The sequence below is a fragment of the Battus philenor genome, unplaced genomic scaffold (genome assembly GCF_028537555.1).
Source record: "Battus philenor isolate CCGP_79_NKW_IND1 unplaced genomic scaffold, ilBatPhil1.0.hap1 SCAF_28, whole genome shotgun sequence".
NCBI lineage: Eukaryota > Metazoa > Arthropoda > Insecta > Lepidoptera > Papilionidae > Battus > Battus philenor.
Window position 1 is genome coordinate 9,499,630 of NW_027181691.1, and position 72,089 is coordinate 9,571,718.

At 33.1% G+C, this 72,089-nt stretch overlaps 2 protein-coding genes across 2 annotated transcripts; one reads left to right on the forward strand and one right to left on the reverse strand.

The window, feature by feature from the left end:
* Positions 1 to 31,736: 31,736 nt before the first annotated feature.
* Positions 31,737 to 34,391, reverse strand: EMC6 (ER membrane protein complex subunit 6). The gene is made up of 2 exons (XM_068769548.1): positions 34,165 to 34,391; positions 31,737 to 33,079 (listed from the first exon to the last, which is right to left on the reverse strand). Exons 1-2 carry the CDS (start codon positions 34,295 to 34,297, stop codon positions 32,871 to 32,873), a joined length of 342 nt encoding a protein of 113 aa, XP_068625649.1. The 5' UTR covers positions 34,298 to 34,391; the 3' UTR covers positions 31,737 to 32,870.
* Positions 34,392 to 35,930: 1,539 nt separating this feature from the next.
* Positions 35,931 to 55,932, forward strand: LOC137925871 (histone-lysine N-methyltransferase, H3 lysine-36 specific-like). The gene is made up of 14 exons (XM_068769342.1): positions 35,931 to 36,062; positions 36,516 to 37,574; positions 40,685 to 40,827; positions 40,905 to 44,827; positions 45,414 to 45,544; positions 47,064 to 47,145; positions 48,781 to 48,929; positions 49,544 to 49,639; positions 50,479 to 50,677; positions 50,929 to 51,077; positions 51,608 to 51,764; positions 52,920 to 53,019; positions 53,695 to 53,805; positions 54,299 to 55,932. The coding sequence occupies exons 2-14, from the start codon at positions 36,704 to 36,706 to the stop codon at positions 54,659 to 54,661; spliced, it is 6,474 nt and encodes a 2,157-aa protein (XP_068625443.1). The 5' UTR covers positions 35,931 to 36,062; positions 36,516 to 36,703; the 3' UTR covers positions 54,662 to 55,932.
* The last annotated feature ends 16,157 nt before the right edge of the window (positions 55,933 to 72,089 follow it).

Genomic DNA, 72,089 nt, shown 5'->3' on the forward strand with positions numbered 1-72,089 from the left:
AGAAGATAACAAACTAACGCGACACTACGTCGACAGGCGTTCAAGTTTGAAATCTAGTAATCCACCGTACGTCGACGGGCGGTATTGTTTCCTATTATGATAGAAAGAAATCTGCCAGAACGCCCTAGGACGTGCGACGCCTGAAGACGTTCTGTCATTTGGTATGGTAGTAGGTCATATTGGTAAGCGGACCTACGCAAGTACACCTATGGACTTAGTATGGAAAAAACGTGTGTCAAAATGCCAAAATTTGTCATGCATTACAGCGCGCGAACGTGTTAATGGAATCAGGCGTTACCTTGCGGAAATCCATTCTAAGTAAGAAAAGGACTAATATTCAGCCACTTCCGCACATGCAGTGGTAGTCGTGCAACAAAGTGCACCGCCCGCCAGCCCGCTGATAAATGCGTATGCGGCAAATAATGCGAATCACACAACTGCCACCGCCAAATCACTCAACACGTGTTTCACCCCTCCACGGGGCATCCCCAGGAGTCAAGTAACACCGATTAGTGCCAAACACAGAGTCAATCAAATCAAAGTCTATATTATGCGTTTATTATTGGTCATTTATTATTTTTTAAATTAAAAAATAAATGTTAAACGAAACACAATAATTGGCGTGTACCTATCTGGCTTCACTCAGAAGTGGAGGGGAAAATGAAATGCCTAATTAAGCGACTTCACAACAACACAAAAGCACGCAATTGCTTCCAATTACGCAGCCGTTCGCTTGTGCTCTCAATTTGAATTTCGAAGTCTTTGTTTTAACGTTCAGAATATTGTCTCTGGTTTTCGATTTTGTCTTAAATAATTAATTGCTTCTTACCTTGCCAGTAGTGTGAGAATTTAAACTTCTGTATTTTCAATTATTATCAGATGCAAACTGTCTTTAAATTTGTATAACTGTAATTATTTTTATAATAAATTTTGTAATATATATGTTATATCAGTTAATAAAAATTTAAATTATACTGAAATTAAAACCGACAATAGGCCGATAATACTAAGACAGAACTAACTTTCTTCTTTAATAAATTTTAAAAAGTGTTATTTATATTTATATATATATATATATATATATATATATATAAACTTTACAGAGGGGTATATTACAATCGTCACAATAAATTTTAAAGAAAAAGATTTTACACCTATTCACAATCAACTTGTATATACACCTATATTACTCTGAAATACGTTTTATTTCCTATCGATTTTAGACGGACTAACTTCTGAAAGTAAAAAGTCTTCGGAAACAGATAGTAAACTATAATTGATTTTAATATGTACTTTTTCGAATTGAAAAATAATTTATCTTACTTTATTATCATCTTTCATTTGTTATATCTTCTTTTTTAATTGATTGTTGAATAGGGTAATGTACATTGACAGCAATTGATGTGACTTTCACCAGTTTTACCAAAATACATGTGTAACATCTCTAAAATCTTTCACATCAGAGAAAATAGACAATGTTTAGAGCTAAAAGCCATAATGAACCCTCAGCACGCCCGCGATCCAATGGAATAAAATTAACCTAAACACTATTAGCTGAGAGTAGGCAATTACGTAAAGAGAAACGTAACGTTTTTTTGTATAGTGTACAACCGACTTAAATACGAGAGAAATGTTTTTTTGTTGCTGTTGTGTTGTTACTTATTGAACTCGAATAAGGTTTTTGGCCTGTACTATAAATGGATTAAAAAAAAAACAACCTTTTTTTCTACGAACTTTATGACTTTTTAATATATGCTATGTATATCCTGCCTTAAACATAAAACAAGTCCACTTTTTTCTCTATTAGAACAGGTCTAGCCAATAACATCAGCCAGTGTGAAGTATGTTAGAAATGGTAATATTTAATAAAATTAATTAAATATGGAGATAAAAAATAAGAGCTGTTATTTTTAAATTAAAACCAAGGCAGGTCATTATGAACAGAGATTACTTTCTAAACTAAGATAAAATCATTCCAGCGCGGCGTTGGAAGTTATACGTTATCAGATAAAGAAGGTTTAATCTTCTGAATTACAGTAGACAGGACTTTAACTTTAACTTAATTTATATTTGATCACAGAATAACCTAAATCATTTTCTGCTTATTTTTTTCAGTGTAAAGACGCCAGTGCACCTATCGTAACGTAACGTAACGTATAGGCCACTCCTAAAGATCGCTTACTGAAAATATATAGGGAAGCCTCGAGCACTTAAAACGGGGGCAGTAATAAAACCTTTTTTATCGAAGTTCAAGGTCTGGAAAAATCTCAAGTCCCTACATACTACTATTTCAAATGATTGGGAGATGAACGAGCTCTTTGGTGACTTCGCAGCATCTTCGAGAGAACCACAACTTGTACTTACTTATCGATAGGATCTAACTTTAATGTGTTTTCATCTCCTAGAAATATTAGTCTGTTTATTACAATTAAAACAGTTTAATTTAGTGTACGTCCAAAAGTCACGTATTGCCGGCGATTGCAATAAAACAGTTAGATTAAGCGTCAAGTGGGACAGTCGAACAATAAATCGCGAAAGGGAATTTCGCTGCTGTGCACAGAAAACGCAATTCACCGGATATTAGACCGCGTTACGGTCGCATAATTGACTTTATTGTAATCAATAAACGTTTGGATAAACGATTTCATCATTCACATAGCCTTAAGTGATTTGTTTTAATACCTTATTTAGTATATATGAATGTTAGACTAAGAAAAAAATAATATATACTAATTTTAAATAATACACTTTGTCCCATAAATCAACGTCAAAACGATATTCATTAGTTACTACTAGTTTTTTTTCCTTTTTTTTTCTCTTCCACCCCTATTTTGTTGGGAACAGGGTTTTTTTTATTTCTTAACAATTTTTTCACATGAATTTTTTATTTTCGTTCTCGTCTTCCATAGTTCACAATAACTTTTTTTCTTCCTTCTATCATTCCTTAATTCCATCTTCCATTTTCAATCATTACATTTCTTTCATCCATCCTCAAACACTTCAGTTGTATTTTCTATTGCAGTATCACAGCTTTATTTGGTCTATTTATTTTTCTCATGTACATCAATTTTACATTTTTTGTTTTAATTTCAATAAATCTATCTTAATAAGATTAAATATATAATAACACTTACAATATTTTATGTTTAACTATGTTTTATTTCTATTAATTACATATTCTGCAACTTTCCTGAAGAATTTGAGGACGGACTCTCTTGCATCCTTTTCCATTATAATGGAGACGAGTGTGGCCTTCTCAATCTTTTTTCCTATCCAACATTCGGTCTCGTACCGGAGCCCTCCAAATGCGGGACATTCTGCTACCAGGTGGATCACGGTCTGCTTAATAGTTAAAACTTATTCATTTAATTTTGAAATTTCAACAGGATTCTTATCGTGATCTTGTTTATTTAATATATTTTATATATGATTATACTTTGCTTCGCAAGGTGTTATAGTTATGCAGAAGAAGCAAGAAGAAACTCCACAGCAGCACATCTCTTTAAAAAATCATAACTAAAGAAAATTTAAATATTCTTTATTATTATAGTATATGTATGCTTGTAGCACTTTCGAATCGTCAATTAACATAAAATAATCTTATTGTTATCCTTACAAAAGGCTATCGCCGTCTGAGAAGGCAGTTCTGCTGAGAACAGCCGGAAACTCAACAGTTGCTCTTTAAAAATATGGTTATTAATATAAAAATATAGTTATAATATAATTATTAGGTGCTTCACAATAATTAGCTTCGCGAATGACCGTCAACAACATTTAATTCAACGCAAGAATTTTAACAAAATGCTTTATGCTTTATATAATATGATTTATGGCCTTACAATTTCTGTTGGATATATCTTAAATGAAAACAAAATAGCCAGGCGACATCATTGCCAAGGATTCTTGTATATTTAAATTTTATCAGGTTGAAAGTGCAAGTAAGTGGCTGAATCATGATGTCAGCTGATATGAGCTCCCAGACGAAGTCAAGTTTACTTCTAAATGCCTTGACGGAATATATGAAGAGCTATTTTCATACCATTCTTTATCCTGTTTCGTATTGTAGAACAGGGAGTCCAGAACCAGTCGGTGTTCTTTTGCGATGTAATCAAATTTACCTAAATAATTATTGTTGTTATAAAATATAATCTTTATTATAAACAGAACAATACAAGCAAAACAACTTGACCTTTACTTATTCCTGACTTAACTATTTCAAAAATATTTAACGAAGTTTGTCCTTTACGATTCGGAATTTTCTCATTTCAACTGTAAGCGTTCGTAGCTAGAGTTTTCGTAGCGTAAAGCTACGAAAAGTTAACAATTTAACGAGGTAACTTAAACGGGGTGACTTCATCCCTTCTCCTATTACTCGAGAAAAAATACTCTTTTTTATATAAATATGTTTTATAACTTATTTTACGCTTTTGGAATTCTACTTACGTTTGCTATATATATTTCAATTTTAATATCGCTAATGGATTCAGGCGTTATTTTGCGGAAGTCCATCCTAATCGGGGCATCCTCACGAGTAATGTTACACCGATTAGTGCGATTACATTCTGTGTTTGGCACCGTGGAGGGGTGAAACACGTGTTGAGTGATTAAACGGTGGTAGTTATGTAATTCGCATTGTTTGCCGCATGCGCATTTATCAGCGGGCTGGCGGGCGGTACACTTTATTGCACGACTACTGCTGCATGGCGGAAGTAGCTATATATTGGTCCTTTCCTTACTTATTAACGTCGCTACAAAGAATATCAACTCAATACATGAAGTTCTTCTTAAGTGGTTACTTGTGAAGTTACTTAAATGGTTTAGTTGTATTATGTATTTTTATGTTTCTCGTTTTTGCTATAAATGCCTTAAGTATAAAGAACCTTTGGCGTATGAGGGGATTCTTCATAATCTCGTAAAGCGTGACAGTTACGGTTAGCAAGGGACCGATGAAATATGAAGGTTGAAATGGCAGCTTGTAGAACCAGCGCAATCTGCAAATATCACTGGAGCAACGGTGTAAGTCATGTGAAAAAACATGTTCGTCACCTTAATCGACTGTCTCTGTAAACATTACGAGGTTATTTATAAGGTCATATAAAAGAAAAATCTCTTAACCTTCATTGTTTATCATCGTCACATCAGGTCACAAGCGCTCACTGCAAGGCATAGGTTGATATACAATAATTGTCATGATTAGCAGGAGGACTGGCGATCGAAGCGTAGTATATGCTATGTATGTGTATGTTACGCGGAAAATGCTGCTGCCCAACCTCTGGAACCTTATTTGTGAACAGTGGCAATCCTTCCATCATCATCATCCATACCAGAAAAAGGCTATTTCGACTATTTCAAGAACTGTCAAAAGCTTTAGCAAAAGTTTGTTTTACCGAACAGGATTACTTTGAAGAAAATGCAATTGATTTGGAAGAATAAATAAATTATTTACATTTTATAAACAAATTCATCTTACTTTTCGATCACGGTATTATAATATGATCAATCATTACATAACACACACTTTTAATAAATCATAATAAGTATAAAACAATACAGATGTAAAAGGAACTAACCCGTAATAGAATGAACTTTATAACTTTACATTGTTAGGCAATATATTCTTACAAACCCTTGTCAATGGGATACGATCTTAAAAAGATTGGTCGCAGTTTTGGGTTCAAGTCGCTAAAGTCTATATCCCTTTAAAATATCGAACAGGTTTATCGCAAATAAACATCTAAAAAGTAGGATAGTATCCGAAACTTTATATATTATTTTATATGCGAATTTGATCTTTATTACATTCATAGAATTTTAAACTTTGTTTAGAAGTATAACTATGGTTCATTGTCATCATTGCAGCCGATAGGCGACCGCTGAAAGCAATAGCCCCCCCCCCCTTCCCTACTCTTACCCCCCTTTAATACTGCCATTATGATCAGTTATTTAGGTAGAATTTTAGTAGCGCTAATTCGGAATTTTCTAGATATTATCAAACAAAAATATAATTTATAAAGTGTCCATCCCAAGAAATAAACGCAATGAAATATTTCTACATCAACGACCCAATCCCGGATTTTATTATGACATGCTCTAACTTATGTCGTCATTTACATTTATGTATAACTTAAACTCTGTAAGTAATTACTTGGACCTAACTTCATCAATTGAACGCTATATAACCTTAATTATTGTGTACACGTGTGTGTGCGATCGATAGTAGAAGACTGAGAGTTACAATTTGATCCGAAAAGACATGAAAGAAGAAGGTTTTATTATTTCCTTAAGTAAACTTCTTAATGTTGTGAAAGCTTGTCACTATCTACAAAATTGAGGAGAACGAAGAAAGGAAAAGGTAGGTAATATAGTTTTTTTTTAAACATAAAATAAATTTCAGCCAATGTTATAAAGAAGGTGAGAGAGGAAGTGAGAAGTTTCTGTAGTAACCAGCCAGTGATTAGGACACTGATATATTATTACAAGTGGTAGGTAACTTAGCGATAGAACACTGAGACTTGCAACCATAGATCTCGGGTTTGATTCCCGGGATACAATCTTGTATAATTAACACTTTGTGCATTAATTATACAATTCAATACTATACAGGATTGGCACTGCTCGTTTATGAAGCATTCCCTGGGGGAGTTAATGGTTCGGTTTTTTTTGGTCAATACGTCCACTACTGAGTGAACATAGGTCGTGTAAGAAAAGGACCAATATTTAGCCACTTCCACACATGCAGTGGTAGTCGTGCAATAAAATGCACCGCCCGCCAGCCCGCTGATAAATGCGTATGCGGCAAACAATGCGAATCACACAACCGCCACCGTCAAATTACTCAACACATGTTTCACCCCTCCATTAGTACGTCTTACGGCAGATATAATGATGAATATGTCTGTTTTAATTTTGAACGCATCGTTTATAAATAAATTACGTAGATAAATGCGTTTAAATGTACAGTAAATGTCAATAATAGATCAACGTTCTGCAGATAACTTAGAACAAGCTTCACTAACTTATCGCTTTCAAGTTACGTGAGAACATACTAAGCAATATACACTTGATCTTTCACACTCGAACGCTATAAAATGCGATCGGTGAATTTTACTATGTATTTAACAACATAAATGTATCGGATTGAGCTGTAAAAAATCAGTCGTAAACATAAGAGAAATACATTTTACTGATCTCGATTTTTATGACGCCAGTGAATTATTTACGTTATATATAATAATCTTAAATATGTACGGTCATTGGTTATAAATGCAAAGGCTTTTTTATAATCCGGCCTCCGTTTTTGGGCATCCTTCCTTCTTTCCCCATCTTGGGTGAACTGGTACAATTTTTTTTAATAATTATCTATTGACATACTTTTATTATTTGCTCACTCTTATATCTTTCATTCTTTTTTTTTCTGTCTCATTATCATTCATTCCTGTTCATTTCTTATAACATTTCATACATCGCCTTTATTCCTTCTTCCTTCTGGAACACAACTTCAACACAATTTTTATTTAGATTTTCTATATTTATTGCACATTTTACAATTCTTTAATTACTTATTCTTCTTTTATTAATATAACTTATATCTATATCACAATTTATTTTTTCCCTTTCGTGCTACATTTAGGCAGTAATATAGGAAGGTCTAAGGTGTAAAAACCTTAAATAGGTGAATGTGTAGATCATTTACAACTTATTATACAACCTATATAAATATCCATGGCTTCAGGAATAATAAATAGTGTAAATATTACACCATATAAGCGGTGATAGCACAGTGGTAGACGAATGAAATTTTTGAAATTGCGATCGTGGATACAGGAGATACAATCTTATGTAATTCACACTTTAATTAATTATATAGGATCGCAACGAACCACTGCTCGCAAATAGAATTAATTCAGAGATTGGGCAGCAACGTCTCTTGACGTACCATAATATTAAACTGCGTTTGCCAACTCGGCTGCCGAGAGTGGCGATTATGGTATATCTCCCATAGATATCTTTAAGGGAGGCCTAGGCTTTGCAGTGGATGTCTATAGGCAGAAATGACGACTACTTATAATAATTAATAATTGTTTAATGTCTGTCCCTGCATAACTTAATTGCCTGAATTTATTGACTTGTCGCATTCCAACAGAAAAGTTTCAGTGTGATCATTTTTTTGATGCATTAGAAATACATGTTCAATTTTCAAAGCTTTTTGCTGACAAAAAAACTATACTATTACTCCTTTAAGGTTTTATATCTATAACTAATCAACCTGTATATTGTTTAGTATTTATTTAAACACTTGTCAAACAATTTATGAATAAGAACGAACTTATTGCTAAAGGCATTCTGTACCAGTTAACCGTAAAACAGTGCAGAGAGAAATTATCTATATAAAAGTAATATTTGCATATATGAAATCGTGTAACTAAAAAAAATAAATTCATATGTTTTATTTATCAGAAGAGGTTTGTTTGTCATTCCCCTTGTTGTTAAATGCCTCCTAAACTTTTAAATCCTTCAAGTTATCAAAGCTGTAAGCTGCAGTGGCTAACAGCCTTCAACATCAACAGCTTTTCATCGTGAAAATTACTTTTGTGTGTCTTCTGTTGATATTTTTACTTATATACGTAAAACTTACTTATTTACTTACTATAATAATATTTAGATACACCAGCAGTTCATATAAGTACAATAAAAATATAAATAATCGTTCTGTTATGTGTCCTTATTAGATGACACAACATTAAAAAATTTCCTATATACAACATTTTTAAAGGATAAGACCACATTGAATAAAAAAATTAATAGAAAAGTGATCGCACGTAAGAGGAAACATCTGGCTTACGACTATAGAAACCAAGAGTTCTTAATTTGAAAATATTTCTTTTGAGCGCAATCTTCTTCAAGGCTGTGTACTTAAAAATCTGTTATGAATACAGTGAATTATTAAAATGATATCTAAGCACTCTACAAGAGCTCGATAGATATCGTTGGCAGACAATTGTTCAAATATTCGTAAGAAAGGAGAGTGTAACCCAAGGTCTGTCCAATATGGGGCCCAGGCAGGGAGGCTTTCGTAGAAATCTTAAATGTACATTTGAAAATTTAATTGTGTGGAATGTAGAAAAATAAATGTAGCTTTTTATTCTATTTTTCCTATGTGCAATTAATAAATTGAATATAATTAACCATAATAGAACATAGAGCTTTTTTAAATGTATCTGTTTTATTTGCATTTTAAGTTTTCATCACTCAACTACTGTCTTAATAATAAACTCTACCAACATAATAGTTACAATAGTTCCTAAAAATTACATTAATAATATTTTAATTAATTACACTAATCGGTGTAACATAACTCCTGAAGATGCCCCGTGAAGGGGTGAAACACGTGTTGAGTGATTTAACGGTGGCGGTTGTGTAATTCGCATTGTTTGCCGCATACGCATTTATCAGCGTGCTGGCGGGCGGTGCACTTTGTTGCACGACTACCACTGCATGTGCGGAAGTGGCTAAATATTGGTCCTTTTCTTACTTAGGATGGGCTTCCACAAGATAACGCCTGAATCCATTAAATAATTACATTAATGTTAGAACAAACTCACAGAGTTATTCCGTTAATGCAATAGGTTAAGATATAGTAAATAAACTTTCTTTCGAGAGAACCGAAGATTTTTTTTTGCAGGTTTTTTTTTATAGCAAGAATACATTTATATTGGCAACACCAAGTTACGTATACGTGATTAGAGGATAGCAATACAATGTAATATTTACGACTCCGACACAAAAGTTTATTGCTTCCAAGTTATAAATATTGTACTCTGGCGCCTGGCCTACTGTCATAGGTAGATATTTTTATACAGTTTAATATTAACTAGTATTGCAAGAGAAAAAATATTTGCTCTGGTACCAAGGTGCTTATATTTTCTCAAAAATTTATTTTTCTTTTTTCAAAATTCAACATATATTTAAACGGTTTTATTTAGTTCGACCCGTACGGAATTTGTTTATTTGGGTCAAAATTGGAAATTGAAATTTAAGCACCTACCCGTTGTCAGATTGATCTGAAATTTGGTACACACATTTAATTTAGATGACAATACCATATAATAAAATCAATAACATTATAAATCTAAGATGGCCGCCGATACAAAATGGGGGATACATATTTTTCCTTAACTCCCTTAATATGGGTACCAAATGAAAGGGCTACACTAGTAAAACTCGATGATTATATCAAAATTTAAAATTCAAGATGGACGCCGTTCCAATATGGCGGACTAGGTACATATTTTTCCACAACCACCACAATATGGGTACCAAAAAACCGTTTAACTTAAAAGTTTTTTGGAATGTATTTATTTATGCGTAGAATTAAATGTTGTTGATGCTCACTCAGAAAGCTAATTACTGTTAATATTTGTAAAGAAAAACTGTTTAGTTTCTCGCTGGTTCTACTCAACAGAACTGCCTTCTGAACGGTTTGTTGCTTCTTTCAACTATACCGACATTTTATGGTGATTGAAGATTCGAAAGTGCTTTTAATAGCCTATTCGAAAGAGGAACATTTTGGTTTTCATTTTTGATAAATGGTTTTGAGATATACCTTTCCACAAGATTCTAAAACAGTGATTCCCAAAGTGGTCTATATCGACCCCTAGGGGTCTATGACTTGATGAATTTGGGGGTCCATGGAATGAAAATAGGGGTCCACGATAGTGGATCTCAACACATACACTGATAGTACCTATTTACTTATATCATACTATCTTATAATATCAAAACATTTACATTATTTATAAAAGTACCTAAGAAGTAAATTTACAAGAAATCAATATCAGGTAAGTAGGGGGTCTACCATACACGGAAAAACATGGCAAGGGGTCTACGACACAAAAAAGTTTGGGGAACTGTTCTAAAACATACAAATCTGAATGTATATATATTTATGTACATTTGTTTGTATGAATGTTTGTTTGAAGGCCATGGACCAACAAGCGCAGCGTGAGACGTCAAACCAAAGAGTGGATGGACGACCTTATTAAGATTCCAACTTCCAACGAGTTCCTATGTCCAGTAGTGGAACTCCAGCTGAAATGATATTGATGTATGTTTGTTAGGTCTTCCTTGATTCTTATTTATACATTCCTGACTTATTCTTTTTATTTATATTGCCTTATTAAAAGGTTCTCAGACTTGGTGCAAGGGCGCCCAAAAGGGGCAAGCCCCGACTTGATTGCTATTGCCTGGCTAACATTATAAACACTTCGAAAAGCCTTAGCTTTGAGAAAAGAAGTGGGAAAAGAAAATCTAGTTACGTTTACATCTGATATGACCGAGGAATGGCGTACCGTAAGGTTATCAAAGCAACCTCGCCGTCCAAAGACGCTTGTTCTCGTGTGGCTGCGAATTGTTATATATGGGCCGTTTATTTTGAAAGTGGTGTAAGTCCATTTTCTTTTATTTCGAGAAAATTAAAGGTTACTATATTTGTTGTGGGACACGTTCTTCGACACCAACGATACAATCCCCTTCAACTTATCATGATGGGAAAGGTCGCTGGTAAAAGGAAGGTTGGTAGGAGAAAGAAGTCGTGGCTTCGTAACATTAGAGAGTGGACCGGAATCGCCAGCGCTGCTGAGCTATTACGCAGAACCAAAAATAAGGAAGAGAGCAGGAAGCTGATAGCCAACCTCCACTAGTTGGAGAGGCACTTCAAGAAGAAGAAGAATATTTGTTGATTTAAAAATACAGGCAAATTATATGAGGTCTGACATTGTTTCTACTGTTTTATCAACATTTAATTTGTTTATATAGATTTGTTTTTGGCTAATCAGACTACGATAACACATATTTATGTGCTGTAAATGGACTAAAACCACTTTCAAAATTAGACAATTGTAAAAATCGTTTAATTTCAATGTTGAAAATAGAAATACCGCTTAAAATATACTTCATTTTAATATAATTTTGTTTACAAATACGCACAACACAAAATTCTATTTTAGACGCCAATTACATTGTCATAATTGAAAGAATTTACTTATTCTCTTCATGTGGTAGTGTTTCAAAATATGCATGATGCACCGGTGGTATATGGGGTAATAGCCTCATGTCTTTATATTTTCCGTACGTAATAGGTCTGGCATTTTGGTACAAAGGCTCCAGGGCGATTTTTTCAAATTTTAACGGTCTTCCAGGACGTAGAGGTAATAAATTGATAATTTTAAATTATGCGTTCGTCATCGTTGTTTTATAAAAAATGGTATTTGGTGCACTTTTGAGGAACCTCAACCAACATATTTGCAACCAATTGACCTGTTCCCTATTAGAATTTTTTATCTGTTTTTTAATTGCATTTTGGAGATTATTTTGAAATGAAATTCTCCCGTTCTTCTTTAATTTAATTTAATTCATACCTATATCTCTATCTGATATTAATATGAAGTTAGCCATTTTAACAAAAAAAATAGAATATATAACCTAAATTAGCAACTCTTGATACGTAATGTCAAACGTAATATAAAATTAATGAAAAATAACAAATCACTGATCGGCATCCATCATGCTATGCCACCTACCTCTGTCAATTGGACTTACACCACTTTCATAATCGATGATTACGCAATTTTATTTACGGACCGATTTTAACACGTTCACTGCGGGCCCAATTTTGAAGAACTTTGAGCTGGTGCGGCTGAGGTCGAATCAGCCTCAAGCTGAACTTCCTAGTAGTGCGGTTGAGGCCTTTTCTGCCTCATGTTCATCAATATTTTTTACAATATTGAGTCAATGCTTCGCAGACATAAAGAAAGCTATATTTGACTTTGTCATACCTCATACGGTTGAGTGTAAACAGCCGCCGCACTAGAGAAAAAACACGAGTTTTACGCGCCGCACCAGTGCAAAGTTTACCATGAGGCTGAATCGACCTCAAGTAGCAGTGAACGTGTTAAGTTGTACAAAACATGGATTTTTTTTGAGAAATTAAACACTGACTAGTTATATATAAAAATTTTACATTAAATTAAGCATAAATTACGTGATAGCTCATTTTTCTCAAAAATGGACTTACACCACTTTTAAAATAAACGGTCCATATATATGACCCTTATCCTGTATGTGCAATACAGTTTATTGTTTATTGAGTAACTTCTTTCTATGTAGGATTATGATCCTTTTGCACGTACTAAAAATAATGTTAAAGACGGAAACTTGCAATGACCCCTTGATCTATAAGTCGCCTGTTAAAATGTAATTAGTTTTTAAGTTTCCTGAACGAGTAATAATAAAAAATAAATAAAAGAAATGTTGTTTATTTTATTACCATCACGTCACACAAGAGAAGAAGATACTTGAGGACGTATCCCACTCTTGGGACGGCGAGTTATTCAAATAACTCACTGAAAAAATTGTTTTTTGTAGGTTCCACGTTAAATTATAAATGGATGCTTAGCAACGGTTCCTGGTGCAATTAGTTTGCAACTTTTTGCGCGACCACCGCTTATTGATACGTCAAATGTTAGCGTGAGGTAATCGACTGCCAGCGCCATCTATCGGCGTCGTCCGAAGTTCAGAGTTGCAAAACAACAATGAAAATTTAAAAGTAAGTAATAAATAACTGAAAATTGATGAACTTATCGTAACTGACTTTGTACTGACTTTGAATTTAATTCAAAACAAATATACGGTTGAGTGCGTTTTTAATTTTAAACACGAAAACTACGAAACTAACCTAATTTACGAAAAGTTAGTTTCAACGTCTGTCATAACATTCGAAACAAGAATACATCGATAATAAACTTTTCTTTATGAAATAGTTTCTGTCTAATTTTTTAGATCCGAATTGTTAAACTTTTTAAATTTACATCTACTTATTTATACAAAGAAATCGTGGACATTTTTATAGTTTTATTTCTATAGCCAATATATAGCGATCATGATATCTTAAAGGGTATTTTAAAAAGAACTTTTCTTTCCTTTAGGGCGGTGCCACGTGCACACTGAGGCTTCAATTTATTCATCATCATAGTTTCAACCGAAGATGTCCACCGCTCACATAGGCTTCCCTCATTCTTTTGCAAATGGACCCCTTGGAAACGGCCTGCAATTAATGTTTTCCGACGACCTTAACAAGATGGTGTCCACCTTCTGTGGGTTCCCACACCAGAATCTTTGCCATATACATATACATACATACATACATATATATATATATATATATAAGTAGGAATATAAAACAGATAAATAAAATAATAAAAGTTGTAAAAATGCAGTCTAGGCGAAAACGGCGAAGTAAAAGAGGTGGTATATGAACGTTAATGTTATCAAAAGTAATGAAAGATATCGTTTTTTAAGGCCGTTATTTGGGGTTTCGTTCCCCTATTATCTTTTAAGACAGGTGCTTTTATTTAATTTATGTTTTCTTTTGTTTCTTTTTTATTTCCATGCTCTTCTTCGATCCTTCATAATTTCGTTCATTCCATTCCTTCATTCACATTCTGTAGCATTTTTAAACATTCTTTCCGAGCACGCATACGATTCCTATCTTCTACATACAACACTGCATTTACTTACATTTTTATTTCCTTTTTTTTAATAATCTTTTATTTATTTTGTTCATTGTCTTGATACTTATGACACTAAAAATTTAAACTGTCTTCTATAATACTAAATCACAACATATATATATTCGGGGGGCGACATATCACTTACATTAGGGGTCGTGGGACCGAAAAGTCCAGTATCTCTTGCCTGTTCCTTTCTTGTCTGCAACATTTCATCTTAACATGTCGTAGTCTCAATTTGTTGTCAAAATGAGATAGTATTCATCGTGTGTTAAATAAATAAAATTTAAATTTAAATATATCATTAAAAATGGCTACTGTGTTGCCAATATTACATCTAACCTATATCCAGTAACGCGATGCAGTAACAAGATTGTCGATAAACTATTTACGAGTAAATATATCGATAAAATAGTTCAGCTTCGTCGACAGGCACGAGCCGCGGGTGGTAATCAATTTAAGCGGCACTATCGCGACAGATTGTTAGTGATGTGCCGTTAAACGATTTTCATCTAACGACACGATTATTTTCTAATATCGATAAATTTCTTTACACGTTACATCTCTTTACTACACGTGCCCAGTACATGACATTTATGATGTGTTATTTATTTCTTATCTTATCGACTAACTCATAACTGTTTACACTTATTACTCAGTCCATAATGTAAGTAAGCGATATAAATTTACATAAATGCGACAATCTCTTGAGCTAGTTCCCCATCGACAGAACAGAGATTAAAAGCGGTAACAGAATAAAGAAATTAATAACGTTATCAAAGTCAAAAACCTAATTATTCTTTATTTGAATAGGCTATTGCAAATACTTTCGATTCATCAATGAACATAAAATGTCGGCATTGTTGCCACAACAGGAAGCTATCACCGGTACAAAAGACAGTTCTGCTGAAAAAAGCCGGCGAGAAACTCAATAGTTGCTCTTTACAAATATAGTTTTGTTCAAAATGCTTGACATTTAATTCCACACATTAACATCAGTATAGTATTATTGGATAGAATATTATACTTTTTTAATGCTTTTTAATTTCTACATTGGCAGAACTTAAATTGGTTGTGGAATTTTATTATGTACTCGGCGATAAATATTGCACATCGAACTTTGGAAAGAGACAATCGGCTAATTTCGGCTTCGTAGAGCATTATCTCTGGCACACACTACCTACGTGACTGTTAGTCGCTGATTAGTGCCAAAGACAGAGTAATAAGTCACTCTGTGTTTGGCACTAATCGGTGTAACATAACTCCTGAAGATGCCCCGTGGAGGGGTGAAACACATGTTGAGTGATTTAACGGTGGCCGTTGTGTAATTCGTATTGTTTGCCGCATGCGCATTTATCAGCGGGCTGGGAGGCGGTGCACTTTATTGCACTACTATTGGTCCTTTTCTTGTCAATGTAGGAAACTGTGGTCTAATAATAAAAGAAAACCGTAATATATAAGATTGTGAAAGATGAAAGGTGATAGTGAAATAAATAAGTATAAAATGAAAAAAAAAATTTACCCGAGTTGTAACATCCGTTAAAATATAAAAATATTTATTATTTAAATAATCATCCTGTATTAGATTTGGCTTAGGTTTATTACAAAATATCAGATTTTAACTCATCCACTTCATAGATTAAAGTTTTAAAGTGAGTATTGTAATTTTGTGACCCAATTATGGAACACGTGAGTTCTGTTTTCAACTGCATTTGTGTGTATTAATTTTCGTGTATATATTAATTACGTGTTTCTTCACAAAATTTGTATTTTGTCGCTCTCAAATTCACGCCTTTTCTGCAGGTACTTTGAATACAGAACGAATAATTTGAGTAATGTCTGCAATAATGTCAACTGACGCTTCTCACAATCGCTTATTTCCCCAGCGAACTTGCGAATATATCATCGCGGTATGTAAATAAAACAATTTGTACTTCATGACAACTGTATCCCCATCTGTAAAGGATTTTTGCATAACAAAAAATCGTATAACTTTAAATCTATTTTATTCATCTTCTCCATGCACCATATCAATCACTACAGCGTGCTGTGATCCTTTTTGGCAAGTTTATCGAATACAAAAATATTTGTCTGTACTGGTCTTTGGCAATATATCTTGCTTCGGCTACTGTGAGTTACAGCGTTCGGATCTGACCAGACCAGACGCATGGTCTCTGGTCTCGTGGTCGTATTATTATTACCAGATAGTCTGTCCACCTTGTGAGTATACGGTACATTCTACTTATAAAGCTAAGTAAAAAAAAAAGATTAATACTTAGCCACTTCCGCACATGCAGTGGTAGTCATGCAACAAAGTGCACCGCCCGCCAGCCCGCTGATAAATGCATATGCGGCAAACAATGCGAATCACTCAACTGCCACCGTTAATTTACTCAACACGTGTTTCACGCCTCCACGGGGCATTTTCATTCATCTTTATATAGCTAGTTACGTTACAAAAAGTTTTCATAAATAGTTTGTATGTGTGTGCAATAATGTAGTATTTACAATGGATTCTGCATTATTGCAGCTTGTGTAGTACATCGATCAATCACAGCAAACATGCAATTATGATATTTTAAACTATAGATACGTAATTCACGGTCATTATAGACTTCGATAGCTTATTTCTTGCAGTGGTAGTCTATCGGGTGACATGAATAAATTTATTTATTATATCTTTTGTTATTATTAAAAAAAAGAATAATCGTATTCAATCGGAGGAAACCCAATCTACGTTACTTATTCTAATACAATAATAAAACTTAAAGATAGTACAGCGACTTGTTTACACAAAGCAACCCTCTATCCTATACACATTTAGTTCAAACGATAACAAAACAAAACACTCGGGAAATCAGGCTCTAATGAAAGGAATGCCTAATGAATTACATACGTTCGAAGTGTTCCGTTTTCTTTTATTGTTAATTGAAGTGAATGTATGTAATACAAAGTAGGTTTTTGTACCTCATATATCTTTAAATATAGACAACTTCAAGAAAGGTTTCATATCCTAATGTTAAGTAAAATACTGTTGTGTTAAATAAACCAAATGTCTATTCCATACGGAACACTATTACGGGATGTTTATATTTGACAATTATTTATAAATCTAAGTTTTCTTGAGCCTTTGGCAAACCACATTGAGTTTCTGCGATTAGGTAAGTGTAAATCTAAATTAGCTGGCAAAAAACAAGGTGTCTTGAATAATAATAACAAGTAAATACAAATAAACAAATATTTTTTTTTATTAGTACTCTGTACTTCAATATTTATATGCATCTGATTTCAACAAGACGATTTTTATTGTTATCTTAGCTATATATTAGACACATACTGAAACACAGTTCAACACGTACTACATACCTTCTCTAACCTATTCATCATTTGTTGATACTGTTCCCAAAGTTCCAAACAGTTACATTATACCAATTGGTGCAGTTCCCCTGCCGGCGCGGAGCTATTTATGGTAGGTCTTGTCTTTACCGTCTCCGATAGTATATGTATATATGTATGAAGTATAAAAATCTTAAAAAAATGCCGTGGCATGGAACGTATTAAAATGGAAACATGGAAGTTAGAACTACGGGTAGAAAACAAAACTACTTGATAAGTGTTATCTTTAGTTTTTATTATGATTAATAATAGAGAAAACCAAAAAATATGTACATAAAAAAAACTAGCAGTCAGAGTTAATACAACCCATTTGTCAATATGAAGTTTTAAATCTTTTACTTTTTTAATCACTTTGTGTGAAGTAATCATTTTGAAACATGCTGCATTAATTTATTTGCCGCAGACTATAGTAGGCAGTACAAAGTCTGCCGGGACAGATAATAAATGATATTTAGTTTTAATATGTAGTTTGCAAAACTGCTTTTTTTGCTACATTATTATTACGTTATTTATTATATATGAAACCATCGATTTTTAAATAGGTTATACAGGAGATTAATTGACAATTAATAAATTTTACATTAACCATTTTAGAACTTACGTTTAAAAATAATATAAATTTTTATTATCTGTACTGTTGTATAAATAAATATAAAAGTTAATAAAGAAGTATAGAGGTTTATACATTTAATTGCGAAGTTTTAAAAAGACGCACTCATTTTTAGTTTCCCGCATGCATTTTCGTGCACAAATATGCAAGGTATAGTTTCTTTTGTAAGCAAAAACCAAACGCTTCTAATTAGATTCTGTGCGAGCGGGAGCAGAGACTTTTTTTATTAGTTCCTTTGAACGCCCGACATGCACTTTTTAACTTGGTCGTGTATTCATGTAGTGACGTTTATTGAACCTAAATTAACATGTAGCGATAAATTTCCTCTTATTTTTTTGTTGTTTCTATAAACTAATTTTAAAATTTATTTACAATACTTACGTATATACATAATTGATATAATAATACAGTTTAGAATGGAACTAATATATAGCTTCCGCTATGTAGCAGTAGTCATGCAGTAAAGTGCACCGCCCGCCAGCCCGGTGATGAATGCGCGTGCGGCAAACAATGCGAAACACAACTACCACCGTTAATCTACTCTACACATGTTTCAACCCTCCACGGGGCATCCCCAGGAGATATTAGACCGACTAGTGCTATTTAAAATTAAAAATAATACAGAAGCTGGACTGACGCATTCCTGTTGTACGATGACGTTCGCACATAGTAAACCGCTCTACCCGAGTAGAGCTGTGTAATGTTGATGTTAAATATGCGGCTTGGGACGGCAGCGTGGACCACAGGCGAACCAAGGATGGATCCGGATCCAATTTCGGTTCGCCCGCGCTGTTCGAGGTTAAGGAGCGGGCGGCCTTAAGAACAGGTGTTGTGGTGTGGTGAGTAGTGTTTTATTCTATAGTGAATGACGCGTTGTCCTGTGCGGAGTGTCGCAGGTGAAGTGAACGCTGGTAAAATTCAATACAATTTGTAAATTGTGTGACATAATATATTTTGTATAACAATTATTATTAGATATCTAACGTAATTAAAACGGATTATGATTTTCTACGAGGATCTATTTTAGTTTATAGTAGTATAGTCTTTTTTAGTAGTATAGTGACAGCATTATTATAACTAATCAAAGATTTCAATCAAAAATCTAAGTTTTCAATAACAAACAATTTATATTTAATGTTACTTTATAATCTAACAGGTTGTCAAATATCTCCCTTCCAGTTTTTTGCTCTTTATTCAATGCATTATAAAAAGGGTTACAGTGATCGGATTTAGTTCAAATATGCGCCGTTTTGTTCGATAATCTGTTTCCAACTAGACGGCAACTTCATAATACCTCCCTCGTAGAAGTCCCCCTCCTTATTTGCGAAGAACTCGGACAGCCATTTTTCACAAACCCCTTTTGAGTTCAACTTTACACCACCAAGGGCGTTCGCCATTTACAGGAACGAAGGAAAACTTTAAAATAGCGCGAATTTCGGCGTTAGTGAACTCCATGTTTACACGTCTATAACTGTTGAACGCAATATCCAAACTAATCATGCATAGCGTCGTTTTGTAGGTTATGTCAAGACTTTTCAAATTATGTATAGTATTGCCAGATACGAGCTCTGTAGCGCTTTGTACATAGCCGCGAAATTCAAAAGACAAAAAGGCGGAAGGGAGATATTGGACAACCTATTAAAAAAGAATTATTAAAAATGATTTAAAATTTTCTAAATGAGAGTGGTTTTGATAACATCAAGAAAAAATATATTCCGCAGTTTTTTTCGCGTTCTTGCAAGAATTGTTTAGTAGTTAAACGGTTGAATTACAATTCAAATTTAAAAATTCTTATAACATATAAATACATTATCTCACTTATTAAGGTTTGTCAGCTATTGAAATCTGATAAACTCATTCTTCATTTTGATCGTGAAATTCGGTGTCTTCGGGTGGACGACACCACTTAAATTCCCAGAGGTCATCTGTTTACTTTAACAGAGCCATATCTGTTAGTTTCTTAGGTCTACAGACCTCATTTCTGATTATATCTCGTAGGGAATAGCCCCTCTCTAACCCCTAGCTTTCTATGTCCCGTTAAGCGACTGCATGCTTGCCAATGAGGTTAAGAAAGAATACATTTCATTGCCGTAAGTTATCAACAGCACCCCTCAGTGCTTTAAGACCAAAGTCTGCCAATGTATGATAGCCTTTGCTCTTAAAGCACTGCGTGATGTTATACGAGGAATTATATCACCATTCATACCAAAATAATGCCAAGAAGTTATATGAGATATTGTTCTAACACAAAGGTCCTTACACTTTATATAGCGACCTAAAAGTTTTCAATGGTGTGAGAAAGGGAAGTATAGGTCGTAGACCATGTACGTGTAAAGGTCTAATCGTACAATTATGCAATAAAACCCGAGTGGCCATGATATGTTTAAATTATATAAAACATATTTATTAATTATTTAAATAAAATAGATTTTTAACAAGTTTATTTTTGGTACAACATTAAATATATAGGAAAATTGGTAAGAAAAGAGCCAATATTTAGCCACTTCCGCACACACAGTGGTAGTCGTGCAACAAAGTGCACCGCCCGTCAGCCCGCTGACAAATGCGCATGCGACAAACAATGCGAATTACACAACCGCCACCGCCAAACCACTCAACACGTACTTCACCCCTCCACAGGGTATCCTCGGGAGCCATGCCACACCGATTAGTGCCAAACACAGAACCAGAGGCACAACTACCACTGCATGTGCGGAAGTGGCTAAATATTGGTCCTTTTCTTACTTAGGATGGACTTCCGCAAGGTAACGCCTGATTCCATTAGATAAGATAATTGGTCTTGACAGAGTGGTCGTGGTCATGGTATGGTTATTTCTGATGTCTTTTGCTGCTCTAAGCGACGCCATGATGCTCGATCTTCGGCGGAGTGAGGGTTTAAAAGGAGTGAACATTTTAAATGTGTCTTCAAAAAGCTTTAAAGACAATATCTTGAGCGACCGTACCAATGACATACGATCAAAGGCTATAGTTATCACTCACTAAACTATCACGCACTAAGCTATCACTAGGAAAATAGTACAGATCGATTAATAAATTAAAGGTCTAATTAAAAAAAAAACACTTATATGAAATAAATAAAGCTAAAATAAACAAAACAGAAACCTATGTAAATACACATAAATTGTTCGATTGTGAAAGTAAATAAGTATTTTAATTAATGATGTTATATATTACATATATTATAATTATATTGTAATGCCCTGTCCCATAAATATGGGGAGTGCGAGAGGCACATAATAGCGGGGGCCATTGAAAAAAAAACTATCTAAAACTTTCCAATTAGTACAATTTAATAAATTTTTCTCTGGTTTTCATTGTTAAAGTCGCCAACATATGCATATGCATTTGAATGAACTGTGTTTTAATTGACACATGACCCCGTAACATATGAAATTACTTAGACTATTTCTAATAATATATGGTTCTATTTGATGGTTCGTTTTAAGTGAAAATCATTAATGTCAAACATTATATATATAAATACCAATGCATTGTTATTTACATCCAACGAAATCTTCAAGTTAATTATATTGAAAAGTTGCTTTAAAAAAGAACAAACTCCATAAATTTGTTATGAAAATAAAACTGAAATTGGGAGATTAATTAAACAGAATGCCGTGCCCTCAGCTGCGAGCGATGTGACCGATCCTATGCCTTTGGGAAATTATAAAGAATTTTCAAGCGCCACCGATCCTCTTAGAAAACCAGAATTTGTTTTAATTGCGTTAGATATCTAGTAATAAACGTTATACAAAATAGCTTATGTCACACAATTTACAAATTGTATTGAATTTTACCAGCGTTCACTTCATCTGTGACACTCCGCACAGGACAACGTGTCATTCACAATAGAATAAAACACTACTAAACACACCACAACACCCATTATTAGGGCCGCTTCCCAACCACGAACAGCGTGGCCGAACCAAGGTTGGATCTGGATCCATTCTTGGTTCGCCTGTGATCCACGATGCCGTTCCAAGCCGCATATACAACATCAACATTACACAGCTCTACTCAGGTAGAGCGGTTTACTACGTACGAACTTCATCGTACAACAGGAATGCGTCAGTCCAGATTCTGTATTATTTTTAATTTTAAATAGCACTAGTCGGTCTAACATCTCCTGAGGATGCCCCGTGGAGGGGTGAAACACGTTTAGAGTAGATTAACGGTGGTATTTGTGTTTCGCATTGTTTACCGCACGCGCATTTTTTAGCTGGCTAGCGGGCGATGCACTTCACTGCATGACTACTGCTACATAGCGGAAGTAGCTATATATTAGTTCCATTCTTAAATGTATTATTATATCAATAATGTATAAACGTAAGTATTGTAAATAAATTTTAAAATTGGTTTATAGTAACAACAAAAAATTAAAAGGAAATTTATCGCTACGTGTTAATTTAGGTTCAATAAACGTCACTACATGAATACACGACCAAGTTAAAAAGTGCATGCCGGGGGGTTCAAAGGAACTAATAAAAAAAAGTCTTTGCGCCCGCTCGCACAGAATCTAATTAGAAGCGTTTGGTTTTTGCTTACAAAAAAAACTAAACCTTGCATATTTGTGCACGAAAATGCATGCGGGAAACTAAAAATGAGTGCGTCTTTTTAAAATTTTATAATTAAATGTTTAAACCTCTTTACTTCTATATTAACTTTTACATTTACTTATACAACAGTACAGATAATAAAAATTGATATTATTTTTAAACGGTAATGTAAAATTTATTAACTGGTAATTAATCTTCTCAATTCTCAATCTCAATAATAAAGAACGTAATAATAATATAACAAAAAAGCAAAGTTTTGCATATTACATATTAAAATTAAATATCATTTATTATCTGTCCCGGCAGACTTTGTACTGCCTACTATAGTCTGCGGCAAATAAATTAATGCAACATATTTCAAAGTGATTACTTCACACAAAGTAATTAAAAAAGTAAAAGATTTAAAACATCATATTGACAAATGTGTTATATTAACTCTGATTGCTATTTTTTTTTGTGTACATATTTTTTGGTTTTCTGTATTGTTAATCATAATAAAAACTAAACATAAAACTTATAAAATAGTTTTATACTCTACCCGTAGTTCTAAAGTCATTTTAACACGTTCCGTCCACGGAAATTTTCGAAGATTTTCCATTCAGTCCGCATGGGGCGTATACGACCCACACTTTAAAAATTAAAAAAGTCGTTATGACGTATGCTTTACACTTTTTCAATACTGCAAAGCTATAATTAGCGGGAAAAAGTTATAAATTTTAATATGCATTACGTACGCGCATGCGTAATGTAAAGTTATCTATATTCGACCCTACAATTCATTTGTTTAAGAATCCTTTGTTTTTCAATGAGAACTGCAGATGGCCTGAACGGAAAGTGTAGGGAGTCGTATATGCCCCACATAGCATGGAATGTGTTAATAGAAAAATTTATTAAATGTATCGTATTTCAAAGTGATCCTTTTATACAGGATGATAGGAAAAAAGTATAAAAATTGTACAGAATTTTGCTAACAATAAAGCTATACAGCTATTCAATGAACAACACAATGAACCTGTATATAAAAACGTCGGTTGATCTGAATAAACTTACGTGTTTTTTATCTTTAGTCAGTGTTACTACACCAATCGTATATATTCTACGAATGTAGACTGTTATTTGAAATCAAAGTAGAAACGCCCTTAGCTCGGTGTTACTAATCAATAAGATAAGCTGTATATTTCTCTTGTAATTACACTGTCAATGAGCAAAGGTAGCGGGAAAGGACTGAGATTTGCGATCGCAGATCGTAGAATCGATTCCCGGGATACAATCTTATATCATTTCTCACTTTGTCAACTTTTTGCGAAATGCAGATAATTGTTGTTGGCTTGTATAATATACATAGGTTAAATAGATACACAATAAAATCTAACATCTCGATATTTCCAATGCGGGTCTTATACAAGCGTGTGAAAAAGTCTCGTCAGATATTGAACCTTCAATGTTAAATGGGGGAGAAAATCGCCACATGCATATACGATTGCCACAGCTCAAAAGACAAGTTTCCAGAGGATGCACAGTAGCGCCCTCTGCGTACCATAATACCACAATGCGATCGCCAATCCCTGGATGCAGGCAATCGGTCATCGTGGTGACCTTCACGGAAATCTTATGCCTTACAGTGGGCGCCTAACAGATGTTCTGATCTTAATAATGAAGACTTGACCATAACAATAGTTTGCTGTGTAAAGTTTTGCAAAACAAAATGTTTTAACAGGATATGGCAAGTCTTTTACCCCGATAATTTATTTACAACTCTCCACTCTTACAAATAAGGTTCAAAATACAGTGCTAGGTTAATCCAGATGAAAATCCTTTATTAAATCCAGTAAAGATTGCATAAAAGTTCTAATATTATTTATTAACATGAAAATTTTAATAAATGGGATTCCCCACAAGTTTATTCCTTCGCCACGTTTGTCGGTCATAAATCTAACGGAGCAGAACTTGCAACGCTTGTACAACGAAAAGTAGTAAATCTTATTCAATGGATGCGGTAAGTGTTTTTGATATTCCAATATAGTTCAGTGTCAAAAACTTCGTGACAGTCATAAGAATTTTATTAGATTCGTTATAAGCGAAAGGTTTTTAATCCCCGATTACTTAGTGAAATTTTAAATCTAAGAGCTTTTTACAAAATGTCCTTTTTAAATGAACGCACCTTTAAAACTTTTAAAACAGCCATTTCGAATACGAAATCGTGAATGGCATAAAATTCGTAAATTTTCAATCAAACCTAAATAGCGGATTTAGTCACCCATGATCTGACTTTCCATGATTGTGATCGAAGTCGGCAGAGGGAAGCGGTTGCAAAGAGTTTTGCCGCGCTTTTGGAAGGATTCATCATAGTCCTAATGCATTAGCTGCAAACTAGAGTCATTTGGTGATGGCGCCGTTGGTGACCAGAAGTACACTGATGTTATTTGCGTATAGAGGAAACTCAACTCTGTTCACATATGGAATGTCGTTGGTGTAAAACAAGAGAAAATCTCTTAGATATATATTTAAAGCGAAAGTTAATATGAAAAACTTTAAAGTAGAGAAATATATGTTAATAATTCAAAGTATAAATTAAATCACGATATTTTAAATAAACTTGATTATTAAATACAAAATTAATGATAAAACTTATTATATATATACATATATAGACAGCAAATGCATATTTAATGGAATCAGGCGTTACCTTGCGGAAGTCCATCCTAAGTAAGAAAAGGACCAATATTTAGCCACTTCCGCACATGCAGTGGTAGTCGTGCAACAAAGTGCACCGCCTGCCAGCCCGCTGATAAATGCGTATGCGGCAAACAATGCAAATTACACAACTGCCACCGTCAAATCACTCAACACGTATTTCACCCCTCCATGGGGCATCTTCAGGAGTTATGTTACACCGATTAGTGCCAAACACAGAGTGACTCTGTACTCTTAGGATATGCATATTTTAAATTAGCTGTCTTCGAATTTTGAAAAAGGTTTTTCTAATTACATTACTTTTACGTTATTTATTATTTCTTAAACCATTGATTTTTGAAAAGGGTGTACCGTACCTTAATTGACAGCAAATGAACGACACATTCACCCTTTTAAAGCGTATAAATTATTCAACCATTACCCTTCTCATTCTAATATAGAAAAAAAATATAATTATCAAAGTGATCACAAGCTTTTTGCTGACAAACGAACTATACATTCAGTCATTTAAATTTCTTACAACTAACCACTCATATAAGGTTTGTTGGTAAAAGGCAACGATTCGAAATTTAAAAATATTTAAAAAGATTGATTTGATACTTTTTTTCACAGTTAAAAAAAGAATTTTTTTTCATTCTGTTTAGCTTATTTTTTATTAACCGATCGTATACATTAAAACAAATTAAATAGTCTAATATAAAGGTAATATTTTATTTATTTATTTTATTTAACATTCTTTATTATATACGTTAGAATAGATTTAAATAGTTTCATAATAATATACAAAAAAGTACAATGGGCGGTCTTATCACACATGGCAATCTCTTACAGATAACCATAGCATGGAAAAGGTAGAATAGAAAAAGAAAATAAGAATAGTATGAATTAAATAAAATTTCCTAAAGTAAAGCCGATTCAACCTACACTCAATACGACAGTATCCAAAGCAATAAACACCGCCGGAAACCGGAACAAACTTTCATAAAAAGGAACGCAGTAGTAAGGAATACAGCGCAAGAAGGAGGCTGCAAGTTTCAGACGCATCCAGATCTGGCTGCATCATATTTTGTGTGCACTGTATATTAGGACCTTGAATAAGTTCTCGCTGTTTTTTGAAAGATGGCGTTGCGGCACTCTGTGCCTGGAATTTCGTACAGTAACAAATCACCAAAGTGTTTTTGCGGGGAATTTTATTGCACTGCTTTATTCAGAAAAAATCTGCAGCAGAAGCACACAGAATTCTCGTTGAGATATATGGTGACAATGCTTTGTCGAATACAACGTGCAGAGACTGGTTTAGGCGCTTCAAAAGTAATGATTTTGACCTTGAAAACAAAGAGCGTTCTGGAGAAGAAGCCGAAAAATGGCTTGATTCATGGATTGCCTCGAAAGATGAGTCATTTTTCCGACGGGGGATTCAATTGCTACCAGAGAGATGGGAGAAAGTGGTCTCTAATGATGGACAATACTTTGAGTAATGTCATTGTAAGCATTGTATTTTAAATATTTTTTTTTTTGGAAAAAAAAACAGCGAGAACTTATTCAAGGTCCTAATATAATTTAAAAAAAAAATAAATGACATTGCAATTTCGTAATTCAAATAGAGAACTTTATTTTTAAGTCAAAATAGAATGTATTATCGTGTACGTGTTAGCAATTTACAAGCTATCACGCTGTGATAGACAATTAATAGCGCCCGCCTTCTAACCAGTTTAACTAAGCTTATGTCGCCGAAGCTATAACATTGTTTAGATCGACGACCGTTTTCACTGTACGACACGACTACGACCTCCTTACGATATATTTTTTAAACATATCTTTTTTAATCGTTTATTGTATAATATTAGGTGTATAATCTTATTACGTAAATGATTTGAAATTAAGTTGGGCCATTAATAACAGGTAACTTAAAAACCTGTGCTGATTTTTTTGGAATGGCTGTTTTAAAACTATTATAAGTTACTGCGAGGAAATTTATGAAAATACGGTAATATATACAAAGTTAACAGTCATGTTATCTTTCAATATAAAGCTAATATAAAAATACCTAACGAGCTATAAAGCTAGTTTTTTTTTTGTTTCGGTTGGGGAAATCTTCCGGTATTCAAGATGCCCCACCTCTGGGGGGAGGACAAGGGTATATGGGATTCCTACCCACTAAAAACCTACCCCCCCCCCGGGGGTCGCCCTTTGCGCTAAACGGGGGACCGCGATATCTCCCGGTCAGGGATCGCCACGCGATCTTCCCTCGCGCCGTGCTATTTTTCGATAGCCCATCCCGGGGTATGCGTGGATACGCTACCCCCGAAACCCTCGTGTTGCTATCACGATGGTTCGAGACCACGTCGAACCATCGTCCGCCTCAGAGTCGCCGAAGCTAGTGGGAGTTTAGGGCCCCCACCCTAAATTCCCGCGACTCCGAAGGCCCCGTTTATGGTAGAGCTATAAAGCTAGCTAAGCTAACCCGACGATGCTTTGTGTTGAAGAATCCTATTATTTTCTATCAAATCGGTATCTTACAGCCATCAAGTGACCACTGTAAATTATTTTAATGGAATAATTATACCAACTCAAGCAGAATCTTCCAAGGATATTGTCAAGCACAGTTGCTATAAAAAAAAGGTTTTTTTTAATATCATGGCACCTTTTTATGAAGGATTTTCTGTATTAAAAATTTACTTTCTTTTATTATTATTTTCTTCTTCCATTTCTTACAATATCTATCTTTCTGTCTCTTTCATTCCGTAATACATTCTATGATTTCTCTTCCGCTCTTTGAACCTTTCATCGATTCTCAATCACTGCAGTTAGGACTAATTACTATTTATAATATCACAGATTTTATTTTTATTTTCCTTCTATACATATATCACAGTTCTTATTGTATATATCACAGTTCTTTAATTTATCATGATTACAATATTGTTACTTCTTACATTTTCAGTTTTCCTAATACAATAATTCTAGTTTTCATTTTCTCTTTATTTATTTGTTTTACTTATTTATTTTTATTTATCACAGTTTTTCCCACCAACCTGCAAAACTTGAGGAAGGATTCTCTTCCTTTTTCAATCATGATGGAGGCGTTGGTCGCCTCCTCAATCTTTTTCCCCAACCGGCACTCAGTGTCGGATCACGGTCTGGTCCACGCCCGGTTCACAGAAGCAAGAGGTATCCTCCTTGAACTTAAACCTATGAAGGTACTCAGAGAATCCCCTTTACCCCGTGAAGAGATGGACTAAGACTGCGTCCACCTCCATGCTGTGGAGTGCGTGATAGGCCGCGAAGGCGTCCGGGAAGAAATAATAGAATAAAAAAAAATTGGACTAAGGCTACATCGTATTTAATGGAATCAGGCATTACCTTGCGGAAGTCCATCCACTCAATGCGAGAGATTTGACGGTGGCAGTTGTGTAATTCGCATTGTTTGCCGCTTACGCATTTATCAGCGGGCTGGCGGGCGGTGCACTTTGTTGCACGACTACCACTGCATGTGCGGAAGTGGCTAAATATTGGTCCTTTCTTACTAAGGCTACGATCTCAATGAATTATCAATAACAGTCATGGAAGTGTCCTCCAAGGCTCTTCGTCTACGGCGGCTTTTTGTAGCGATCTAGTAAAGACGCTGTCGCACGCCCGCATCGATACAGTAGCGTAGAGGTCGCTAGCTGTCTGCCATCGCCTACGATTCAGTAACCACCGTTTTCTCCCCATCGCAGCACATTGCAAATGCGACTAACAGACGTTAGTAACAATGCAGTCGCTGCTATTAAACGCGCGACAGTATAACTCAAAATCAATCACCGATAAAAAAAAGTCGAAAGGCCTAATAAATGTGTATCTATAGCAGAGTTTCCCAAACTTTTTGTGTCGTAGACCCCTTGTCATGTTTTTCCGTGTTGGGTAGACCCCCTACTTATCTGATATTGATTTACTGTAAATTTCTAACTGTAGTGAAGTTTAGTGTTAAAAAATTAAAGTAAAGCACAAGTTAATTTATACATTTATTAATTTAATTTAAATTAAAACTACTCAAAATAAAATTTTGTATTTGTTATCTAAAATATACGTAACATAAAATAAACTATCAATAAAATAACATAAGCAATAAGTCAATATTTTTAGTGAGAAGGATGAACCTGATGCTTTCATAATAAATTATCAACATTTGGCGTCAATTTTCTAAGGGATAATCTTAAATCTCCTCGGCTAATGATGTCCAGTCTGTGGACCCCCATTTTCATTTCATGGACTCCCAAATTTTTTTTCGCTGACGTAAACCTGCAAGGAGGTTATCATAGAGTCCTAGGGGTCGATATAGACCACTTAGGGAATCACTAATCTATAGCCTTCAATAAGAACAATTCAATCTCCTCTACACCTTTTGTAGTCCTTTAGTTATTAAGAAATTTCAATTAATTAAAAATAAAAATACATTCGTTCCAAATTTTAATTTCCCGCTAAATTTTTACCATTGGTATGAAATAAACGCGTTTTAGAGAAATTAACTTGAAAATAGTTTATGAAATGATTTTTTACTACCGTAATTCTGTTTTTTAACCAGCTGGGGCGAAAAAAAATAAATACGATTTATAAATTTTCATGTCAAATATATAAAGAAATGACACTGACAATAATTTAAATCTATGAAAAGTATTATAATTCCGTTTCATTTGTTTTATTTTATTAAATCAGTAACATCTTTTAAAAATTACCAAACCAAGTAACAAGTATTTAATTATTTTTCATAGATAATAACGCGTAAATAATTTGATACGATGTGGTTGCTAGTAACGTAATGAAATTACAAGTTTGCGAAAAGCGCCATCTAGAGGCAAAGTGATTATAAAACTGCTGTTAACTATTGTTAAATAAGACGCATTGGGTTACAAACCAAATTAAAGGAGTGACAATTGTCAGTGTTGGTGCTAATTTCTATGTTACAAAAATTACATAATATTTTACCAAATAAATTACAATTAAAACCCAGATATTTTAATTATTTTATGTTCTGTACTGAACAAAATAAGGGTAAATCATTATCGTTAAATGCAAAGATAACCAAACCTATATAATTATTTTAAAATGTGTCAGAGTAGTGAGAGACTATAAGCTAAGAATTTTTGTTTTAGGATGCATCCAGTTACTCTATCAAGCATCATCACCTAAAAGGCTATTGAACTTAGCTATCAACAAATCCGATGAAATAAATAAATAGGTCTAAAATTCTGGAAAAAGTCCTAAGTATACTTATAACGCCATATTTCTCTATTTCAGCCGTAAATATATGTTGTCCTGCATACACAGGATTTGTTATAGGTGTAAAAGTATCAAAAGGATTAATATATAGCCCTTTGCAGTTAATTAACATATAGTACACCACATCCATTGCCTAATAATTTTAAAAATAATAACATAGCAAAAAAGGATAGACTAAGATGTAATTGGCCTGTCGAAGATTACAATATATCCAATAGATAACATATTTTAATGTGATCATTTTATACATGATCAGAAACAGGTGTAGGAGATTTGAAAGCCCTTAAAGCTTTTACACTTTTATTCAATCACCTCAGGTACTAGAGCAACAATTTCCAAATCAAATACATCAACATTCAAAAATATATGAAATGTTATACCTTCACAAAAATAAAACCATAATAAAAAAAAACCCTTTATAGAATATATATTTAAGACATAATAGGCTAGTAAATAAATTTTGCACAATTTTTATAATTTTTATTGTAACACAAATTCTTCAGTAACATAACTCTTTAAAAATACTTTTAAAACCACTATTGGAATATACCATGTATTCATTTAATACAGTTTAATACCTAAATGATATTATTTTTCTTATTTCTTTAATAAGTTCTAACATATTCATTGGATCAATTATATGTGTTTAAAAATATATTAATGATGTTATTTAAGCTATTTACACTTTTTAAAATTCTTTGATTATTATGAAATTAAAATAAATTACATTGGTCATACATTTAATAATGGGTATTTTAAAGTTATTCATAGAAAAACCAATGAAATAAAACACTATATGACCCAATTACCTATAACTAGTCTTGGGTTTACATATACTATTTCAGATTAACTTGTAATTCCATAGATAATATATTTTTATTTTGAACATAGCAACATGTATTAGTGGGACCGGAATGTAATGTCGCTTTCTTAAGTTAAATTAACACAACAACATTTTTAAAAGGTTTTTACTTTTACTCAACAAAATATTTACCTTCGTTATCAACAACCTTATGCCATCTAGTATACAAATTTTCAATGCTGGACTGGCAAAAATCAATGTGTTTTTCTATAAAATATGTAGACAGAAACATTACTTTCTGATCCACCCTTATAAATCTAATATAAAGATGTTGCTATTGATTTAAAATATTCCCAAATTTTATGCAAATACATCAAGACAAAATTAATAATTTATATAACATTTTTACTTTTACCTGACTTGCACTGCCACCTAAATGACATGTGCAAACTCCACGAGTGGGAGGGGGCACATGCCAAGGGTGCTTAGCCGAAAACTTCTTGTAAGGTAGCAAAAGCTCAAGAGCTCCCTGGGTATCATCAGCTTGGACATCTACTTGTTACAATTTTACCAGAGTACTTATCAAAATGGGTCCTAGTGTCTCACGATAAGTCAATCCAGCCAGGTTCATCAAAACTGACTACCAGGGATTAGATGCATCTTCATCAAACTATCAACTTTTGTTTTTTGTTTTGATGTTAATAAATAAGTTAGCATAAATGAGCCATACATTAACAAATAGCAATATTGGAACCATAAGACTAATTTTGTAGGTTCTTTTAAAATATTGTGACAAAAAAAAAGGTCTTTGATTAATAAAATTTGTAATACAATGATAATTTATTTATTTTAAATAAATATCTATTAAGTTTTTAAGTTTTACCCTCTCAAAAGCAAAACTAATTTAATTACCGCAGCTGAATTGTGTCAATAAATAATCAAGTATTACCATAGGAATATAAATTAACCTAATACACATGTACCATTCCGTAAATGAAAGTCCAAAACAGCACATATGTGAACAGAGCACCAAAGAATCCGTTTGTCAATAAACTCTGTCTTGAAATATAATATTTATGCCAGTTTGAACCTGTTTTGATCATGAACATCACCCATAGGATAAAAACTGCAAACATGTAGAATGCAAATCCATACAATCCAGTTAGGCCGAGAACACCTGGAATTTTAAAACATATATTATTAATAACATCAACATTATTTAACAATTATCAATTCAAAAATCAGGTGCTCTGCTGAAGTCTTTAACTTATTGCAAGGAATAGATCGTCTGTAGTGGCAGTGGGCATCCATTGTCACTGAAAGGTTCTCAAGTGACAATTAAGAGCTGGTAGATAAGGTAAAGATAGATTACTGCAATTCACAGGAAGTTACACATGAAGGCACCACAAGACCGGTTGTGATGGTGATCTTCGAGGGAAGTCTGTGCCTTGCGGTGAGCATCTATCGGCGGCCATGATCAGTGGTGTCAAAATGAGATTATTAATTTCAAAGGTCATAACTTGTAACTTTAATTAATAAAATAATAATTGTAAACTTCTTTAATCAAGTAGGCATTGATGCTTATTTTTAAATTTTCAATTATTTTAACATTAGAAGTGGTAAGCTACCACCAGTTTAGAATGCTGGTCTGCCAAGAAGTCAGCCAGAAATTCAACAAATGCTCCTAGTAAATTAAATTTAAGATTGTTTGAAGTATACATTATAATATTAACCATGAAAATGGGTCAACAAATCAAGTTTCACACATTTCAACCAACTTAATTTTTTTGAATGCTTTAACAATATTTATTTAACGATGTACATTTAGTTTTAAATGAAAAGATAAGAAAAAGAAAGTGTAGATTTGTCAAGAAAAAAAATATTTCAGAAAAAATTACATATTACAGTTACTTGTTTTCAACAATAATAGCTTTTTTCCTTTGATAATAGCATTCAAGGGTTAGAAATCATATAATGATGAGTGTTCATTGCCGAAGCTTTGTTGCTTGGTTTGACCAAGTCTAATTGGAATGATTTAGAATTGTAGGTTAGTAAACTTGATATATTGTCTTGGATTATTTTGCAAACAACAAGCAAGCGTTCTATATTCATTTAATATGGAATAATCTATTGTATATAATTAGTTTAAAGGTATTTTAGAACCATGATGGTTTCATTATTAAAAGGTAAACAAATTATTTCTGTTTGTCATATTAACTTTAAATATCTTTTAAATTTTTATCACCAAAAAGATTTTTGTACCTGCTGTGGACCCCGACAACGCAGCCATGGATGTTCTACAGTATTCAACTACTGCTGCATTATTCCTTAGCGCAACCTCACTATAAGCTATTGGTTCAGGTTTATTATCCTTTGATTTAACTATCCCGGACATTTTTACTAATTCTTAATTTTAAAGTTTAATTTCAAACCTTAATAATAAAATTCTCATTAAAAGTCTGAAGGATGGTTGTTAATATAATGTACGAACTGAATATCACCAGTTAAAAGTTAACTAAGTAATCAAGTAATCATCAACAACTGACATTTATTGAAAAGATAATTAAATGTCTAAGTTTCTGAATCAGTATAGACAATAAATAAAACAAAATCTTTTAATTATCAATAATATTAAATAGTTTTAAAAGTTCAACGACAAACTGAAATAACTTCATAGTAAATAATAAAATAAAATTTATATGGAATGAAAAAAAAATCTATTTCCGAGTTTTCAACTACGCATGAAATATTTCTTCTAAAGGCATAAATACATCTTGTAAAAATGTAAACGATTAATGCATTAGTAATAATAAATTAAAGTATTATTTTTGTTTTTTGCATCTAATTCGATAACAAAATTATTGGATGAGTCACAAATTGCAACATTTAAATACTTCACTATTTTACCATTTAAGTACTTGACCTTAAAATTATTGACCTAATGTCAAAAAAACCGGGAGATATGCAAATTAAAAAAATGTGTTATTCTAGATAACTTGAAACACTGTTCGATACTTAAATTAGAACTGTCATTTTGTTATTTTACTTGATGAACCTTCTATTTGATATAACTTTTTAAAAAAAATACAGAAAATAATCAGCAGTATCTTGTTTTGTCAAATACCAATTAAATTATTTTCATCGTAAATAATTAAAATACTTTTTAAAAGCACGTAAAAAATATGTATTAATTGTTAATATGTTTCTGTGCATGTTTAAAATTAGAGAAATATTGCTAGACTGACAATTTACAAACAGCTAAAATCGAACATACTCAATTTCTAAAATTAATTATACATTTCTTAATAGTACATAAATTATAATGAATATTTTTAAAATAGTAAATAAATTATTATTTAAAATGTGACCTTGTTATCATATTTTTACTGACAAATTTGCTTTTTTAAATCGATTGCAAATACTATGGCACACCCTATACTTAAAAATGTATAAGTAAAGAACTATTACAATCCGCCTCACTCAATAATTATAATTTACTTGCTATCCGTGTAGGACAGCAAGTCTTATAACTAAAATAAACAGTGATATGTTGATTTCAAAAATCTCTCAACCATCTAATTCATATTATTAAAAACTCAAAAATAGTTTAAATTAATAAATATAAACCATAATAGCTTTCGTGGTAAGAAATAATATAATAATAATGTGCTTGTTCGCTTAATTTAGTACTTTCATAAACATCTCTTTACTTAAAACCATTTGAATAAAATCCATCGAAGCCTTATTTCGATTTAAATTCTAAGTATTGCTACATTTAAATAGCGCAACTTATATTTGTCACGTTAATTATTATTTTACAATAAAATATTATAAACTGAAATAAAAAAGTATGTCTTGAATAAATGCAATCTGTTAATAAAATGGAAGAGCCATTGAACTGAAATTATATATTTGTGTGCGTGTTTACTTCTACACATACACTGTTTTTATTTACTTTATGTCTATACCTAAACTCTCACACTATACAACTCGACGCACACATTCTTATCATTCTGTGGTAATTTTTCGCGGCATGAAGCGTCGGTGAACTTATTTTCTATTGAAAATTTTAATTCGTGTGATATTATTTAATGTTTTGTGTGTTTATGTTGTGGTTATTACACTTAGGGACTATTATTGTCTCTAACGGAGTTGTTTTTGTAAGTTTTTCATTATTTTCTCTGTGATAAAAATATGATGGCGCGTGGATGACACTTACATAGGGTCCCAGTTCGGAACAAAATAGGACTTTGCTCGTTTGATAGCTGAGCGTTGAAGTATTTATTAATTGTTTCGGGTCCTGTGTGTGATAGCCTTTTAGAAACTAATTTTTATTTATTTACATCGGTTAAAATCAATTTGTAAAAATGAAAATTAAGTTTCCGAGTACTCGAGATGTGTACTAGCAAATTGGTTTCGTCCATTTGTTTGGTTGGTGTGCAACCATTACGCTCGCTTCTTGTTAAAATAGCACAGCGTGTCAGTATATAGCCTATGATAATTTTGTACTCATAAAAATGTAACAAGGCGTCAAAAAACGATTTATTTTGATTCAAAAATTTCAATAACCTAGCTGACACTGGATCAACTTTATTTCGATTCTTTTGTTTCAGCCGAAGCTTGAACAGATTTTCTGAAGATTGCAATCAATTTGACCTGCTAAGACGATATTTTAACCATTTTTTTTGTTGAAGTTTATTTTAATCCTTAAAACTTATATCGAAAATTTTCGTTGGCGACAGAAGTAACATATTACGTCAGCGTCCCGTTTCATGTCCTTAATGACTTATGAGGGCCCAAAATGGACGAGTCTGAGGACAATTTAAGTGCAGAGGAGATTAAATATATTGACAGTCCAACTTCTGTAAGAATTAAATCAAAGAAGAGATCTCTTGTTGAAAGGGAACTAGAGACAAGTTTAACTGCTAGAGTGACTTCTCCTATAACAAATGGGGAGAATTGTAGTACAAGTCGTTATGGCAGGGCCCGTCGGCTAAAGACTGAGTTAGACTCCAGTGATTCGGAGAAATCTGTTACTAAGTCATTGAAATCACCTAAATTTGATAAATCACCTGTACAAATTCAATCACCTGTTTATAAAATGCATGCTTCTAATTCTCCTTTAAGGATGGAAACTCCAAAGCGTTCTACAGAAAATTTATTGGAAACCCAAATAGAGAATATATACAATGAAAACATATCGCTAAGTAGATTTGGATCTGAGGAGAAAAGAAGTGCCTCTCCAGCTAAGAAGTTTCCAAAAGTCTACATAAGAACGGATCTAATTCAAAGTAAAGAAAAAGAAACCACGGAGACAATTACATTAATTAAAAACATGTTTTCACCTATTAAAGTAAATAAACCATCTTCTACTCATTTAGGGAATGTCCTAGAAAGGTCTTCTGAGAAATATAGTTTAGATAAGAATCAAAAGAATGGGTATTTGGACACATCATCAGTTGTGAAAACATTAGATTTTGATGGTAGTAAAAAGAAAAAGAGAGAGAATCGAGAAGGTAAATCATCACTATCTAAGAGTGATATTTTTGAAATGGAAGCGAAGTGTGAATATCAAGTTGGAGATTTGGCATGGGCTAGAATGGGCACATATCCTTTTTGGCCTTGTATCATAACAAGAGATCCACTGAGCGGAACATTTGTTAAGAAAAAGTGTAAGTTTATTTGGAATAAAATATTACAACTTTGGTTAATATACAGGATGTTTGGTTATAGGTCTAAATGCTTAAAAGATAGAAATATATACTTCATTTGTAAGCAAAAAGTTTTAAATTTTTTTTACGTATATATCAACAGACCTTTCTGTCAGTATAAAGTCTGCACAGACAGAGAGTAAACAATAATAATTTTAAAATTATTTTGTTTAAAATATTTATTTACTATTTCTGAAACCCCTTTGTATATAGGGTGTACCATAAATTATTTGACTGCAAAAGAGCTACATTCACATATTTAAAGGTTTTGCACCTACAACCAGTCTCCTTGTATTTACCTTAAGTTTATACCTTAGCTAAATATGAATACACTATTATATAAAAAAAAATTGGGTGTGAATGGTTGAGATAGATAACTTTACTTGCTGTGCGAGTGAGATAATAAATTACACATGCTTGTGCACTAGTACAAGCTTCGTAATTGATTTCTTTAGGTAATTTGCCTATTAGTAAATTATAGATAACTGCCTCCACGTTTTCTTAGCCAAATATCTTTAAGTATAGATGCCATTATTTAAAATTGTGGCTTTCATTGGATATAATAGGATGTTCCTAATTTCTTTGCAATTTAAATAAAGAACTGCAGACTGTTCTAAAGTTAAATTATAACTTTATTATAGTCAGAATTTTCATAATATATTTTTAAAATGTATAATACTTGTGTCAATTTCCTACAAGTAAAACTAAGAAAAGTTTATATAATTATTTATTCATATATTTATCTAATTTATTTTATAATTATACATTAAACAAACTGTGGTTGATTACATATTAAGTACAGGCATGGAATATTTATTATTAACAAGATTTGTCAAAAAACAAGATAAGTAGAAAGGTTCCTCTTGTTAAATTTTAACAAATTAAGATTATTCAAAAAAATACACACAGAATTACACTGTGTTTTAGTTTAACTTATATGCATTAGAGTATGCAGGGCCTTAATGACCCCACATAACAACAACATCTGTTTCATAAACAATAAGTGTCCCGCATGTTACATTTAAATATACACTTACTACATGTTTTGTATATATTGAACCTTTCCTGAGTTTGGCTAGGTCATCCTTGGTGATATCATTATTATGTCCAACGATATACACCCACTTTATGGCCTAGGTCACCCTCTAAAGTCATCCCAATGACTGGTCTTCTTTGACCTTTTTCATATATTAGGGGGACTGGAAATTTATATTGTTTCTGTCAACATATTTTACAAAAAAAGCAATAGAATTGTTGCTGCTCCGGCAGTGATTTGTATACTAGACAGCAAAAGATTGTTAATAACGATGGTGAATATATTGTTGGTTAGAAATAAAAAGTGTTTAAAAAAGAAGTTGTGTGAATTTAACTTTAGAAAGCAACATTACTTTCTGGTCCTCCTAATATATTTATACTAAATGTTCACAAAATTACATGCTATTGTAGCACAATCTCTCGGCAGTTGGTATTTGAATTTCAAATTGTGTTGTATATTAAACCCTAATGAATAAAAGGATCAAATAATGTGGGTTAGGATTTGATATTTTATGCATTCAAGATACCTTTTCCTCACATACATTCAGTAAATAGCTCCTTTTATAAAACAGATGTCCAAAAGGTTGTCTCAATTCATATTACGCAGTTACTGTGATATTGATTCAAGTAACATTATATTTCAATATAACTTTATTACTGAATTTTTAAAAATATCATCAAAGATAGTAATGTAAGAGATGCCTGGTATGTTTTGGTATGTCTGGAAGCCCCTTTACACATGTTTTAAAAGAAATTTAGTTAAATAAGCCTTGCAATATAGATGCCGAGTATTAGAGTTAAAATATTAGGACATGTTTTTATATTTCTTGAAATGTTTGTTTATTGCCTCTGAAAGTCTATATAGTAGGGTATACTGTAAGGTATAGATTAATCAGATAAAAATTTGTAAAAAATAATTTCCAAAAAAATTCCACTTCCTAATTTAAAATCAAATAATCTTTATTTGATATGTCATTTATATGCATTTTAAAGTCATTGATTATTTTAATATTATAAGTAGTAATGACTGGTTATGAATGCAGAACTGCTGAGAGGAGGTCAACCAGAAACTAAATGGTTGTTCTTTTTAAATGAAATTAATAATAGAAAATGTTTTACTGCTTTCATAAAGCAAATAATTTACTGATTTCAGTTACTATTTATGACTTATTTGGATTTGATACTTTTTGGTCGATTTTTATTTTTTTTTTATTTTGTTGGTTTCCAGTATTCAGGTCTTATTGATCTCTTTTGATTTGCTTGCAGCAATAAATGTAGAATATACATTGTCCACAATTTATTTTAAATTCTTAATTAGTATAACATTGTTTAATGGAAGAAAACTATACCATATCTTGAGTATAATAAATCTATACCATAGCTTTATGTACACAAACTACACTTTAAATTGACTTTTCAAATTTAAACCTTTGCACCAAATTGTTGCATAGCTGTAGTGTATATGAGACTTATGTGCAGTATTATATACCTTGTTTTATACCTGTCTTTATATACAGTAAAACATTTGCTCTATACTTATATGTGTTGGGACATATAATTAAAGCAACATTATTAGAAATATTTTTTTCATTATATTTCATTTAAGCGGCTCATTTTCAAATTAAAAGTTTTGATCTTGAGCGATTCAATCTTCTAAACATATGGATAATAATATCTTTATTATTATATAATGATTGATATTGATTGTTGTACAGTCATCTTGTTATTAATTCTGAATGTACAATTAACTATTTGTTTATTTTTTAATTAGCTTGATAACAAATATATGTTATATTATAATTTATGTATACTTGTATTATTATGTATATTACAATATTTTATTACAAAAAGTAATATTAAATAAAGCTAAAGTTGAGTAAGGTTGATTTATACATTATATTATTTATGTTTGCTTCCAATTTATTCTTGTAAATATATTCTGTTTTGAATTCTACATGCTTAAATCCTTTATATATTCTATAATATATCAATCCGGGAACTGCCTAAGCTATAACTTTACTGTTTATTGGTTATAGTGTTTGGACGGATAGAACGAGATGTCCTTCATGTAACATTCTTTGGTGATAACGGGCGACGCGGATGGATAGTAGACAATATGCTGAGAAAATTTTCAGGTCAACTCGAATTTGAAACCACCAGGGAACAGTTTTCATCAGAGGTATAATATTAATGCATGGTTACTTACCCATAACTGTTTTTGGTAGAGAAATTTTAAGTTACATCTTTCATTTACAGGCTAAGAAACGTGATCCTAGGCTGTATGCGTCATTTTTTATATCAGAAAAGAAACTACCTCAGTGGATTGTGTCCGTTGAAGAGGCGGAGTCTTTGATGCGAGAACCAAAGAGGTTAAGAATTGATATATTACGCGACATGCTTGAAAAGACGAGAGACTTAAAAACAACCCCGAAATTAGAAAGTAAAAAAGTAACAAGAACTAACAGTGACGTCTCTTTAAGCGAGAGTTTATATGACTCATTGTTCTCCGAAGACGATTCCAAAAACAACGACACTGAACGTTCTAAAAGTAAAACAAGAAATAAATCTCTAGATGTCTCCGAAGTTGTTACAGCATGCCTTGACAACATGGCGGCGAAAACGGGTATAACAAAAATTCAAAGACAGTCTCACATGGATCGATGGTTGCAAAAAGCAAAGTCTAAAACTCCAGAGAAATCTTTTTTAAAATCACAACCAGTCTCAAAGACAGACAAGGAATCGAAGCAAAGTAATACAAAACACAAGAGGTCAACATCTAAAGAGACCCGTTCAAAGAAATCATTAAGTCTTAAAAGAAATAGAAATGAATCTCAAGATGAAATAGAAAGTAAATTGTTATCACATCAGAATGAACATGATTATAGTAAGCAAGAATATCACAAAATTAATGATGTTAGAGCAGAAGATAAAGATCATGTCAAAATAGAAGATTTTAATGAAAACCTTGGCATTGAAGCAATGAGTTTTGATGTTGACATGATACCTAAAAGCGTGTTGAATAAAATTCAAGGAACTAATGGGGCCAATGAGGTACCTGATATTTTATTGACAGTTGAAAATGAGGAAAGTGTTGTTACCAAAGTTGAAAATAATCAAGGAAATAGTTTAGTACAAACATCTTCCAAATTAAATACGCATGAACAAATGCATGTAGATTTATATGATACTGGAGTACAAGATGATAATTTAGCAATAGTAAGTATAGACACACTGCCTAGTTTAGAAGATAAATATATTTTTAAGGAAGCTGTACAAGGTGAAAATGAAGTGTTAGATATCTCAGAACAAATAGATAAAACAGTAGATAATCAACTTACTGATGATGCGAGTATGGATTCAGTTAAGTGTGACAAAGAGATTGATGCTACAAATTCTGAAATGAGTGATTTCGAAGATGTTTCCATGGACGAAGAAAAAGATAAAGACACTCCTAGTTACCCTACAAGTTCTAATATGGAAAATGCATGTGAGCCAGACACAGAGTGTAATAATGGTGAAGAAAATAATTTAGTTAAAAAGAACGATTTAGGTCAAGAATATTTTAACACTAATACATTGCACTCTAAAGAAATAACAGTATTAAGTTTAAATGAGCAAGCAAAACCAAATAAGCTTCATGAACTAGAAATTATAAATGAGAATGAACCCTTTCACGACTCTGAAAACAGTATGTCAGAAACCGAGGATGCAGTGAAACATAATTTAGTATTTGAATATGATAATGAAATAAACAACTATTTAGAATCAGATGTAGCATCTAAATTTGTTAAAAATAAAAATATAGATATCATTGCACATCATGATTCTGAAGAATCTTGTAGTAATAATACACAATTTGAAAGTCTCGATAGAGATGTTGAAAATAATACAGACGATGATCAAAATCAAGAGGAAAATTGTATAGATTACTGTAATCAAGATCAGGAAATTATATCTTTTCCAAATAGGAACATTCAGTTATTTTCTAGTAAACACAAAAGTGACGAAGAAGTTAGTGGTAGTTTTTCAAATAACGAAACGGCTAAAAATATTGTGAACATGAAAATCAATCCTGTGCCCATTGAAGAAAGTTTGTCAAATTGTGAAATGGTATGCTTACCAAATTTTAAAAAGGATTACAATTCAGTTGACAGTAATAATGATAAGGTATGTGTTAATGTAAAAAGCTCTGAACTAAATGTAAATAAATCATTAAAACGTGATATCTCTAATAATATAGAAGTAAATAATTTTCTTGATAGAAATCTTAAAAAAGAAGATATCGAATTAGACTGTATTAATGAAAAATTATTAAAAAATGAAAAGGTTGCCAAGTCTGATAAATCAGATTTTCATGATACTTTTCAATTAAATAGATCAATTAAAAATGTACTTGGATTTGATACAAATGAACATATTGAAGAAATAGTTTCAAAAGGAGAGAATAATGAACAAAATGAAGACAGGTCAATTGAAGAAACAGAAAAACAGTCCAATAGAACTTCAGATTTAGAGGAAATGGAATCTGTTGATTCTGATTATACAGAAGAGTTGAGTTCCAATGATCCAAATTCAGAATTTGACCCTGCCAATGATGCTAAGGTAAAAGAGAAATCTAATTCCAAAAGTTCTGATGGTTACACTGATGGTGTTTCATTAAGTTCAGAAATAAGTGAAATGTCAGAAAATAAAAGAACAGAACGCACAAAATTTGAAAAGCACTTTGAAAAAAAGTCAAATAAGTGTCCAAAAAAGGATCTAAATGACCCTGAGTTTTTGAAGTATATGGAATTACGTCAAGATGCTTTAATTGATGAAAATCCTCATTTATCTCAAGAAGAGATAACCAGTTACCTATATAATACATGGTTGTATGAAGAAAGCACGAAGTCCGATAAGAAAAAAAATGACGATATAGATCATGCAACTTTAGTTAAAGGTTTAGACCAACCACCTGTTCCTCCAAAACGAGTCAGAAAAAAGGCTAAAGTAGACGTAGTAGTAAGAGAATCATATGAAAATGAGGAGATTATTCCTAAATCTAAATCAAAAAGGAAGATCATCAGACCATATTATAATGAAGATTATTCAGATATAGATAGTGAATATGAGTGTTATGATATGTATGAAAATAGATCTAATCACAAAACAAATGACAGCAATCAAGACGGCCAAGCAAATGAAAATCATAATGAAGAAGAAATGTTAATTGATGACTATGATCAAGTCGAAGAATATTTCGACCAGTTAACTAGACCCAAACCAAATTTATTCAAAGGATTAATAAGGGAGAAAGTTTGCGAAGTCTGTGAGAAGACAGGCAACCTCGTTAAATGTAAAGGATGTCACTCTATGTTTCATGTAGATTGTACCAAAAAAGAAACTGCCGTTATTGAAGCTCAAACACCTACAAGAGGTAGAAAAAAGAAGAAGAGAAATAGAGGTCGCAAGCAAAAACTTTCAGTGGATTCTAATGGTGTAGATAATGGTAGTCAAAGCGATGAAAAATCTCAAGATCTGAATGCTTCAGAAGAAAACATATCAATCGAAGATATTGAATCTGAATCTCATATAATAGTAGACGCGGATAATATAGAAGTTCAATTAAGTGCCAAAATGAAAGAAATGTTTGATGAATTTCAAAATGAATATTTCTCCGACTCCAGTGAAAATGAACTTGATTGGAGCGATACAGAAGCGGGAAAGTGTAAAATAGTAGATATAAAACTACCCTCTAAAAATCGTAATTCCGATAATACGGATTTCAAATGTAACAAATGCCTGGAATATGACACACCAGTTTGCTTTGTCTGTAAATCACCAACTTCTCCTAGAGATGGCGTGGAATATAGACAGAGGTGTCAAGTTGCTCATTGCTATAGATACTTCCATTTGGAATGCTTAGATCATTGGCCGCAAACACAGTTTAACTCTGGAGAAATTTCTAGAAACAATAAAAAGATAAAGGGATTCTTTGAACCCATGACTTGTCCAAGACATGTGTGTCATACTTGTGTCAGCGATGATCCCAGGGGTTGTAAGACAAGGTTCAGCGGTGATAAGTTGGCTCGCTGTATCAGGTGTCCAGCCACCTATCATTCTTTCACTAAATGTCTTCCAGCTGGGACACAGGTTTTGACTGGATCCCAGATCATATGTCCAAGGCATTACAAGCATAGGTGAGTTATAACTTTTAAATACTTGATATAGTAATAGCAAAATTGTTTTATCTGAACAAATCTTTTGTAATTTATTTACATTGGAAATATTTCTATCAATTCATAGTAATTTAACTACATATAAAATTTGAACCAAATATAATTTAGTTTTTCTTGTCATTTTATTAACTTTAAAGAGTTTTCTATTTTGATTTGATTGTCTCCATGCTATGTTCACTTTAACATGTACCTATATTAGCTATATATCATCGTATTTTTAAATTTACCATAACATACATATATGCCTGCTTCTATATGATATATTTACTTTTATTATTAAAATTGTCACAGATCTATCTAGGTTCAGATATTGCCTCAGCGTAAGTGAACATTATCTAAGTTAAAATGCACCAGTCTTGTTTGTGTATATATATTTAATAAACACTAACATAGATATTTGTTTATTTAAAATCATTCATCAAAGTCATTACATAAGGAAATTAAGTTTTATATTAGTTCTGTTTTTTGACACTATTAATTTCACTTTTTTATTATATATAAATAGTTTTTACCTTCTTTCTGTACATAAATGATATGTTTTTTACAGGCCAGGAAAAGTTCCTTGTCATGTGAACACAGGCTGGTGCTTCATCTGTGCACTCGGTGGATCTCTGATATGCTGCGAGTACTGCCCAACCTCTTTTCATGCAGAGTGCCTTAACATTAAACCGCCTGAAGGTAAATATACTACGGCCATACTTAATAATAGCCTAACATATTGATTAAATGAACTAGGTTACAAACCTAGTTTTTTTATTATGTCCTTAATATGGTCGCTGTGGTTAGGTAGAGCAAAGGATATTTAATGATAATATACTATAACAAAAAGGCTATTCGGACAGGTAGGTTCAATTTCGAGAAAGAAATCCCTTGCTTAATCCAACTCGAATGGGCAGCTTTTGGGAAGCTCTAAAATAATATCCCATGCAAAAAACTGCAGTGTGAAGACGAAGATCTTTGATCAATGTGTGTTGCCAGTGATGATATACGGATCTGAGACGATGGTCACTTACAATAGGCCTCATCAAAGCTCATCGTATCAGAAATGAGGAAGTAGCAGTGGGCAGAGCACCTCGTGCAACTGAGAGTCGTTGCTGCCGAAATGGTTCTAAAGTGACGACTACGAACCGGTAGATATGATGTCTTGCAGTTGGCTTTTATCAACTGAAAAGAAGGAGAATGTGATCAAAAATATTACAAATAGAAGTAAATCTTAGATTAGAATTTTTTAGTACACACCATTTAGTACATACCCTCTCATTATTGTTAAACACCCTGATATAAATAAAATTATCAAGTTTATTTTAATTATTTGATATAAGGATTGTAATGCACAATCAACTAGTTCTTCTGGTCCCGTCCCAAATCATTGGTTTAATAGACCAGATTGAACCCAAATAAATCAAAATAGGTTTTATTATATGAGATTATTCTAATCATTTATATTTGTCTGCTTAATATTAAGTTTTAACAAACCACCTACTGGGTACAACAACAAACTCAATGTGGTATGTAATTTTATTTTAACAAAAAAATCCTTAAAATTATAACAATTAATTTCAGAACATTTTTATTGTGAAACCACACTTGTAATAGCTGTCATACTAATTTTAGGCGGGCTCTTTTCACAAGTGCATTGTAATAGACATATAAAGTTAGTTGATTGTTTACATCCTGATACTTGACATCTAATCTCTGATACTATCTCATCCGGGTGACATTTTATTGGCTGAGACTACTTTTAATATTGTTTCAAAGGACACATTGACTAGACAGCAAAAAACAGATTGCAAGTTTGAAACTGCTGCTATATACAAAAAACAACAAAAACTTATTTAATGGAATCAGGCGTTACCTTGTGGAAATCCATCCTAAGTAAGAAAAGGACCAATATTTAGCCACTTCTGCACACGTAGTGGTAGTCGTGCAACAAAGTGCACCGCCCGCCAGCCCGCTGATAAATGCGCATGCGGCAAACAAAACGAATTACACAACTGCCACCGTTAAATCACTCAACACGTGTTTCACCCCTCCACGGGGCACAGAGACTCTGTGTTTGGCACTAATCGGTGTAACATAACTGAAAATGCCTGCATGTGCGGAAGTGGCTAAACATTGGTCCTTTTCTTAACAAAAACATGTTAATTTTGTGAAGAATTTTTTTGAAAGTTTAACCCGTAAAGTTTTCTTTTTCCAGGTGGATATATGTGCGAGGACTGTGAAACTGGTCGCTTGCCGCTGTACGGTGAAATGGTGTGGGTCAAACTTGGACACTATAGGTATGTATATATTATAAAAGATATATTACAATATTTTATGTGTACAATAAACAAAGACAAACAGGTTGCTGATCTCTGCTCTGTTTAAACCTTTTTTGATTGCATGTAAAAATGTTAAATGTAAGTATTAAAACATTTAGGTCAAAGATTTATGTATATGTATGTATGTTACATGACTTTTAAAACTAAAGTGTGTGTGGCCGAGGATCCAATATTTTGAAACCCTATGTTAAAATATATTGTGTAGTATTTAGGTAGTTTAACAAAGAGAAGGAAGGACACTTAGAGGATTCATGTATAGTAAAAAATTAAAAGAAAGTGTAATAATATTGCTATATAAAAAGCCGCCAGATGTGAATTTTCCCGCGGACGTCGTCACAACGCTTAACCTTTTGTTCGTCTCGCCCACTCGTCTCGCTCACTCGCACGGCGTGCACGATACGCACGATACGCGCTCTTGCTTGCTCTTGGCAGGTAGCCAAGACGCGCAGCACGTTGCCGCGCGTTGCAGCCCGCGGCCGTTGGAGTTCTGAGAGTCGGATTTGAGCCATGGTTCGATGCGCAACCGCGCGTAGGCGAATTATTCATTTTCCGCGCACAAATTGTTTTAATAATTAAATAAACGTTTTTCCACATCACAAAAGTTATCACAATATCAAATTAAATTACTGGAGAAATTTCAAACTAAAGCACACTAAGAAATAATAAATAATGTAATGTTAATATAGTGAGAAGATATGTATTACCACATAATAAAATTAATTTATCTTTATTGTATCTCCCTGCATACTTTTTACTTCGGAAGTTTTTGCCATGCATTCTCATAGAAAAAATTAAATAATTTGCAATATCACAGGTGATTTTAAATAGGCTTAAAAAATTTAATGCTTTTTTGCTGAGAAATATTTCCATTTTATATTTTAACTATTATTGACTTAGAATATATATTTTTGCAATATGGAGTAGGGGTGAGGAAGTGGTCCCATCAACCTCAATGCTAAAAACTAGACATTGTTAGGTCGCCGTTAAAAATGAACAAGACATGAAAATGATTTAAATATCTAAGATTTAAGTTAGGACTTACTTTAGGAGACATAGTAAACACTGTGACATGTAGAAACTCAAGCAAAAAAAATCGGAATTATTAAAGTAATGCAAAAGGCCCTGTCTTGTGTCTGTAGGCGCTAATGTCTGTGGAATATAGATTCAATAAATAAAAAAAAATTAAGTATATATCAGGGGTTGCCAACCTGCAGTTCTTTGAATGCTTATTTGTAGCTCACTATAAATGTAACCGATTTCACTTTTGATTTTATGTAATTATATTACAAATAATATAGTTTCATATGTGTCAAAATATATTTAAAATTACTGTAACATTTAATGTCCACATATATATTTTGTATTCTCAAAAAAATAACACCTTTTTAAAATGTTATTGTTTACTGCTCTTGAAAAATTGAATTTTCAAGGCGCTGCTTGGCCACCCCGGGTATATATATTTATTAATAATAAATATCTTTTTATCCCAAATTAAGCGCAGTTTATTGTATTTAATATACAACTCTTTCATTAAATAACTTGTAATATGATTTAATCTTATATTTAAATAAAAAATCTATTGATTTATTACAGATGGTGGCCAGGAATAATTTTGCATCCGTCTGAGATCCCAACGAACATACTTGCTGTGAAGCATTCATTGGGGGAGTTTGTGGTTCGGTTCTTTGGTCAGTACGACCACTACTGGGTGAACAGAGGTCGAGTGTTTCCATTCCAAGAAGGTTAGATCCATTTATATGTTATTTATTTTATAAGCTTGTGTACATTGACCTTAATAGTTTAGTTATTATATTTATGAGCGGCGGTAGCCCAGTGGTGGAGAAAAGAGACCTGCGGTCGCAGATTTGATTCTCAGGACACAATCTAATATAATTCACATTTTGCGCATTATATATGATTGCTACTGCTCATAAACAAGTTACTGTAGTACATGCAGAAGCTACTCTACATACTATAAAAGCACATTAAAGTAGACTCAAGCATGGCGATATAATCGCCTATATTTTCTTTTATAGATAGAGACTTATACAATGGGTGTCTACGAGTTGGAATGTTGATGTGTTTGTACATAATGAAAGGAAAATTTAACAGTATTAAAAATCTACTAATAAAGCCTTAGGTTACTTAAGAAGACTATAATTTATTTATATGAATGTTTTTAAGTATTTTTTTTCTTTGACTATTGTGGAACAATATAGGAAAAAAAAAGAAATTAGGTGAAATAGTTAAAAGATGAAGTACAATATCAAGTGTCTAATGTCTCAATAATATCATCATCAAGTTTATTAAACAAAGTCTATAATAAATTTTAATGGCTTGTGTTTAAATATTTCAGGCGATTCGGGTAAAGTCTCAAGTCAGAAGTCGAAAATCGATGCCGCTTTCAGTATGGCTATGGATCATGCTAAAAGAGCCTGCGAGATATTAAAAAGTGAGTATAATTAATATGTTAACTATGAGTCAGCATACTATGACCATTGGGTCACTGATTGACCCATGTATTTCTGACTAATATGTCTCTAATACTTACATTTCGGTTGATTTGGTCTAGCTAATTTTGTAACTGAACACCAGATAGAAAGGATTCCAGGTGCAGTTCCGAAAGCTTTGATTTTTAGATTTAAAAAAAATTGTCAAAGAACATGTGTACTAAGGGTAACTATACTATAAATGACGCCATAGAACACTATGAAAATTATATGCTCGTCTATATGTTATTTCATCACCGTAATAGACGCATATTACAAGGTCATATAGGTTTCCTATGACATAGTATGACTAAATATTTTTTGTCTATTGTAGACATACACAGCAATGACCACCGTTATGCCCAGCATTCACTAGACGTTATAGATTAAAAAAAAAAAGGCTCTATGAATTTCAATAATACACGCTATAAATTATAAATGTTAGTTAATAATGAATAAGATAATTCAGGGTAAATAACTGCAAGGCGTGGTTCTTCCCCAAAGATTGCCATGATGACCAGTCTTGCATGAAGCAAATTCTTCTCAGCATTGTCAGTCCACCTAGTGAGGATTTCAGACTATTTAAATGCAAAGCAAATATTATTTTAAATTATATATCAAGCCTCGTTGAGTTTCTTTCACCCGTCATCAGGTCTGAAGCATTTATCACCTAATGGATGTATGTCTTTGTACGTCCAATAAATATTTTCAATTTTAATTACCATAAAAAATGTTATCAACCCCCGCATTAAATCAAAATTGGTACATTTGAAATGATTGATATTTTATTGATGCTTTTCAGATGTAACACCAAATGAAGAGGAATCATTGGATATTGCATCATCTCTTCTACCGCCTCATTATGTGAAGCTGAAAGTGAACAAGCCCTGTGGTTCACTTTGTGGCAAGCGACTGGACCTTGAAGAGAGTTCCCTGACCCAGTGTGAATGCAACCCTGATGAAGAGGATCCTTGTGGACCTTACTCGCAGTGTTTGAACAGGTATCATCAGAATATCATTCTCCCCTCCATTTTGGGATACTTTCCTTACCTTACGTTCCGCAGAAGTGACGCTGCTGAACCGGGCAGCGCGCCGCGAACTGTGCGCATTGCATGGCGGTAGCTGATGTACGAATTTTCTCATTTAAGTGTTACTTACATATTTAAAGATTTTACTGGTATGTTAATTAAAAATAGTAGTCAGAATAATTCTTAGTAATATTTTAACACTGGTTAATTATTTTTTATTCCAGGATGCTGCTAACGGAATGCGGTCCCACCTGCCGTGCAGGTGACCGTTGCAACAATCGCGCCTTCGAGAAGCGCCTGTACCCAAAGCTAGTACCTTATAGGACCCCGCATAGAGGCTGGGGGTTAAAGACCCTTGAGGATATAAAAGCAGGTCATTATTTTTTAAAATCATTAAAATATCTGTTCTAGTATTTTTTTGGTCTAAAGGATTTTTAAATTATAATAGATCTCATGAATGTATACCTCAAATAAAAAAACAGATTTGTTGAATTCAGTTCTTGTCACGTTTTTCTCACAATTACACATATTGTGGTTGTACACATATTGTAGTTATGACTATAAGTGATGCAAAGTGGATAGCATAAATAAATAAGTACATATATACATTTATACACATATATATATATGAATTATAAATATATATATATATATATATATGTGTGTATACATACCCTCAAATTAGCCTTGTTTACTCTTTGATCACACATTTCATCATTAACCTTACAGCCGTAAGACATTTACTGCTGGTCACAGGGCCTACCCAGAGGTAAAAGGTTAAAAAAGGACACGTTGGAATTGCAAATGCTATTCCAGCGTCTTCCGAAATACAGGCTCGTCTGTCGACCATGTAGGTAGACATTCTACACTATTGGTTAATATTTATTGAAAATACATTTACAGGACAATTTGTGATAGAGTATGTGGGAGAATTGATTGACGAAGAAGAGTTCAAGAGGAGAATGCTGAGGAAGTACGAGATAAGAGATGAGAACTACTACTTTTTGACGTTGGACAAAGAGAGGATGATCGATGCTGGACCCAAGGGAAATTTGGCGAGGTAATAACTAACTTAAGGTATTCGATTCGGAGAAGAACTAAGGTGACCTTATGTGACTTGCTCGTTTGAAGGTGGGACGAGGTCCTCATGTGGCGACCAGGAACCGGTAGACGCGGCATGTTTAGGCCCTCCATGGACGCCGACATTGTTAATGTCGAAGGAAATAGCTGGATGCTGGCAGCTCAGAGGCATTGTGGAGATCTTTGGGGGAGGCCTATTACAGTTGGCGTCTATCGGCTGATATGATGAAGATGAACTTTGTCTTCCATCCATATGTACAGTTTTTTTAATTATGAATGTGGTTTTAATGAGTTACTAATAAATAAATTCACTAAAATAAAACATTCAGACTTGTTTTACAAAAAAATATTTTTTCTTTTAAAACTTATGATAAGCTAACGCTTAAACTTTAGTTAAATAAGCTCTGACAATCATAATACTGTTCAAACTTAGTAAATTAAAATTTAGTGTACATGAAAACTATGACATTAAAGATAAAGATATCTTTTTACTAGTTTAAGTTTAACGTATAAGTTTAAGGTTAGTAGTCAAGGTCTGTAATTTTAAAAATAGATTGCAGATTTAATTACAAACACTTATACACTGCATAGATCAATAGATTAAAAGAATGAAATTGATAAACAAAAATGAAAGTCTACTAGTTGCTCTGAAGCAAAAATGGAAAATGTAGCAAGGTCGAAAAACTAGAAGATGAAAAAAGGATGACGCTGGGCCCATAAGGCTCAGGGTTGCTGTTCACCGGAGGCAATAGAGGATGTTGAAGGAGGCCTTTACACAGAAATAAAAGATATTTTAATGTAAAATAAAAGCTAAATTATATATAAATTAATGTTTGTCCGAAAGTGGATAGATAAGATCAATGTTTGTCCGAAAACGCTCAATAAATGCCAGTTATTACCGATCTTTTTGCGGATTGGCAACTTGAAGTGGTAGTGGACAGGCCAGAACAGAAGGCTGCTGGGGTCTTAAGATTCTTTAGTGGAGACCACAAATTGATAAGTGCAGCATGGTATGGCTTATAACCAATGTCCACTATAGGACATAGGCCATTCCAAGATCTGAAATGATGATGGTTATATTAAATGTCACAATAGTAGTAGGAGTATTATAAGTTTTACACCAAACAATTTTCAGGTTTATGAATCACTGCTGCGAGCCCAACTGTGAAACTCAAAAGTGGACCGTGCTGGGCGACGTCAGAGTGGGACTGTTCGCGAAGCGAGATATCCCTGCTGTAAGTATGCCCTCTGAAGGCCTATAAGTCGTGACATTTTTAATTTAATACAAGCTGAAGACGGAATTTGTACTTAAATATTAAGAAAATTGTTTTCAGGTTATCCATGTATATGTAGAATTGTTCTTTTCTTTACGATGACTGGTCCTTCGTTGCCCAGCGACTTCCTTATTATCGGACCACAGGCCTTACCTGCTCTTGGTTGCTACTCTTGGACCTGCTGCATGCTCCACCTACTTAAACTTCAGATGACCAGTTCTAAGACCTAAATTGGTGAGCTTTGTTTTTCAGCTGATCTCATTTCAAATTCAATCTCGCAGTGTAACTAAACAAAGTCCTCTGCATTGTTCCCTGGGTGATTTTAAGTTGTTGAGACCCATTTTAAAACTAACACATTGTTTAAAGACCTTCCGACTGTCGTATACTGGATAAAAAAAATGTTTCGTAATTTAAGCCCATAGATGTTCACTGCAAAGCATAGGCTGCCACCAATGATATCTATGGGAGGATATATTATAATCGTCACGCTTTTCAAACAGATTGGCAACTGCAGTGTTGCATTACTTCAATCCCATATAATTAATGCACAAATTATGAATTACATATAACACCATCGCCGGAATCGAACCCGCAACATCTGCTTCAAATTAAATACTTATTTTATTTTCTTCACAGAACAGTGAGGTGACATTTAATTATAACTTGCAATGTGCGGGTATAGAGAAGAAACGTTGTCTGTGCGGGGCGAAGCGCTGCTCTGGGTATATAGGAGCCAAACCTAAACAGGTACAATTATACAGGGTGATATATTATATTGTTTATATATCTTTGACACCACTATATTATATTGTTTATATATCTTTAACACCACTGAAGTTTTCTCAGAATCCTTTTAATGTTACTTTATAAATGAGTGGTTATAGCTCTTGGATAATACATTTGGAAGAAGTTTTGGAATCGGTTTGATTTTTGTTAAAATTAAATTTTTTAAAAAATTAAAGTTTTAATCTCAGTAAGTTGGCTGATAGATGCTGGGAGTTTAAGGTTTTGGGATGACCGTCAAGGTAAAGTAACAACCATGTTAAGGTCATAGGAGGACACAGGCCACTTCCAGCTAGTGCTATTGGAAATGTATAGGGAGGCCCCTGTTCGGCTGTGGTACAAAATAAATAAATATTATCTACCCTTGTCAATTTATACAGTTGCTATCTTTAATAGATTTACACTTCTTTCTTAATATTTATTATCTTAATTTTAATAACAACTGTGTCGTTTGCAGACCGGACCACAACCAAAGAAGAACAGAAAAGAGGTCCCAACGAAGCGAACATACAAAAAACGTAAGAACGTTGAAATATCCCCAACAATTAGAAATAAAACGGTCAAGAGACGTGCGTCTCGTTCTAAACCAAGGGAACTGACAGAAATAGAGAAGGACCTGTTGATCATAAAGAATGCAACTAATGGAATGTCCAGCGACTCTGAATGCAGTGGAAGGCTCAGCGTGGACAGCGGCAAGGAGGCTCGTGCTCAGAAACGACGCAGGGTCGGATTCTCGACTGAAGAAATCATTATTTACAACGGGCCGAACTCGCCGAGCACGAAAAAAATTAAAATGGACAAAATTGAAGATGGCGACTGAAAATTTAACTTTTAAGTGTTGTTCTATTTTTACCAGTGTGGGTAATTTACCAAGGATTTGACCGTTTAAAACTAATCCTTTGCCCAAATGGACACTATTGTTATAATAATATGCCACTATAACAAAAGGTGATTAAATATTATATTGCAACTAGAGAGATATAGTGAAAAAATATAGATTTTTTTTATTTTAATATTTGACAAGGCCATGAGTGTTTGTAATCTATAGTCTATGATTTTCAAATATTTTTTTTAATTATGTCAGTTCCCTCATTACCGGGCTTTTGACCCCTATATAAACCTTAACATCAAATGGTTATTTGGTGAGTGTTCCTTTATTTTTTGTTTTGTCTGATTTAAATTCTTAATAACAATAAAATACGGACATATATATGAAAAACTAAATTTATCGGTAAATGTTTTGTAGATTGTCTTCATAAATAAGTTATATTTGAAAAATCAAGAAAGTTGTTGACGGAAAAGTGTGAAACTCTTACCAGTGAATGGTGATATAGAAGGATCTTATCCGGATATGAGATATTGTTTCGCAATATGGAGCTTTTATAATAAAATTGATTGTAAATAGTTCTCCCATAAATTAACGCCGCAAGGCAGGTACAACTAGCTAATTATAAAGTTCTAGATAGACAAGAAAATAAATAAAAATGTCTATGTTACGTATTTTTAAGAGTTGAATGTAATAATAATTTCGTGTACACTGTTTGAAAACATGCCTCTGTAGTGGAGCAACTAATATTAACATTGAAGAGTAAAGATTAGTAGTCTTAGTAAAGGAAAGAACTTCACGGGGTGTTTGAAAAGAAATTTGATTCGTGATTAGTTTAAAAATATGTGACATGGTTTTTTCTAATTATTAGTAAGCCAGATTACGGTTTGACGTTGATTTATGGGACACGCGACGTTGATTTGTGGGACTTTCGACTGATTTGTCGGACACCAGATGTTGATTTGTGGGACACTCGATGTTGATTTGTGGGACACTCGACGTTGATTTGTTGGACAGTGAACATTGATTTGTGGCAGACTTTGTAAAGTGATCAACTCTTAATAATCTTGTTTTTATTTGCAATTTTATTTCTTGGTTATCGTGTATAATAAGATTTATGTGGACGCAGCTGCAGAGGCCCTCGGGTGTCGGGCGCCCGAGGGTGACGTGATTATGGAATTTATTTACCCGTTGTACATATTGTTAGTTTATTTTCGCTTCGTACATATCAATGCAGGCGACTGGACGAATAAAGTGTATTCATATGTGCTTGTTTTATTTCTACCTATAATTACATAATACTCGGAACTCTACACAATAATAAAAATATATCGTTACATAGGAAGGACTGAATAAAAAGCTTAAAAGCCCTATTTCCGAACATCCTGTATAAAGTAATCATTGTAATTTATTTTTAATATTGCAATGCCACAGGCTAATCACTTCTGGTAGCATAAACTGCAGGGACGGATAACACAATGGTTATTCTTAGTTTTAGAGAGACCGGAAAGTAGTCCCTTTCTTATATATTATAGTATTTATTTCTAATCAACAATATATGCACCTTCGTTATCGACAACCTTTTGCCATCTAGTATATCAAAATCAATGCCGGAGCGGTAAAGGTCAAACGTTTTATCTGTAAAATAAATCGACGGAAACGACATTACTTTCAGGTCCCTCTCATACATTATAATTATTATATTTATTATTTTTCGATAGGGTGTACCATACAGCAAATTGATAGCAACATACATTAAAAGTAAATGAGCTATATATTCATCATTTTAATTTTTTACACATATAACCAATCACTATATTACTGGCTACTGCAGCCATAATAATTTTATGCCAAATCATTCCTTTCGTTCTATTTAAAAATCGAACGCCTATTTGAATTCAGACGCCGTCAGCGACGTAGTCGCCGTCTTTGCGTTGTTCGAAATTTGAAATTATTATTGCTTTTAAGAAAATAATGCTTTGGTGGTTACTTATTTTCGTCCGCTAACCGCTAAAGGTCAATTATACTGTTATAATAAATTTAAACGGATATTATTAAGTGTCGGTATTGAAAGCTATATTATTGGTGCAAATAATACTTTTAAATGAAGATATACTAATAAAATTGTAGTGGTATGTATATTACCCCATTAGCATTACTAGATTCTGCGTGTTTTATATAATAGTCAACAGATGGCGCGTATTTTAAATCTCGTATTTGGTAGTAAACCTCGAATGTTCCTTTGATATATCTATACAATAAATAGAATTGGTGTTTCTGTTTGTAATATTAAAATAACTAGAGTCATTTCACTAGTGCATTGACTTCGTTTGAGTTTCAGTTGTAATTACTATGCTCTGTTGAGTTCAGATATGCAGGTAAGATTGATAAAGATTTAAAAAAGGTAGGATTGATATATTTTTCTCCGCTGATTCCGAAGTTCATACCGGCTATCAAGTCAAGCAATCAAATCAGCGTGTCTTGGTATATGAGTGGCGTGGAAGGCTCGTTGATGGAGGGTAGGTACATACCTATACCTACGGTGTAAAACATTCGCAGTAGAATTTCGTTCTTCCACTGAGAATATGGGGCGTTCTAAGAATGGGTTCGCCTGCTTGTTTTTGTGTTGGTGTTTGTTTGTTTTGGTTTCGGTTGAAGTTGATGCTGTTAGCACGAGGGCTTTTACAGCTACATCGAAACAGTTCGCGGAGCGAAACGGTCCGTGTGTTTAAGCTATGTAGTGTTTATGTTGTGTATATTAGGCTTGGGACGGCGGCGTGGACCACGGGCGAGTCAAGGAGGGATCTAGTTCAATTCTCGGTTCGCTCATGCTGATCGCGGTTAGGGAATCGATGGCCGTTCCCTAAGAACGGGTGTTGTCGTATGGTGAGTGGCATTTTGTTCTGTTATGAATGTCGAAGGTGCAGGGGATGCTGGTGCTGTGTGGTGTAGCGCGGTGATGAAGCATTGAATCGCGTTGATACGAAATAATGCGTTAGCAATGACGTTGTTTTTTTTTTCGAATCGGTGGTATATTTACTGATGTATGATAACGTCTATATTTAGTGCGATGTTTCGGTGAAGCTGTTAATTTTGATGAAGTGCAGTGTCCATGATGTTCAGATTTGATCACGGGAGCGTGACTACCAGTGGCTGCTGGAGCAGTTTAAGTATGCGCACAGTGAAGGTGAACATGTGTCTGACCCATGTTCACGGCGCATGGGAGATTCTCAAAGTACCTGCATAGGTTTAGGCTTAAAATGTGACTAGGGATGGTGATGCGGAAATGTAATGTAACAAAAGAACGATAGAAAATATGAACGATGAAAGAGGGAAGAAGAAGACAAATTGAGAAGGATGAGAGAAAGAGAGAATGAAATTAGGAAGGTTTACATGCTTGTTCCAAAAATTAGATAGAGGAACGAAAGGTTTCTAATAACGGGGACCATTTATTTATGAAAAAAGGCAGCAGTTGAGTGGCGAGTCTCGTTGGTTGTGATTAAACAACATCAAGCATTATAGCGGCTGTGATCTGCTGTTTAGTCGACGTAGGCGGTTATACCATCTGAGCTGGTAGGTTACGTCGTAGATTGGCTATCACGTCAGGTGGTGGTGTGCAATGCACACGGGCGTCGCCGTCTCAGGGGACGCTGCGGCGGTTCCTGAGACAGCTAAGAGCATCTTCATGGACCATCATGGTATAACAATGATATGACAGGACAGGCAGGCGGTGGCGGCAGATATTACTTACACTTTACTTACTTAGTTATGTAAGAAAAAGACCAATATTTAGCCACTTCCGCACATGCAGTGGTAGTCGTGCAACAAACTGCACCGCCTGCGAGCCCGTTAATAAATGCGTATGCGTCAAAGAATGCGAATCACACAACTGCCACCGTCAAATCACTCAACACGTGTTTCACCCCTCCATGGGGCATCTTCAGGAGTTATGTTACACCGATTAGTGCCAAACACAGAGTCAACTGCCAGTTGCACGACTACCACTGCATGTGCGGAAGTGGTTAAATATTGGTCTTTTTTACTTACGATGGACTTCCGCAAGGTAACGATTGATTCCATTAAATTACTTAGTTATTACTTACAGCCTTCTTATAAAATAGCTTGTTGGAATATGAAAAACTTTCTTGTTACGACGGCAAAGTTAATAGTTAAAGCCGCTGTGGGGGGGGGGGGGATCAGGCCTAGGGAGCGCCAGGGTTTCATTGCAAACAAGAGCTACACGAGCTAGAGTCGCCACTGCAGGTGGTGATCAAATCTGTATGATGTACGGTTGGCCATCTTGTCTTGGTCTCCACTTTATGTCGGTAGCCACGAATTAGCTAGTGTCTACGTACGTATTTTTCTTACCAATATTCAACTACAAAACTTTCACTATAAAATTGAAACTTAAAAGCTTTGAAACAAATGGAAGTGTAAAGTTTTTAACAGCTTGAGTATTACGGCGTCTGTGAAAACTACTTTGCACTTGAACAGGAAAATTATATATATATATATATATATATATAAATAGATAAAAAAAATTAATGGAATCAGGCGTTTCCTTGCGGAAGTTCATCCTAAGTAAGAAAAGGACCAATATTTAGCCACTACCGCACATTCAGTGGTAGTCGTGCAACAAAGTGCACCGCCCGCCAGCCCTGTTACACCGATTAGTGCCAAACACAGAGTGTTCACTCTGTGTTTAGCACTAATCGGTGTAACTGGTAACATAACTCCTGAAGATGCCCCGTGGAGGGGTGAAACACGTGTTGAGTAATTTGGCGGTGGCGGTTGTGTGAGTCGCATTGTTTGCCCCATAGGCATTTATCAGGGGGTTGGCGGGCGGTGCACTTTGTTGCATGACTACCACTGCATGTGCGGTAGTGGCTAAATATTGGTCCTTGTCTTACATATAAAAATTTGTTATCATAAAATGACTCTTAAAAAGATTTCTACTAGTTGGTCGCACGACCTTGTAAAGGTGTTCGGAAGACGCTGGAATCCAGCTGTCTCCATCAGGTTCTAATTGAAATTTATGGAGGATGCCTATGACCTAGAGTGGACATTCTATGGTTGAAATGATGGTTGATGACGATTGTCTACTTGAACGAATATATCGACGAGCGTTAAGTGGGGCTTGTATTATTTTTTCACGGCGCCGAACTTAAATATAGCCATAAATATATATATATATATATATTTATATATATGTATATGTATATGCTGACCAATCGCTTACAATTTCGTAACTCTGTGAACACTGCTTTACTTTGACACCTGGTAACGTGCCGACCATCGCTTCGTATCAATGACAAGACGTCAGACAAAAAACTTTTTTTTTCATCGCCTGCCAGCTGTAATAAAAGATACAAGAGAGCGAGGTTTGCACAATAGAGTCTATGTAGTTTTATTGCCTTAATTATCTAATTTGCAACTTTCCGTCAGCCCCGACTGGCTCGATCGTAGAATTGGACCTTTGTTCCCGACGGTCTCTTTTATGCTGGATATTTTGAGCGATTGTACCAGTATGAAAAAATCGAATTATAGCAATCGAAACAACAACCAATAATAATTAAGTAAACCAAATATTAACTTAGATAGAATTATACAAGTTACTATAATATAGATAGTAGAGTTAGGAGTAATTACGATAATCAAAAATTCTATAAATTATCTAGAACAACGGCATACTACTTGTAAAAATATAACCAATATCCTTTTAAATAAAACTTCAAGATTTCTATTTAATATTAATAAACTTCACAGCATTTTAAATCGCAGCAGATTTTTCATACATATAGTTGACACGGATATCTGTGGACGACATAAATATTTATGCTATGACATTTTCAATTACGAACTTCGGTATGTTATGATCGTATTCGCGGCTTTAAAATTTTATTATGTCATATAGAAATATATTTTTATATTTATGCCTTTGATTCGTAGCTGTTATTTTAGCATTATCTCTGTCCCACACTACCTATGTGACGTTTTGTCGGTCGTGCGACAGAGATAACGCTCCACGAAGCCGAAATTAGCCGATTGGGTCTTTCCAAAGGTCGATGTGCAATATTTATCGCCGAGTAAAGTCTCAGTCCTCTACCGCTGAGCTGCAACTGCACTTTAATTATTCTGGTTAATTGATCATCAATTATTTATTTAATATGACTAAATCTGCCGTCACGTTTTATATTCAGTTTCAGGAGGGTTTATTTTTTGCTCCATTCTCAGATTAAAAATTGCATTATGATTATATTTAGTAAATATTTTAGAACAAACGATTATCAATTAATAAGGAAGCGCATGATTAAAGCGGTCGAAATAATAAATGCTTAATTAAAAAAGACAATTTGTTTTATTTATTTCTCTATATTTTCACGATAACACATATAAGGGGCTAGGAATCTTATTTCAAGTTTAGTAAATTTAAAATTAAAGTAAATAATTAATTTAAATTTATTACATGATATTTATTTATTTAATACACTAGGAGTACACATATTAAAATTATACTAAAAGTTATCTTGTAAATTCTATTATGTGTTCCTTTACAGATGACACAATATTAATAATTCACTTAGAATATCGAAATAAATTAATTGAATAAACAGAGACATCAGGCTTACGACTTACACTAAAAGAGTTCTTAATTTGAAAATGTTTCCTTCGCCGCGCAATCTTCTCGAAGGCAGTGTGCTAAAAAATAATTAATTGAAATTTTATATCTATTATAGATACAGTGAATTATTGTGTTATAATATAGGTAATGATTGGTAAAATTCGCCTTTTGTAAAAGATGTATAAAACACTTTTTTTTTCCAAATACATTATGATTTACCGCATCCATAAATTTATACATCCGCGTACAAGTTCCGTTGGAGAGCGTTCGTAGAGGCATCGGCGTGTGTTGCAACAAATGGCGGGACATGAGCTCTATCGTTGGATCAAATGGGTAACGAAAATTCGACACATTTTCTTCTTGCGTGTTGCAAGTAAATGAAAATATTATAAAGATTGATAATGTTTTAATTATTTTTATTATTATAAAAACTTTAAATATTTAAATACCACATTGAAAAATACATGTTATATTTACGAATTTTTATAACTACAATTTTGTAATTTCGAATTTGCAACTGTTCTTCTTGACCGGTTTTCCGTTGACTAGGTGGACCATTACGTCATCGGTTCCTCTAGTGGAGGAATATCCACGTCACCTCTACTAGCTTGTGAGCGCCACTCGAAGATATCCCGGCCCCAACAGCCATCGTTTGCATGAGCGATTTGTCTCGCTCACTTCAAACAGGCAGTTCTTCGAGCTGCGGTGACTTTAGTTCTGCGGATTTCCTCATTTGAGACTCTTATAGCTAAACTTCAAGTGTTGCCCTATCGATAACTCTACGTGCTTCAGCCAGTTAGTATAAATAATTTATTTCATTTAATATATACGCAGAATAATAAATAGTAATAATTAGAGTTTGTTAAAACAATCATTTTTGTAGTATAAAATAATTCAAATACCATAATTATGTTTGTTTTCAAATTAACGGGCAATGATAGAATGAGAAAACAAATTGTGATAATAAGTGATGTAAAATTAAACAAAGGAAAAGATAAATTTAAATTTAAAAATTGGAATATGAAAATATTTTATTGAACAAAAGTAAATGAAAAAAAATAAAATTAAAAATGTAAAAGTAGTTCTGACAGGTTAAAGCGAAGTAAGGTGACATAAGTAAGGAGAACAAAGTATGGAAAAGAGTAGAAAAAATGTGACAAATACAAGAAAGATTTGTAGAAGATAATGTGAAAGATAAAAGATTATGAAAATAAATAAGTCAGAAAAAAATTATTGAAAACATTGTGTCAATAACGGGTGCCATTAAAAAACAATATAATATTTAACTGACTAAATACTTAATATAAATAAATATATTAAAATGTTTAATACTATTGTAAAAATAGAGAGCGGAATGTTACAGCGGACGATGTAATAAATTTTATTATTAAAAAAAATTATTTGTCATTATAAACGACTACATAACATTTATCGCCGTGGTTCTAGCGCGGTCTAGTAGATGGCGCCACAGCTAACATAATTAATTTGACAACAACATCAAATAGGTTAGGAAACATTCTTAAGGAGATCAATACATATTTAAATCATATTATAAAACAATAATTTATGTTTAATATTATTAAGGTGCAAAACGATATTGTTAAAACTAAACATGTATTAAAAATATTAATAGGAAATATTTATTTATTCGGTAAATTATTTTAAAAAGATATTTTGTGTAACTATTCTTTACGAGTAAAATTAAAAAAAAATCAGCTGTCATCTTATTTTTTTAATAGGTTTTAAATGTTTTACATAAATAAATGTAGTAGTGAATTTATAATTTATGAACAAATGTATTCATAAATATCTTCTTTATAATTTTGTTTTTTTAATATAAATAAAATGTCACTGTCAACCCTATGTAACACAGAGTAATCTAGGTTGAGAGAACTCCGGGGGCATGTTGTCTGTGAGCGGTATTTGCACTCGGGCGTTAAAATGCACACAAATTTATACAAAAGCCGCGTTTTCACTTTAGCTACAGATTTAAGAGCGTAAATAAAATTTACTTCTTTAATTTTTATTATTTCTTTTCATTACGGTTTTAGGTAACGCTGGAAGGAGTTTTTGTTACACATTTTTTTTTAATTATATTATTATTCTTCACGAGACTTGCGAACATAGGTTCGACACTTTGTTCGATGATGAATTATGTTGAATTTTTACTGTTCACAAACAAGTTTGCAGAAGATGTATAACAACGTCCTTTGCGTACCATAATACCACACTGTGATCGCCAAATCGTTTATTAAGCGTAATTATGGTATAATACATACATACATACATATAAATATATATATATATATATATTATATATACATATATACATTGTGAAAGGTCTAAGCTTTGCAGTGGCCGTCAACGACAAAGAAAATGATCACTTATACCAGATTAGTAATTATAATCCAGTTAATGTTCCCTATAACACATTTTTATGTAAAATAATTCTTCACCTGAATTCACCGCTGTACTATCGTATTATCTTTAATCTTTTCACATATTATTTTCCGTAACTTTCCTTCATGGTTTGTGATACCTAGAGATACACAGGATGAATGGTTATAGGTGTAAAAGCTTTGAAATGTTAAATGTATAGTTCATTTAGCAAAAAGTTTTAAAGCACAACGTTTTTTAAATTATTTAGTATAAAGTGATCAGTCTAAAATATGTAACATTAATTAATATTTTCTATTAAAAGGTGACTGGCTAACTCCTGGCAGTACAAAGTCTGTAGGGATAGATGGTAAACAATAATTTAAAAACAAAAATTTAAATTTTAAATTGTTGTAATTTGAAAATTTATTTTCTTACAATTTATCATCATTTATTATTTTTGAAACCACTGTTTTTTTGAATAGGGTGAATTATAAAATAAATGACAGCTATATTAGATGATGCTCTATTAGATGTTTTACACCTATAACAGATTATCCAGTATATATATCCAGTAATATAAAGTTTGACATTTGATTTTTGTTTACATTTACATAAGTATTTCTAAATCTATGAGGCATTGTTCAGTACAGAACATAAAATAGTTGACACTGACAGTTTTCACTTTTTCTTTAATTTTGCTTTGTAACCCAACGCTAGTCTAATTTTAACAGATCTGTATTTACCATTAAAAATTAAAAAAATGTTAACGTTGTCAATGTCAAATAGTTTGACATTGACATTTCACTAACGTGTAGTCGCTCCCAGTGACATCATGTTTTTTTTATTTTAGTCTAACAAAGCAAAATAAGAGAAGAAGTGACAGTTGCCAGTATTGATGCTAATTTCTATGTTACCAGAATTACATAATATTTTACCGAATAAATTACAACTAAAATCTGTATAATTTAAATATTATATATACTATACTGAACAGCTATAGCGTATTTAATGCTTTCAAAATCAATAAAATGGTAATTGTGCAATAAATTTAAAGAACGTTGGTTTTAATTTAAATTCGTCCAGACAATATAGCGCTTAACATAATTTTGTTTGTCGTTTTTTTTATTAAAATTCGTACAAACCGCAGCCATAAACGTCTGAGTAATGTGAAAACATTTCATCTCAATTTTCACGGACGTACAATTGCGAGAAATAGCGTTACGACGTCCAATCTTGGCCGTTTTATTTTCCGTACAACAATAACACTGAATATTATCATCTTTTGTTACAATACATCTTTGTGAGACACAGTAATTGTTTACGACAGAGATTCTCAACTTATGGACCGTTTTTCAAGTTTTACACACAATTTTTTTTAATTTAAAATCATTCGACAAAATCGGGAGTGAGTATATTTGTAGATCAAAGAAAAAAGACCGACAGAGCCCAGCTAATTGGCAAGTTGAAGTGGCACTTGGCAGACCAGGTAGTACGCAGAACAGATGGCTTATAGGGCCTTAAGGTTTTAAGGTTCTGATCACGAACCGGCAAGTGCAGGACCTCCACTCCCAAGGTGGTCACGAGACCTTATTAAGATTTTCGGAAGATACTGGATTCACGCCGCTTCCAATCGGTGTTATAGGAAATTTAAGGGTGAAGTCTACGTCCAACAGTGAACATCTTACGGCTGAAATCACTATGCTTCTCAATAAAATGGTTTGGATAGGTTGATTAAAATTGTCAAGACGTATTATACCAATACCACACTTTACGTCGTGGTTTCGTTTCAAAAAAACACGATGCAAATTGAAACGCCGCAAAGTGAATTAAGATTTTCTATAGCAAACCATGTTAAGATCGAAGATAGGTTCCTGGGGCACGAAAATACTACTTTTTAAAAAGAAAATTGAACAAAGTGAACATTTAAAAAACAAAAATAATATAACTCTGCCAATAAATAAATAGGAATAATATTTACCTTTTTTGTAACCAGAAACAACACGTAAAAATGTACATAAATTTATTATGCTCTTTTAAAAAAGCACAACACACTACGTAATTGAAACTTAACTCTTAAAATTAGCAAAACAAAGTGAAAATAAAGCTGTATCCAAATTGCGTTGATTTTTAGTTAGAAAGGGAATCCCCGAGTTTTCATGTCATGGCGCAATTAGAAACAAAAGTGTTGTAATCTTTTAGAAAAAAAAAAGAATATTTAAAAAAAAAGTAAAGATTCGAACCCAAAACAACGCAAATCTGACGACGCACAGTGAAAATTAGTACTAATTAAGCAGCGACGCAACTTCGAAAAAAACACAAAACGAAACGACTCAAACCGAGTTGTTGGTGTATTTAAAATGTAGAAAGAAACAGTGTTGTCAATTAAATCTTAGGTAGCCACAAAAACCTTCAGGACCTTTATCCTAAAAGGTTGAGAAGCTCTGGTTATTATATTTTCCTTCATTTCTTGTCTCCTTAGGTCGTTAAGTTGAATTGACGTAAATTTTTAGCGACTTAATGCTTGTAGTGAGAATTCTTAAAGTAGAAACGGAATTAAAATAATAAAAGGAGTTTTTATTTAATGGATTCAGGCGTTACAGGCGTTACATTCAGGAGTTTTTAGTTTTAATCATTTGTCTACTTTGTGAATTTTAAACTACTTTAAATGTTCACCATGTTCGCCTATGTTTAATTTATAAAATTTTTAAGATTACTGTTAAATGGTAATTTATGTAGGTATATATAATACATATATACATAGGACATATCTTTTTTTTAAATTTTTTAATGACCTTAAAGTTTTAAATGATCTGATGTTCTTTCTCAAGTGATCTAGCTCCTAAAATAGGCGATAGAAAGATTTTTCTCTTATATATGAATCAAAATTGAAACTGTACTGCTCAACCTAGCCAACGGAGACCTCGTCGAAGTCTGCATCCTCGCTGCAAAACTCCGCAAAGCCTCCGGTCCCTCGGAGCGCTTTCTCTGTATTGCGACAGCGCCGTTGGTGAATGGTGAGTTAATTTAATACCACACGTTTCAATTTCTCTGAATACAGGTTACTTGTAATAACAAAGTTTTTGCTGACTAATCTGCAATTCAAACCTTTATTCATGCCTTTTATTAGTAACGTAAAAACCTGTAGTGTAAAGAACACGTATTTAACGAATTGATTTCAAAGGTAAATATAATAATATAATAGGTCGTGGCTGCCTTATGGGATAAATATCTGTCTGTATTTATAAGGTTTCGCAGGAGGATAGGTAGTTGAGCAAAGCCTCGCCGAACGTATGGGAAACACTGTATTTTGAATATAACAATACGTGTAATGAAACAAGGAATATGTATGAAAATTATTAAACTTGTTATTGTTTTAGAAAAGCGATACTATTATCCTTTTTTTGTATATATTAGAGATTGCAAGGCGCTGAAGGTGCCTAAGATTAACTGCATGTACGTTACTTAGTAATTTACTTTATCGGGTTCCTTTAGAATCTAAGCTCTGACAGTTGTATCGTAGTTCACACTTCACACTCCTGTAATACAACATTACTGAAGAGGTGTAACTAGGCGAGGAGCTTTCTTGAATGAACCTTTGCTTGAGCTGTCAGCTAGGCACCGATCGCCTCGACTTTAAACGACTCAGAGAGCGAAATCTCGTCGTAGTCGGTTGATATTTCGTTTGGCATTGCTCCCGATTCGAATCCAAAAGACGTAATCTAAATACGTGTTAAATATTTGAACAATAAATGTAATGTTGCAAATTAAAATAGTAAGGAAACCTAGAATGTAGTGGTTGAGGATGGATGTATGGCTAATGGAATGAAAGAGAAAGACTGGGAAAATTGTAGAATGAAATAAACAGTACGACAGATAAGATGATACATGAAAGAGAAGAATGATAATAATAAAAAAATATGAATAAATTACTAGAATTAAAAAGTCCCTGTCCCACACGAGATAGGGGAACGAAAGGTCCCCAACAGCGAGGACCATTAAAAAAAAAGACGTAACCACATCACCTTATGTGAAAATTTTAATATACCACCGTTCAACTTACCGGACCTTCTCAAGAAAAAATCTATAGCAGAATCTTTTGAGGAGTTGGCCCGGCACATTGTCCTAAACCTCAAGCCATTTAACGGTCTGTAGCGCTTGGGCAGCGACTTGACATAAAATAATGTACCAACTAAAACTTCCAAATTGTATTGTTAATATGTATAAATTTTAGCTGTATTTATCCATAACAGAAAATTATGTGAGAAAAATTGTAAAAAATTATAAAACGCTGTCGTGCCTTGCAGCTGGGAGAAGAAAGATCCGTATCAAATAGCAGCAACCCTTTCACAACTGTCTGCGTTTAGTAAAAGCGAAAAAATAAATTGTATAAAAAACACTAGCGATATAAAGTATAATTAATAAAAAAAAACTAAGTATCGGTTGATATTTACTGGCTAATGTTACTGCCACTTCGGAAAGTTTTAAAACGACAAAGTGACAGAAGAAACTCCACTAACGTTTGTCTGGCATGATCAAGGTAAGAATCAACGTGGTTTCAGCTCCAGTACACCCTCTGGAAGGCATATGCATCATATTCCCTTAATTATATCGTTGGAATACCAAAGGAGGGTTAAACCACGCCGCATTTACCGGTTCCTTTTCTTCACTCGAGGACCTGTCTGCCTAACAACCATCAGTTTAATGTGCATCGCTCCCAATTCTTCTCGTAACGTCGGTGATCTTTTTTCTTCTGCAACACTATATATGTAATATATACACAAACACACATATTTACGTGTAATTAAATATATGCGTGTATACTTTTTAATCGTTCTTTTATAATAATACAATTTGGTTGACAAGGCCTTTATGGGTTTTGGTGTACGCAGATAATAAAGTTTGACAAGATATCTTAGATCTTCCGTTTCTTAGTTTTAAATCTTAAATTAAATGTATATTATTAAATAAATCTTATTACAGCATACAAGAGTTTTCAGTTGATTGAAAGTGGAACTTTGTTGACTCATTTACATGGTTGATATTATAATGAATACATTAAAAATTGTTAAATTTCATTTTAAATGAACAGCTGTTGAGTTTTCGGCCGGCTCTCAGCACATCAGGTTTCAGCCGGTGTTAGCTTATTGCTTATAATGTTAAAATAATCGACGATTTAAAAGCGCTTGTAAATTAAATAACTGTGTAAATTATAATAACTTTGTAAATTAAATAACAGTAACTTGAATAAACATATTTTAATTTTTGTTATATGAACTAAGCTATAAACTTACACGTATTACAAAGTTTTTAATTAACAATTATAATTAAAGTTAAAGTTTAAGTTAAATCTGATTGTGGTTTCTATCAATTTGAACATCTCTGGCATTCCGTTAATAACTAGATAATAGTATATAATATGTGTAAAATACAAGTACATGACAAATGATTTTGTTTACTTTTTTACCTCTTATTTTTAATCATAACTCGTCTTATATATTTGGTATTTAATGGCATCAGGCGTTACATTGTGGAAGTCCATCCTAAGTAAGAAAAGGACCAATATTCAGCCAGTTCCGCACATGCAGTGGTAGTTGTGCAACAAAGTGCACCACCCGCCAGCCCGCTGATAAATTCGTATGCGGCAAACAATGCGAATTACATAACTGCAACCGTCAAATCACTCAACACGTGTTTCACTCTTCCACGGGGCATCTTCAGGAGTTATGTTACACCGATTAGTGCCAAACATAGTCTTTGTCAGCGGGCTGGCGGGCGGTGCACTTTGTTGCACGACTACCACTGCATGTGCGGAAGTGGCTAAATATTGGTCCTTTTCTTACTTATATATTTAGTATAATTCAGATTGTTAAAATCAACATTACATAATACAAACATGTGCCGGAAGTTTTAATTAATTCCAAAAATTTCACGCATACAACGTACGGGATATTTTAACCAACGCTAGAACGCCATGAGTACGGTAACAAAACCTTAATTAATTGATTTCAGGCGGTGGTCCGATATTGATTGATGGTCGATTCAAACAATAATCTCTATCCATTCGTCATTGCAAATGCATATGCAATAAGAAACTTTAAGCCCATTTATATTATCGGTCTTTATTTTACACGTGTTCAGTGCTATAATATAAAGAGATAAAATTCAATTACTCAACATTATATTTGAAAAACTCTTATTGATTGTATACTTATTATTTTTTTTAATCAAATTATTTTACTTTGCTTTACAAGGTATTATAGTTGTGGAAATAAGCCGGAAGGAACACCACAACAAAACATTTTTTTTTAAACAAAATTTACCGCAGATTCATACATATACACTTTGAGATATAGCCTAAATGAAATCAAAATAAGCGATCATCACTGCCAAGGAGTCGTGATTTAAATATTAGATGGATAATTTAAAGAAAAATTGATTGATTTTCACCGCTCCGGCATTAGCAAACCAGATGGCAAAAGGTTGTTGATAATGAAGGTGAATATATTGTTGATTAGAAATAAAAACTTTGTTAAAAATGTAGTCGCGTGAATTTAACTTTACAAAGCGACATTACTTTCCGATCCTATTCATGTTAAACCTTTTCCCTCAATTTATGTTTAATATGCGTTTTAAATTTTGTAAATGGTAGTCTAATAATGTTTTGCGAAATTTTATTAAAAGATCTGATTCCGTTTATTACAAATGAATTAGAGACTTTTTGCAGTAGAAACTTTGGTACAGACAGTTTTGCCTCGTAAATACAATATGGATGTCCCCTATTTTTTGAATTTGCTATGATTATTTTTTTTTTGGCCCCCGCTATTGGGATCCTCTCGTACCCCCTATCTGGCGTGGGACCTGTCCCAAACTTTGACTTTTTGTTTTAACTTATTTAGTTTTTCACAATCTTTTTTATTTTCTTACTCTTCATTTATACATCTTAAGATCTTTCATTCGGTTTTCTTCCACATTTCTTGTTTCATTCTCTTTCGCTCTGCGACCTTTCATTCCTCTCTCGTTACACATTAACATTTTGTAATTTTATTTCTGTTTAATTAAATTGTTTTTTTTTTTTCGCTTCACATTAATATCACATATCACATTAACATTTCTTATTTTCTATTTACATTTGTATTAATTTTCTTTAACTTTTATTTTTGTTAATTACTTTTATAATTATTTCTTTGCAGTATGAGAGGAAGTCGTCTTTGGTGTCTTTTTCGCTTATCAGGGAGGCACTCGAAGTCGAGCCGGAGTCCCCCGAATGCGGGACACTGGGCTGTTATGATTATTGTATGCTGTGAAATGATGATAATAAATGATTATTAACTATCTTCATCTCAGCCGTGAGACATCCGCTACCGAATATGGGCCTCTCCTAGATTCTCACCAGCGTCTAGGATCCTGTGTATTTCTAAATAAATAAAACTTTTATTTAACTAAAATATCTATTAATTTGGAGTTGTAGTTCAGCGGTAGAGAACTGAGACTTGTGATCGCAGATCCCAGGTTCGATTCGCGGGATAAAATTTAACATAATTCACACTGTGCATTAATTATAAAGAATTGCTGCTGATAATACCACACTGCTGTCTATTCGCCCATAGACACTTTTGGGGGAGGTATGCCTTGCAGTGGACTTCTATGGACTGTAATGACGACGACTATATAGCGCTGATTCATCGTCATTATTATTTCAGCCGTAGTCTGCTTTTGGATATGACACCCCTCTTCCTTCCAGAGGTTCCCAAGACGGTTTGAAGCGTCAAGAGTCCTTTTGATGCGCGGGATTTCTTTGAAAGATCGAATCAAGACTGAAAAGCATGGAATGTCCACTTATTTTTTTTTATTAAACCGCTATTGGAGGCCTTTCATTCCCCTATCTTATTTATGGGACAGGGACGTTTTTATCTTTTAATGATTCACTTTCTTTTCTTTTATTTCCCACGCTCTTCTGTCATACTTCACATGATCTATCTTTCTTCTTCTTATATTATACAATTTCTATTTTTCTTTTCCTTTCTTTCTACCGTTCATTCATCGCCTTGCTTCCATTGCCTCGTTCCTTACTAACAGCTTTTGATTATTACATTATTGTTACTTTATCTTAACTTTTATTTTACATTTTATAATTTGGTTATTTTACATTTTATCAAAGATTACATAGTTTTTATTCTATTCTCTTTATAATTATTGTTTTTAGCTACTACCTGTATTAGTTTTGTTTACATTTATTACATGTTTTGCTATTTTTTTTGCAATAATCAAGGAACACTGGCATGTCGGATTTTGCTGGCGATGGTGTCCTCACTTATTTTTTAAACAACCTGCTTTTGAAATCGTGCCGAAGTCTTCCAAACGTGGGACAGTGGGCTACAAGGTTGTCCACCTATAATGTGGACACATGACTTTGTGAAGGTC

Bases quoted from the DNA above. Each gene is read 5' to 3' on its own strand.
- LOC137925871 (XM_068769342.1), top strand. From the start codon at position 36,704: ATGGACGAGTCTGAGGACAATTTAAGTGCAGAGGAGATTAAATATATT. The intron at 45,545-47,063 runs GTAAATATACTA...TTCTTTTTCCAG, and splicing joins TAACATTAAACCGCCTGAAG to GTGGATATATGTGCGAGGAC. The intron at 49,640-50,478 runs GTGAGTATAATT...GATGCTTTTCAG, and splicing joins AGCCTGCGAGATATTAAAAA to ATGTAACACCAAATGAAGAG.
- EMC6 (XM_068769548.1), bottom strand. From the start codon at position 34,297: ATGTCCGGGATAGTTAAATCAAAGGATAATAAACCTGAACCAATAGCT. The intron at 33,080-34,164 runs GTACAAAAATCT...TTAAAATTCCAG, and splicing joins GTTGTCGGGGTCCACAGCAG to GTGTTCTCGGCCTAACTGGA.